This window comes from Silene latifolia, unplaced genomic scaffold (genome assembly GCF_048544455.1).
Source record: "Silene latifolia isolate original U9 population unplaced genomic scaffold, ASM4854445v1 scaffold_208, whole genome shotgun sequence".
Lineage (NCBI taxonomy): Eukaryota > Viridiplantae > Streptophyta > Magnoliopsida > Caryophyllales > Caryophyllaceae > Silene > Silene latifolia.
In genome coordinates this window covers 43,378-115,466 of record NW_027413167.1, presented here as the reverse complement: position 1 = coordinate 115,466, position 72,089 = coordinate 43,378, and the positions used below count along the sequence as shown (strand labels likewise).

At 38.0% G+C, this 72,089-nt stretch overlaps 1 protein-coding gene and 1 non-coding gene across 3 annotated transcripts; both read right to left on the bottom strand.

Annotated features, from left to right (window-relative positions):
* Positions 1-41,903: 41,903 nt before the first annotated feature.
* LOC141638655 (uncharacterized) lies at positions 41,904-46,944 on the bottom strand. 2 transcript variants are annotated; one of them, XM_074448000.1, is made up of 5 exons: positions 46,669-46,944; positions 43,631-43,890; positions 43,258-43,348; positions 42,317-42,384; positions 41,904-42,235 (listed from the first exon to the last, which is right to left on the bottom strand). In XM_074448000.1, exons 1-5 carry the CDS (start codon positions 46,722-46,724, stop codon positions 42,213-42,215), a joined length of 498 nt encoding a protein of 165 aa, XP_074304101.1. In that variant the 5' UTR covers positions 46,725-46,944; the 3' UTR covers positions 41,904-42,212. The 2 variants fall into 2 exon arrangements, with proteins under 2 accessions (XP_074304101.1, XP_074304102.1); XM_074448001.1 differs by having other exon boundaries at positions 42,317-42,363; positions 46,669-46,912.
* Positions 46,945-64,760: 17,816 nt separating this feature from the next.
* LOC141638658 (small nucleolar RNA R71) lies at positions 64,761-64,867 on the bottom strand. Its single transcript, XR_012542174.1, has one exon. It is a non-coding gene; the product is annotated as a small nucleolar RNA R71 (small nucleolar RNA).
* Between the last annotated feature and the right edge of the window lie 7,222 nt (positions 64,868-72,089).

Sequence of the window (72,089 nt, the reverse complement as noted above, 5' to 3'; positions counted from 1 at the left end):
GCCCTCGTGAGAGGATTTAGATTAAATTGATTGATGTGTAGTGGTCAAATTGGTCGGTCATGCAATGTGACTGGTACTCGGAATGATCTGAGCTTACGTGGTCGATTGATCAAGCACATAGACGTCAAAAGCTTAGAGCACGGTCTTAGAATGCAAAGGGAGATGAGAAGGGCGGACACTCGCGTGAAAAATATGTGGGACGGAGGTCCCTATTTATACTAGAAAATACGAAGAGTTATGGAATGACTCAAAATTTGGAAACAAATCACGAAAAAATTTAAAATACGCAGAAAAGGGCTGGGGAAGAGGCGCAGCAGCTGCTACGATCCTTCGAAGAGGCGCAGCAGGTGCTGCATCCTTTACCCAGAGGTTTCCCCCTGCGGAAGAAAGATTTCCGCGTTTCATTTATGGAATTGCGGTAGATCTCAACTTCCTTATAAGATTTTCGAGATATATTTTGCCAAAAGATGTAAAATTAAATTATGGAATAAATATATTCGGAATATTCTAGGACATTCCGACTCGACATTTTAAACGGTTTATTAGAAAATGAAGCGGTTTTTGACCCGGACTCCAAATGAACTCTAATTACTGTCCAAACGACCGTATCGGTGCGTAGATGATGACTAAGGGGTATACAAAAGTATTTGAGCTATAACTTGACGATAAACTTATGAACTATCATAAATCGTTCCGCGTACCAAACATGCGGCCCAATCATCATCGGGTGGCTTGCGGGAGGTGTAGAAATGAGGCATCTACAACTATCCAGGAATACTCGGCCGAGTATGGGAATACTCGACCGAGTAGAGGATACTCGGCCGAGTATACTCTATACTCTACCAAGTATCTGTTCTGACGATGTTTATTTCCGCGGTTTGATTTAGAGAGGATTAGAGTTATATAAACGAGGATTTCAGTTTCTTAATCATTTTTAACAAAACTTAAACTTACAACGTAACTCTAATCATCTCCAAATCTATCTCTCAAGTTCGTGGAACTTTTGTGAGTCTTGTTCTTCCTTCCTTGCGTCGATTATGTCGGTAAGCCTCTAATTCTATGGGTTTCGAAAATTTATCTTTTAGGGTTTTGCCCTAGTTTATGATTGGGGAAAAGGGGATTTTGGCATGTTGAATTGGAAATTTTATGATTATTGTTAGGTGGAGATTTCGTAGAGGAGGCATTTTAGCCTGCTTGATTGTCTCATTTCAGTTTGTGCTAAGGTAGGGTTTCCTTATCGGTTTACTGTTTAATGGATTTAAGATTATGTGGTAATTGTTTGTATGATTGATATTGTGATTATCTGCTGTTGTTGGATTGGAGTTTGGTGTTGGTGATGTTTGCGAGGCGCGTCCTCGGTTGAGTGGAGTCACTTGCGGGAGTGGCTTCACACCCTTAATTCGCCCTATGTGGAACCCGCCACAGGAGGGGATGTGCACATTATTGAACAGGGTTATCGCTCGTTGATGAGCGGGGATTTGGTGGGCAAGGCTGCGGTCCCCCAATGGCAGGGCTACACACTTTAGTGTGTAGTCAGTTACGAGATGTGATTGGGAGTTGGAGGTGGTTGTGGCACAGTTGTTTATCTTTTTCGTACTCGTCTTATTTCGATTATGTAGTGAACTGACCCCGTTGTTATTTTGTAAAATCTGTGGTGATCCATTTAGGGATGGTGAGCAGATTGTGACAGGTGATAATGGTCTTTAGCTTTAGGGACGAGATGGGAGTCATCACTTCAAGTCTAGCTTCCGCTGTCATGAGATTTACTACTTTAGTTTCAGTTGTTGAGTACTAGTGGACATTGTTTTGGATTTGGTTTTAGAACATGTAATCGTTTCGGAATGGTAACTTTGATATACTAACCTCGGAAAACCGAGATGGTAGCAGTGTCCCATGCTAGGGTGGTCTTGGTAAGGCACCTTGGTATGTGAGGGTGTTACAATTGTTGTCAGTCCTCCACCTATATTTACTCCTGAAGTTTTCCCTACTTTGGCTGTAGCAGTCAAATCAACTCCAGCAAGACAGATAATGAGATTAAATAGACAAGGGAGTATGATTGGGGGACAGAAAGTTAGGGAATGGTCAGGAGCTCCTACATTCCTTTATGCTCTAAATGGAATGACTACTCCTAGGGGGTGTAGTTCAGAGTGGTTGTAGATACTCAGTATCTGCACCTTCCAAAAACCACCCGATGATTATCGGACTATAACGTGTTTTTGATATGCGTGCGTGGATAGGCTATACATGAGCCGGTTTAATGCATTACTTGGATATGAAAAATGATTTCAAAAGTTTTCTAACTTCATTTGCATTAAAATAACATTATTTAGAGTTAAAACCGTCTTCGGACCCAAAACCGACTAGGAAACCCGCAACTCGCGTCAACCCGAGTCAACCCAAATCTCGAATGTCAAAAATAATACAATTAATGTCATTATCATGTCATTTACATTAAAATGACCCTATTCAGAGTCTAAACCGACACCAAGCCAAAAACCGACTCGAAATTCAAATCCCGACTCACAAGGGTCAACCCCGAGTCAAGAACACAAAACAACTACCTCAAGTAACACCCAAAATCATCTTATTAGGAGCCCATATTGTTACACGACATCCTATTTGATTACCACAAATCAAACCAACCAAATAATAGATAGATCAAAGGCCACGTCCAAATTGAAAGGGACAGTACACCCTTTTCAATCACTAGGTGGCTCGCGCCTCTTTGGGCTGTCTGCTTAGCCTCTAAGCAAACTCAACCGGCCTAACATCCTACATTTCTGTACAAATACCCACCATCACACACCACAATCTTAAGGCGAGCGTCCGCCCCCTCACCTCTCTCTTAAACTTCTAGACTCGACTTCCTAAGTCACAAAATCGACACGTGTTTACGACCTACCGATTGTAAACACATGCCTTACACATTTTGTTTGCTACCGTCGCCGTGCATTCGACCGACCCATTTGCCAACTCAATTCATCAATCAAAATGTTTTTCAACAACATATCTTCAACTCATTTTCAAAACAAAATCCTTTTTTAAGGCACTCTTTTAAACTTCTTTGATTGTGAGTAGTCGCTACGAGAAAACCGTCTCTAAAGTCGTCTACGTCGCAAACATCATAACATGTAAGTTTGAGGGTGTAAATTTCTCATTTATTTCATGTATTTACTGTTTTTATGAGTTTATATGCATGAACAATGCATAACACGATTCAAATATAGGTTAGACGAGCCAAAACCGAGTTTTGGCCCGAGACAGAAGCCCTTTGCTATGCAAAAAGGCTCGCGCCTCTTGTGGGTTCTCGGTTAGACTCAAACGTGTTTGTTCTCGTCTTTCCTCTTTATTTCATTTCTTATTTGTAAGCGGTTTTTACCATTTCAAATGTTTCAAATCATTTTTATGACAAACGTTTTAACCATAAATTATAATCACCCTTGGTTTCATATACCATGATGGTTTAATCCATGACTCGGTGATATTAATTGATTAATTATATTTTAAAGGAAATTCTTTTCTATTTTTTACCATTTTAATTCATTTTTATGATAAACATATTTTGACCATTACCAAAATAATCCTCGGTCTTTATACCATGACGGTTTATTCCGTGACTCGATGATATTATTGGTTAATTACAAATTAAAGGGTATTTTAACCCCCTTTATTTTACTTAGCATCTTTCTCATTTATTTACATTTGCAAACATATTAGTCATAATTCATAATCATCCTTGATTCTTTATACCATGTCGGTTTAATCCGAGTACGATGACAAACTTGACTAATTACAAATAATTGAACTTAACATAATTAGTTCAAATGAAACATTTTCCGTTTACACATTTTACTATGCCTTTCAAACTAGCAAATATGACAACGACTATTACTAACATAATAGTAATTATTCGGAGTCATGCAAATCATACTTGCAAATCATTAATCACAAATACGGGTTTAAACAACCTTTTTAACAACCAGGGAGATGCCCCTTGGGTCGTCGTCTGACTCGCGCCCCAAAAGGTCGGCTGCTTTCTTATTTAAAAACCTGGTCACAGCCCTTTCCCTCGCCAATAGGCTCGCGCCCCTATGGGGTGCCTGGCACTGTTCTGTCTCGTTTTAGCACTTGTCTAGGACGATCCCGATTACGGTTAATCCGAATACATGACGGATCAGATTGACAAGCTTACGTTTTTATAATTTGTCATTTGACATCCTTTTTCCAATAATGGATCGTGTTAAGCATCATAACCCGAATTTGGTAAATGGATGTTTAATTTCCGTTTTCACATGCAAATCAATCTAAATACAACTCGACATCAATTACTTGATATTTGTATTAACAAACCGACTTAGGAAATATTCACATGTTAGGTTACGACTTTTGGATGCGCATTCATGCATTTAAACCGTTTTATCAACTTTTGCACTTAAACAACCACGATCGATCGGAGAGGCCTGGTAACACGGGCGGGATTTGTGTCCGATTAAAGGGCTTTCAAATACGTACCCCCACCCCTTACTCGAACCTTTGGATAGTGGACGGCCTTATCCAGTATGCGTCACGAGAGTCATTTTAGGCATAGAATGCTAAAAGGGGGGTGAGTCCTTATCTTTAGTACCTATGTCAAACACTGCTTTTGCCTTGATTGACCTAGGTACAAAGTGGATTCGAACGGGTTCCAAGCATCCCATAATTGCTTGGTGGCGACTCCGAACATCTCTTGCATCATTTCGAGACCTTTGCCGAGACGAAATCGACCGGTCTAAAATGATTCGGTCGAAAACATTTTCCACCGCCGAGCGTGGCTTTCAAAAGACCGCTGCATGTCCACAGATTGGCTTGGTGTGCAGGTGGCCCATGACTACGGACCGGTAGGCGGCTCACGCCCGCAGACCGACTTGTGGCCCATGTCCACAGATTGACGACTCCGCTGGGGAAAACTACGACACTTGTGTCTTTGTGATCCTTAGAGGTGAAACTCGAACGAGGTTGTAGTTAAAGTGCATTAATTGATATTACGGTCATAAGTCAGGTTCCTTGTTCGGGCCCACAACCTAACCTTTATCGACCAATTGACTCGTCTCTTCGGCGTGGGTTTTCTCATCCCTGCGTTTCGAATTCCGAGTGAGTCAAGCATGCCATTGACGTTACACATTTGTTTTTCGTCAAAGAGCTTTCATCACCTTCGAGCACGAGGCTAGGGCACCCTCCTTACACATTTTGTTTGGATTGGTATCCCTCTCGAAAATCAGGGTTTGATTGCTTGGTGTGTAACCCACCCTCTTAAGCCAAAACCCGTGTCAGCATTATGCATAATAAAATGAAACTGCGAGTGCTTATGTGTTATGTGATCATAAGTCCTTCCGTGTCATTTTCAAACTTTCAAAAACAACTTTTTGCGCCGTTATAATGGTCGTTTCAAACCTCGGTCTTTCGCCGACCGTTGCACGCCTTTTTAGGCCGTCGTAATGACGATTTTCATTCCCGGATTTTTTACAACCATTTCAAAAAACATTTCGCGCCGTTATAATGCCCATTTCAAACCTCGGTCTTTCGCCGACCGTTGCACGCCTTTTTTAGGCCGTCGTAATGACGATTTTCAATCCCGGTTTTTTACAACCATTTCAAAAACACATTTCGCGCCGTTATAATGGCCATTTCAAACCTCGGTCTTTCGCCGACCGTTGCACGCCTTTTTAAGGCCGTCGTAATGACAATTTTCAATCCCGATTTTTACAACCGTTTCAAAAACACATTTCGCGCCGTAATAATGGTCGTTCAAATCTCGGTCTTTCGAGACCGCAGTTGCGCCGCTTTAGGCCGTCTTAATGACGATTTTCAAACCCGATTGTCTACAACCATTTCAAAATAGCACGCCTTTTTAGGCCATCGTAATGACGATTTTCAAACCCGGTTTTTCACAACTGTTTCAAAAGCACCTTTTTATGCCATCGTAATGAAGATTTCCAATCCCGGTTTTTATAACCATTTCACATACATTTTTTTTATGCCGTTATAATGGCCATTTCAAAACCTGGTTTTTATAACCATTTCAATCACCTTCTTATGTCGTTGTAATGACGATTTCAAACCTTGGCTTTCACAAACCATTTTAAAGTCCCCTTTTACATCGTCGTAATGGTCGTTTCAAACCTCGGTCCCTCGCCGACCGTTGCATTCTTAAAGCCTCCTTTTACGCCGTCGTAATGACGAATTCCACCCTCGAATTTCAAAATTCAAAATCAATTTTCGAACAAAAACGTTCTTCAAACCATCGTAATGACAATTCAACCCGTGCAACTTTTTAAATTTCGAATCTCGTTTTCGAAATCAAATTTGGCTTTTCTAAGCCGTCGTAATGACAATTTCAATTCTCACAATTTTCGATTTGCATACCTTCTTTCAAAGGTTAAAACGGTTTGCTAACCCGTCATAATGACGAACTCAATCCTCGTAATTTCCATATTCAAATCATTGAAAACAATTTAACCGTTCTCAAATTTCAAATTCAAAAGCAAATCATTTGAAAACAAATTTAACCATTTTCAAATTTCAATTCAAAATCAAATCTTCTAAAATAAATTTAACCGTTTTCAGATTTCAAATCAAATTACGAATCATTTGGAAACAAATTATACCGTTTTCAAATTTCAATTCAAAATCAAATCTTTGAAAACAGATTTAACCGTTTTTAGATTTCAAATCCAATATCAAATCATTTGAAAACAAATTTAACCGTTTTCATGGTCATTGTGATGACGATTCCAAATTCTTCGATTCTCGATTTTCAAACCCGTGATTCGGAATTTCAAAAAACGGCCGGAACAACACATTGTTTTCGAGCGCCGCAATCTCAACTTAAACCTTCTTTTGAAAACAAACCTAAGACAACCCTTTCAACTGCCCGACCTTCTAAAGATCCCTACTCTTCTAAGTCCCATATAACGAAAAATGAATCTTTATGAAAACTTCTATTTTCGAAAACTTCAGTCCACCTTTCTGATTCAGCCTCGAGTCAATTAGAGTCCAGTCAATTTCAAGTCAAGTCGTCTAGATAACGTCGAGTCTCTGCTGAAGTTAGTACCTATCTTCCGGTCTAGGTCGTGTCGCCTAATTGTCGAGACATCTTCAATGACGTTAGCGAGTCAAAACCTCTCGGGTATTAAACCCGCTCTTCCCCTACCTTACGGGTCAAAGGTTAAGTTTGTGTACATGTCTTGTCCAATGCGTCATGCCAATAAAAACATCCAAACTAAGTCGGAAGTCGTCTGTCAAGGCATCACTATGCCAAAGTTGACACTCGAGTCTAAGTTCAAAGTCATGCACCAAGAGTTCAAACACAAGAGGTCATTCACGATCTTTAATGAACTCATAATCTAGTCACACCGTCGCTTCTTCACGACAAAACTGCCTTTTATACATATGTGTCGCACTTGCCTTTGTTTGCGCAATCCCTTCCCAAGACAAGTTATAACGCTCATCGTTATATCAAATAGGAATACCTTGGGTGCCGTCGATCATCAAGAAGAAACTCAAGAAGCTGATCAACCTTCATCCGCCATGACTTCTGCTGAAATCAACCACATGGTCCTTCGACTCCTAGCTACCGTGGAAAACTTAAGCACTCGTCTCTGTTAGGTTTATTTACCTATTATTAGACTCCTCTAATAGTGAACTAATTAACTTCTTAATTATTTGTTCTTTAGATCTAGTGCATGCATAACAAAATAAGAGATTTATAAGAAAAACAATGTCCTTACATTGTAATTTTCGGATTTATGGGCACAAGTAAAGTCTCCTACCTTCACTTGTTCTTGAGCTATAATGAGTATTAGGATGATCCTCCAAAACTCTAAATTAAGAGCTCTCCTCTTGATTGCACCCAAGATTTAACCCTTATCATTACTAAATAATATTTTCTAGATATTTATTTAGTAGTCTACCTTAAAATTGATTACTAATACTCATATATTACATTAATAATATTAGTAATGTTCTTGAACAAATTGGATCATCATTTCTCAAGTTTTAGAGAAAAATGAATTATGGAAGAGAAGAAGTATTTGCATGTGAATAGAATGAATGATTAAAGAGTAAAGAAGAGAACAAATTCTCTTCAAATAAGAGCAAGGCAACCGGTGGGGGTCAAGGGCATAATGCCAAAATTTGGCATCTTCTTTTTCTTTTACTCTTCTCCATAATGTAGGTGTGTAAGGCTACTAATTATAGGCATGATTATATTAATCTTATCACATAAAATAATATCATCCACACTCCACTACAAATTCCATTTCGGTCCACTTACATAAAATAGACTACCATTTTATTTTGTCAATTTGTCATTTGTCACACAATATGTCACATGTACTATGTTACATGTTATTAATTAATTTAATGCATATTTATCACATAAATATCATTTTATAAATTAATTAAATTACATACAACAAATTGACTAGTGATACTTGATCACATAAATAAAATGGGTCATTTAATTATAATTCACAACATTTTGTAATTATAATCTACCATTCATTCTTATCTCAATTGTTTCTCAAACAATAAACAATTTTAGTAATAAAGTATTTTTATTACTAAAATAAATCTTATTTAATCCCATTACAATAAGATATGAATATTCTCTCCCACAAATGAATTGTTCAATTTTAAGGAATTGATTAACTTGTATCGTCATACAATTAATCAACTTTACTGATAAAGGCATCATCCTTTAGGTGTGACCTTAAGGAATCAACTGACCACCACCGTCCCACGACAAATGAACGTCAAACTCTAGCAAGCCAATCGTTACCGATTAATGTTGATCGGTTGACTATATAATGAATCATCCCTTACGTATTCTTAATATGAGATTTAATTATGATATTAAATCATGTGATCGCACTATTGTTAAGGACACATATTCCAACAATCTCCCACTTGTCCGAGGCAAGTGTGCGTCACCAATTCTCTTGTCCTATTACAATCTCCCACTCAATGAAAGGTGTCTCGTAGGTCGTACTTGCATTTGATCATATCTTGAGCGATTTCCTCGATCTGGAGTGTAAATCACGACCGGAATTATCTACCATAGATACCTTCCGAGCATAGCCACGCATTTCTAGTTCACTACTCCTCGAGTGGCCTTGAGATTTCAAACAACCCTGACAAGGGGTAGACAGTTCCTATCGCACTATTCCCTTTGTTTAGCCACATTTCATTATAACCCAAAATATAACCACTTGACCTCATTTACGACAGTCGTAGAGCATAAATCAAAGCCAATCAGAAATTTTTGCCAACTTGGGTGAATAGTCTCTAGTCAAAAGAATTGAATCATAAGAATACTATAGTAGCTCTTGCCACGACCAGGCTTTATGAATTACCAGAACTCTATAAGCGGTCACTGCCCGACAGAGTGTCCCATACAGTCTGCCTATGTGATCGACTAGTCATCCCGTATGACTCATGGCACTTGAACTTGCCATCAATAGCATCAAACTCTAGTCACTTTGAGACGTCACCTCATATAAGCAACTAGGGGCGAATACCATGTCAATCCAATTCACTTTAATGGGGTTCAATTTATCTCTACAACCCATTTGGATTTATCAAAGTAATGGGTGAGTTTAATAAAACTCAAACGATAAATGCGATTATCATATATGAATAGTCAATACACTATTACTACTTCATATCTCATAATCTATAGTGTACCATTAACACTAGTTAAAATGTAATAAAAGTTTGGCAAGTGGATGTACCCTATATCCATTTATTCCAACTTTGTCAATTGCTATTTCCTTCTATTTAATGTTATCTCTAATAACTTGAATTTATCTCCAAGTATTTGTCTCGTCTTCTTACCAGACTTGGGCTCTTTAACTTGAAAGATGCCCCCACTGGTATCGCATAACTTGTGATAAAGTTATTTGTAGATGGATTCACCCTTAATCCCTACGTTGACCATTTTATCACAATTTACTTAGATTCCTTTTGTAGAATTTGCAATGGGCGAAACTAAAACACTTTTCTAGTCTCTTACTCCTAAGTCAAAAAGACATCCTAGGATTTCAACAAATCCTTTTCGGTTTGAAAACTAAAGTTTGTGCAACCCTTCAACACGTAACTTAGTTTATCATTCAATCATATGAACGTATCCTTAATTCTTCTCAAGAATCTCAAGGATGTTCTTTAAGGCTTTCACAAGCCATATCATGGGAATTATCTTGTTTTTAACTTATCATGCTCTAGGCATATATCACATCATGGCATGTGCGTCTGTTGGCATACATGATCATTCTAATAGCGGAAACATTAGCAGACGATTTCATGTAATCAACAACTTAATAGGTTTAGTGAATGACTATGACTCCATCATAGTAATTCCACTTCCATCAACATGAATAACCTATTCAACCTTGTTGATGTTTAACAGATACGAAAGATCTTATCCTCATAAGACTCTCAACTCTATGCCAATATTCTCTCTCATAGATTCAAAAATCGAGAATACTTTGCATCCCTTTCCAAGTCTCCCAATCAATCTTTCACAGAAGAAAGCATTAGTCCATTATTCTTAATAAGTAATATGTTATCAACATATAAGACATGGAGAAACAATTCTAGCTTCCACTTAACTTCATGTATAATCATGATTCTTCAATCATGTGAATGAAACTATTCTCAATTATCACATGAACGAAAAGTATAATCCTTTGATGCTTGCTTAAGACCATTCTAGGATCACTTAAGAAAGCTTTGCATAATATGTTAGGATTCTTATATCTTTATCTAAGGTTTTGTGTTCCAAGCACATCCTTCTCTAAATTCCCACTTTAGAAAAGCGAATTTTTAATATCATTTGCCATTCATCATTTTAATGAAATGCGGCAATTCCTAACATAATTTATCTTGATTAACATCTTCATGTCAATCTATACGTTTAAGTACTCTAAAGCTCTATTTAATTTTGAGGAGACCCTCGCCTTAAAGTAAATCTACTCTTGAGTAACAATTTTTGGATTGTAATGGTATGGCTCGTATGTAACAAGGTCGATTTAGGACAAGGTCATAATACCAGTACTTTCACAAAGTAACATTTTAACAACAAGACATGTGTGCTAAACTCCCACTGAGCTATACTCCCATTCTATCTTTATAGATTATAGATCAATTACTTTCACAAAGTAACACAATAACTATAAGACATGTTTGTTAGTTACAATATACTCCCACTCTATCTCTTAGAAATACACCTATCTTCTTAAGAGATAGTTTTATGAGTAACAAACATATATAGTGAAGTAATTGGAAGTTCGTCTAGATTGACGTGTTAGCACATTAAAAGACCATCTCTATCATGGCATCTTGATTCATGTCATATGCCAGTCTAATCCATGTAATTTGTTAAATAGACTCTCTATTTACGGTATTTCCTGGTTGACCATCCGTTTAGAATTACTTGTCCATTTTGGATTGCAAATTCTCAAAATTGAATTCAATAACTCAAACCGACTCATATTAGTTTGATCTTATGGGTAGTGACACTAGGTCATAATCCATATTTTTATAAATCAAATTCATTACTTAGATCTTTCCCACTACGATCGGATCGTAATGCTTTAGTACTTTGTTCAATTGGTTCTCTACATCATTTAGAAATTTCTCAAATTTCTCAAATGCTTCACTTTATATTTGATTAAGTAAATATACCCATATCTACTTAAATCATCGGTAAAAGTGACGAGTAGTCATAAATTCCCTTGCGGTGATGCTCATTACAACACATACATCGGCATGTATTAGTCCCAACAAATCACTTGCTTGTGTCCCTTTACCACTAAAGGAAATACAAATCATTTTGCGAAGGAGACAAGATTCGCATATTCCATATGATTGAAAATCAAGTGGTCCAATAAATCTAGTCGACACTAGCTTTTTAATGCGTTTCTCATTTATGTGACCTAATCGAAAAAGCCAAATGAACAAATCATTTGGATTACTAGTTATGAGTCTTTTGGATTTGTACGTTATAGATATCTTTAGTTGAGTTGTAAGTGTCTAAAACATGAATACCATTGATAAAAGTGGCTTGGCTCACAGCCAAGTCATATTTCAACAAAGTACAACAATCCTTCTATGTCTAACATATAAATGGTAACAATGTATTTAGACAAAATGGGTACATAATCACCATTATGTAGATTACAACTCAAAGCTATTAGGAAAACCAAGTACATAAGTCCCTCTTGAAGTGGTGGCTACCCTAGCTCCACATCCTTGTCGGAGATTTATATCACTCTTGTTTAGCTTTTCCACATTTCCATGTCCCACTTGGAGTAATAAGTCCAACTTTGATATCTCCCAAATACTTGGGGCAATTTCGCTTCCAATGGCCCATGACATTACAATAATGACATTCCTAAAAGGATTGGACACCCTTCTTTGTCTTGGTTGTGGTAGTCTCACTATCCATTTCCAATTCATTATCAGGTTTGGGTTTCTCACCCATCTTTGCCTTCCCTTTAATAATACCAATACTCCTTTCAGTTGCAAGGACACTCCCGCAAGAACTCCCACTGAATTTAATATTTCTCCTTGTTTCTTCAAACAAAGATGCCTTTGGTTTAGTGAGATTTTCTTCACAAGATTTTCCTACCAAAGTGATGGGCATTAATATTGGAGTGGGTGGTGTGGAGGTGGTAAAGAAGCAAAAATTTCCATCCTGACCAATGCCAATGCGTAATTCTCTAATCGTATCATTGTCATACTCGGAGCACTTTTCATCGAATGATTGGAGCCATGAATCAATGGTGATTGGTGTAGGAGTATTCGATAAATCCATTGCGTATAATTAACTACAAAAACAATTAACATCTATTGTTTTAATAAAGGAAATAATTAACATCTATCGTTTTAATCAAACTTGTAAACACTTTAAACAAGTTTTAGCATTTATATAGTGACCTCTACCCAACTATTATAAATGATCCTGAGATCCAAATTCATATTAACTCGGGCACGGTGAGCTGATTCATCCCTTTTCAATATAACTCGGTGGATTAACCTCTTAATCGATTCTACTTCTAGAACTCTCGGTCGATAAAATTACATTAATATTTATCTTTAGCCCGGAACACATGCGACTACGGTCACGAATACTTCCGTTGAGCTGAATCCAAATTTCGATGTAATAACATTTTATTACCCAACGTAACAAGTTTAGTACCCGGTGAGCCGAGCCTACTTCCTTATGAAATTGGGACTCATGGTTTCTACTATTTGGTAAGGCTAATTCTCAATTATTAATTTATGAGAGGTCGTATCAATTTATTATCTATCACGTTTTAAGTGAACTAAAGCGGTGAACTACGATAATTATAATTGACACGATCGATGACTCGATATGATATGCATGTGTTGTTATGACGATTTGGCAATGCATGCAACATATTAAAAATAAATGCAAAGCAATAATAGTAAATTCTAGTATGGCCTTCCTAAAAACTAGAAAATCAAATAATCTATTACATATTCAGAAACCAACTCCTTTGATCCCTTGAATCTTCAAGTGGCACGCCTCCCAAGAACACCGTCTTCGTCGGATCACCTTTCCGAATGGCACCGTCTTTGAAGATACTCCATAATTACAAATAATAATAAAAATACAAAGCTATTCCTATTATACATTTGTAAAATGGAAAAACTAGTAAAAATAAAAGTGATACGAGATCACATTAAATTACAACCGAATTAATATTCCCTTTCATTACGGGTAATATCGATTAAAACTATGGTCATACTAAGATAAAATTACATAATTCAAAATTATATAAATAAAAGACATTTAACAATTGAAATATGCAGCATTATAATATGTATCTATCATGCCAAATTATGTGTCAAATCGCCCTATTTAACTTATATCGATTATATAACCCGGTTTTATGGAAATGCGTGATAATAACTTTTTAAAATCACAAATTAACACCTAAATCACATTTAAGCTCAAGTTAATTATCCTAACACTCTTAGGGCTCAAAAATTAGTCATCACTCAATTTTTGACAATAATTCAACTTGATTTAATTTTTATGCTTATTTTTTACCTTAAAATCGTACTCCCTCCTATTCATTTTAACTCTCCCCTTTCAAAAGGACACGCAAATTAAGGGGAGGATTATTTTATTGTAAAGTATTGTGGTGGTGTAAGGTAATTGGAGAGAGGGAAGGTATTGTTGTAGGGTAAGATGATTAAAATAAGTATTTTTGTGGGGTAAGGTGATTAAAATAAGATAAAGTATGAGTATTGTGGGGTATTGTTGTGGGGTAAGGTGATTAAAACAAGTATAAAACTTTACTAAATAAGGAAAGGGGAGAGTTATATGAATAGATAAAAAAGGAAAGGGGGAGAATTAAAATGAATAAGAGGGAGTAACATTTTTGAAATAAATCCAAATTAAATTACAATAATTTCAAATTTTGAATTTTAAATTTTTGAACATTCTGGAATATTTCCATGACACTCATAATGTCAAAAATCATGGTTAAAGTTGACACTCGAGTCTAAGTGTACATGTCTTGTCCAACTGCGTCATGCCAGTAACAAATATCCAAACTAAGTAAGAAGTCGTCTGTGTACGCATCGCTATCCCAAAGTTGACACTCGAGTCTAAGTTCAAAGTCATGCACCAAGAGTTCAAACACAAGAGGTCATTCACGATCTTTAATGAACTCATAACCTAGTCACACCGTCGCGTCTTCACGACAAAAAACGCCTTTTATACATATGTGTCGCACTTGCCTTTGTTTGTGCAATCCCTTCCCAAGACAAGTTATAACGCTCATCGTTCTGTCAAATAGGAATCCTTTGGGTACCGTCGATCATCAAGAAGAAACTCAAGAAGCTGATCAACCTTCATCCGCCATGACTTCTGCTGAAACCAACAACATGATCCTTCGACTCCTAGCTACCGTGGAAAACTTAAGCACTCGTCTCTGTTAGGTTTATTTGCCTATTATTAGACTCCTCTAATAGTGAACTAATTAACTTCTTAATTATTTGTTCTTTAGATCTAGTGCATGCATAACAAAATAAGAGATTTATAAGAAAAACAATGTCCCTTACATTGTAAGTTTCGGATTTATGGGCACAAGTAAGGTCTCCTACCTTCACTTGTTCTTGAGCTATAATGAGTATTAGGATGATCCTCCAAAACTCTAAATTAAGAGCTCTCATCTTGATTGCACCCAAGATTTAACCCTTATCACTACTAAATAATATTTGCTAGATATTTATTTAGTAGTCTACCTTAAAATTGATTACTAATACTCATATATTACATTAATAATATTAGTAATGTTCTTGAACAAATTGGATCATCATTTCTCAAGTTTTAGAGAAAAATGAATTATGGAAGAGAAGAAGTATTTGCATGTGAATAGAATGAATGATTAAAGAGTAAAGAAGAGAACAAATTCTCTTCAAATAAGAGCAAGGCAACCGGTGGAGGTCAAGGGCATAATGCCAAAATTTGGCATCTTCTTTTTCTTTTACTCTTCTCCATAATGTAGGTGTGTAAGGCTACTAATTATAGGCATGATTATATTAATCTTATCACATAAAATAATATCATCCACACTCAACTACAACTTCCATTTCGGTCCACTTACAGAAAATGGACTACCATTTTATTTTGTCAATTTGTCATTTGTCACACAATATGTCACATGTAGTATGTTACATGTTATTAATTAATTTAATGCATATTTATCACATAAATATCATTTTATAAATTAATTAAATTACATACAACAAATTGACTAGTGATACTTGATCACATAAATAAAATGGGTCATTTAATTATAATTCACAACATCTTGTAATTATAATCTACCATTCATTCTTATCTCAATTGTTTCTCAAACAATAAACAATTTTAGTAATAAAGTATTTTTATTACTAAAATAAATCTTATTTAATCCCATTACAATAAGATATGAATATTCTCTCTCACAAATGAATTGTTCAATTTTAAGGAATTGATTAACTTGTATCGTCATACAATTAATCAACTTTACTGATAAGGGCATCATCCTTTAGGTGTGACCTTAAGGGATCAACTGACCACCACCGTCCCTCTTTACGAACGTCAAACTCTAGCAAGCCAATCGTTACCGATTAATGTTGATCGGTTGACTATATAATGAATCATCCCTTACGTATTCTTAATATGAGATTTAATTATGATATTAAATCATGTGATCGCACTATTGTTGAGGACACATATTCCAATAGTCTCTCCCAGGTTAAGGACAAACTGGTAACCGAATTTTTCCTCTTCGATTTTTTGAAAGGGTTAAGCTCCTTGAAAGCCGTCTACTTGCCAACGACAAAACCAACCCTAGTTGGAAGGCTACCAAAACCAGAGGACCTCAAAGGTCCTTCTCTGATCTGGGTATGCCTTATGCCACAGCCTTGGAAAGGCTAATCTCCAAACGAAAGCTCAAACCCATTGGTCCAATTCCGGACCCTCCACCAAACAAGGGAGGACGTAGATGGGACGGAAAACTGTTTTGTCAATATCACCAAGGTCGCGGACATGACACTGAAATGTGTCTCCCCCTAAAAGGCGCCATCCTTGATATGATCGAAAAGGGTGAATTACCACAACCTCCCTCAACAAACAACAAAAACATTCCTCCAGAAAACCCTATTGGACACAGTGAGGAATCTTCCCAGGATTGCTCTCACCTCATCTCTCCTGACGATGAGAAAATTTATGCAATTTATGAGGATGGCATACAGAGCACTATAATGATGCTCTCCGTCTTCATCAACAACATATTCTCAAAGCTGCAAGTTGCTATTGACGACTTGAACACCCGGGTAGCTAATTTGGAGAAAAGGTTGGGTAGTAGCAAAAATGAACCTGGCCACCAAGGAGAAAACCAACCCTTCGTTCACCAACCAACAAATCGAAAATGAGGAGTCATCCGATGGTTCTGACATCCACGAACCTACCAACAAAGAAATCACCTCACCAAAACCCCTTTCAAAATACAAAGCAGTTTCCCCGAAACTGTCCATTGACAATGACCAAATCCTGTTTCCGCCCAAGATTGACAAAAACAAAAACAAAAACAAAACTCACGAAAACATCCCAAAAAACACAAATGTTGGAATCATGGGAAAACATCAAAGGGTATTCACAGATCTGGGAATAACATATGGCACCGCTCTGGGGATACTTGCTTTAGAAGGAATGTTGCAACCCATTGGTCCGACTTCGGACAAACCTGAACACAAAAGAACCCGTTTCTGGAACAAAAACGTCTATTTCCAATACCATCAAGGCAATGGCCATGACACCGAAGCCTGCTTCAAACTTGAGAATTCCATTCAAGAAATGATTGAAGCTGGCAAAATCATAATTGCACCTCTCAGTCAAGACAATCCTCCTGAATGTCTCAGGTCAAATAGTAAGGTTGAACGTTCTCAAAGGACATTCACTAGACTCAACACCACCTATGCCGCAACTCTTCAAAAGCTCATGACTGAAGGTAAGCTACAACCAATCGGGCCCACTCCAGACCCGTCTGAAAGCAGGACAGCCCATTTCTGGGACGGCAATGCCTATTGCCAATATCATCAAGGAAAAGGTCATGACACTGAAACATGCTTCAAACTGAAACATGTTATTCAAAATATGATCGACAACCATGAACTAATAGCTTCATCCCTAGGCCAACCAAGCGATGAAAACAACCCTAATGGATATCTCTTTCTGCAAAGAGATGAAAGCCTCATGGACTATTGTCCTCCTATCATTCCCAACAATGAGAGTGAAGTGCTCAAGTGGGTCAATGCTCAAGACCAGGCATTCAAGCCGCTGGATGCTGCGAAGGAGACCTTCGAGGAGGAAAGTGATGACTAGGAGTCCGTATCTATGATTGAGTCTGAGTACGAGTCCGAGTCTTAGGCTCTCTCATATCTGTCCTAGTGTCTGTCTTTTTGTTTCCTAAGTGACAAACTGGGGGTTGTCCCCATGAGTCACATGTATTCATCGAGTTTGTGCTAATCTCTTATTTATCTAAATAAAAGCATGATTTTCAACTATCATATGTTCTCACCTTTACCATTTTTCGTTGACAACGAGAATTTATTTGAGAATTGATTTAAAACAAACAACATGATCCAATTCAACGTGAGTACGCTCAAGTGACGTTCCGTACCGAGTAAGCAAAGGACCCTAAACTCCGTGTCCATTTTCTTTACCTATTCCATGTCTGGCAATAGAAACCTTTCATTAGCACCCAATTTAGAACGAGCTTTTATCAAAGGAATTCTACGACGAATCCAGATAACAAACCAGAACATCTCCTTATTCATGCTCAATGACGGAAGGCAAGCCCATTCCTCACAAAAACATCCCATCACCATGTATCAACCTCTCACCAACGGGTACATCCCCGTTTACACCTTCACTATCCTCGAACGAAGGACGGCAAAGAACCAATAAATCAAAAACCAAAACCAAAGGCCCAAGCTAGAAGCCATTTCACCCAAGGTTAAAGCCAAAACAAAAACAAGATAGTGAAATTCAAATTCGCTATTTTCATGAATTTCAACCACGGAATCAAAAACCGTCATTTTCAAATCACAAATACAAAATAGTGAAATTCAAATTCGCTATTTTCACAGATTCCAAACGACGGATTTAAAAACCATCCTTTTCAAACAAAAATGAAATAGCGAAATTCAAATTCGTTATTTTCCCACAATTCCAAACGACGGATTTAAAAACCATCCTTTTCAAACAAAAAACGAAATAGTGAAATTCAAATTCGTTATTTTCTCTCAATTCCAAATGACGGAATTAAAAATCGTCCTTTTCAAACAAAAACGAAATAGCGAAATTCAAATTCGTTATCTTCACAAAGACTCAAACGACGAAATTAAAAAACGTCACTTTTCAAACCCAGGACCCATGAGTCTAACACACAAAATCCCGGACCAATGAGTCCAAAACACCAAGTCTAGGACCAACAAGTCCAAAGCCCAGGACCCATGTATCCAAAACACCAAGTCCAGGACCAACAAGTCCAAAGCCAAGGACCCATGAGTCCAAAACACCAAGTCCAGGACCAGCAAGTCCAAAGCCCAGGACCAATAAGTCCAAAACACCAAGTCCAAGACCAAAAAGTCCAAAATCCCGGACCAACAAGTCCAAAACACCAAGTCCAGGACCAACAAGTCCAAAGCCCAGAACCATCAAGTCCAACACACCAAATCCCGGACCGACAAGTCCAAAACACCAAAACACAAAACACCAAAACCTCAACCAACACTGCTTCACCCCTAAGTCCTTCTAGAGACTGTTATAGGGAGAACTATCTAGGCTTATGAGGATTCCCCCCAAGCTCGTAATATCACACCTTAATCTTTAAGGTCCAGACATGGCATTCTGATCCCACATTTGTTTAACAACCATTTCGTGCTCGGGCCACATCAAGCTTGAGACCCCATTCCGCACCACATTACAAGTCGTAACCCATCGGCTAAAACACCACAAACACAAACTCCAGATTTTTATCTGTCAAACAAACCTATTATTACCAAGCTCCACATTCCATAATGTGGAAGCCATTTTCACCCTGGCTCAGATACGGAGTCTTCAAAAAACATTGCTCCCCGTAACGGGACATGCACATTTCATTCTTATAGTCCACTTTTTAGTGTACTCACGTAACAAGAAACATTTTCACAAACTACGCCTCTTTGATTCATGATCAAGAGGGATTTCTCTCCAATCAACCTTTGAGTCACCAAACGGAATTTACCGTCATGACCCTCCGCTCCAGATTTTTATCTGTCAAACAAACCTTGCATTACCAAGCTCCACATTCCATAATGTCAAAGCTGTTTTCACCCTGACCCAGATACGGAGTCCTCGAATGCTTTGCTACCGAGAACGGGACATACCTAGTCTACTCTTAGGGTCCACTTTTTAGTGTGCTCACATGATAAGGAACATTTTCACAAATTACACCTCTTCGATTCATGATCAAGGAGGGATTCTCTCAAATCAATTTTTCGAGTCACCAAACGGAATTTACCGTCGTGACCCTCACAATTAAAGGTCCTAACAACTCGCTTAGGCACACACAACCAGAACTACGATCTGGTTTGATTTCACACCACGTGAATACGTAGGCAGCCCTTCAAGGACACAACTATACACCTCAAAATCAATCATCAAAACACACCCTGAACTACGATCTGGTTTGATTTCACTTCACATGAATACGTAGGCAGTCCTTCAAGGACACAACCATATACCTCAAAATCAATTATCAACACACACCCTGAACTACGATCTGGTTTGATTTTCCAAACACGCGAATACGTAGGCAATCCTATTGCAAGGACACAACCACACCCCCCACACACATTCAATTTTCAAACCTTCAATTTGCAACCCATTGCACACACACGCAGAACTACAATCTGGTTTGATTTCGCAAACACGTGAATACGTAGGCAGTCCTATTACAAGGGCACAACCGCATACTACTTTTACAACATTTCCGAATTTCAATCCTCAATAACCAGCTCAGAACTACGTTCTAGTTTGATTTCGCAAACACGCTAATTCGTAGGCAGTCCCCCAACAAGGACACAATCGCATACCCCTTTCAATCTCAACCATTAACATCGATCCTCAAAAGCAGCCCACCAATCAGCAAAGATTAATCTTATACCTCTTTAATGTGAGCTTCTTCCTTAAGACGCCGTTCATTCCTTGTTTTGTCAAATTCCCACCTTCTCACTCTGGAGGCTTCTCTTTCAAGACGCCACCCGTCCTTTATCCTCAAACATCTCTTGAGTCTCAACCATAGTCCAAAATAAAACCGCCCATAGTCTAGTGCTCGGTTCGGACGATGACAAGGTCTTGGTTCCGCTCTTCGAATCATTAAAACCCGAGAAGGGATCTCAAACGAGCAAATGGTAACAAGGAAGTTTGGAGAAGATAATCAATTCGTGTTCCCCAGCTGAGCAGACCTTCTACTTTAGGTATTTAATACGCGTTGTCACCCTTTTCTTGGCTAAGGAGTTGCACTTACATGCGCAAAGTCTGTCAGTGTCACCTCCGTGTCATGTCAACACTAAGTCTACATCACGTTCACAACCGCTGTTTATCCCACACACGGTATGCGTCTCTGTCACAATGATCACGTGTCTCCAATCTATCAAATTACGGATCTCCGAGCAGCAAGACTCAATATTAAGCTTCACAACTTTCGAAACTTATATCTCCCCTCGCGTGAGATATTACATGCTAGTTGCTTTTATGCTAATTGCTTACATTCTTACGTGCTTATATGCTTGCATGTTACGTGCTTATCTATGCGACTGCGGATTTGTTTGGTCACTAACCATGCAGACAATCCTGAGAAGACAAACGCACTCCAGCTAAGTATTGGGTTCTTCCCAACAAGCGCCGACCCATCAAGTCCAAGGGCTTTAACCCCGTCGATTATATGGCAAACGCTACCTCATAACGAGCAACAACTAATATCCCCGACGAGTCCTGAGAAGTTTGTAACTCCCCAGCGAGTGCCGATTTTAAAATGGAAGTCACACAGGTCTTTCAAAGATACCCGCAACATCATTCATCACCCCGACGCAGAGCTCTCCTTAAATGGTTTCCCAAAGAGCCTTGCTTAGATGATTTATCCCCGCGGAGTTCATTTAAGACCCCAGCAAGTTGGAGTTCTTTGCTCCCTAGCCAACCTATCAACGTCAACCTGGTTGGAAGTCATTACCAGACAATATCTTGAAGTAAGCCCGATGTTTCAGGCTATTTCCCAAGGTCTATCATTCGACCATCCATGGCTGGAGAGCCTCAAAACGAACCACCTTCAATTTGGCTGGCGAGCCTCAAAACGCACTATCAACATAGCTGGCGAGCCTTTGCACGCACACAAGAAGTAATTTAAGGACATATCCCGAAGATGTCTCGGGTATGACTCCTTCTTATAGCTGGCGAGCCTTTATACGTAGTCTAATGGACTTTAAACGACCCGAATCGAAAGTCGACAGACTCTAAAATGTTCCCGACGGCAGGTCCTTGACTCGCATCTCTGAGTCGCCTCGACGTCGCCCTTCCCGATGGCAGGTCCTTGGCTTAAACCCTTTTGAGTCACCTCGACGTCGCAATGGTTTTCAGGTTGTAATATTCGATTGACCTGGAGGCTATATTTTAACTTTCGCCCCATCCAAGCCTCAGTCAAACTGGGGGCTCTATAGATACCCAGTATTTGCACCTTCCAAAAACCAGCCGCTGATGATCGGACTATAACGTGTTTTTTATATGCGTGCGTGGATTGGTTGTACATGAGATGGTTTAATACATTAATCGGACATGAAAAATGATTTCAAAAGTTTTCTAACTTCATTTGCATTAAAATAACACTATTTAGAGTTAAAACCATCTTCGGACCCAAAACCGACTCAGAAACCCGCAACTCGAGTCAACCCAAATCTCGAATGTCAAAAATAATGCCATGAATGTCTTTATCATGTCATTTTCATTAAAATGACCCTATTTAGAGTCTAAATCGACATCGGGCCAAAAATCGACTCGAAATTCAAATCCCGACTCACACGGGTCAAACCCAAGTCAAGAACACAAAATACCTACCTCAAGTAACACCCAAAATCATCTTATTAGGTGCCCATATTGTTACACGACATCCTATTTGATTACCACAAATCAAACCAACCAAATAATAGATAGAGCAAAGGCCACGTCCAAATTGAAAGGGACAGTACACCCCTTTCAATCACTAGGTGGTCCGCGCCTCTTTGGGCTGTCTGCTTAGCCTCTAAATAAAATCAACCGACCTACCATCCCGCATTACTCTACAAATACCCACCATCACACACCACAATCTTCACGCGAGCGTCCGCCCCCTCACCTCTCTCATAAACTTCTAGACTCGACTTCCTAAGTCACAAAATCGACACGTGTTTACGACCTACCGATCGTAAACACAAGCCTTACACATTTTTTTTGGTACCATCGCCGTGCATTTGACCGACCCATTTGACCAACTTAATTCATCAATCAACATGTTTTTAAACAACATATCTTCAACTCATTTTCAAAACAAAATCCTTTTTTAAGGCACTCTTTTAAACTTCTTTGATCGTGAGTATTCGCTACGAGAAAACCGTCTCTAAAGTCGTCTATGTCGCAAACATCATAATATCTAAGTTTGAGGGTGTAAATATCTCATTTATTTCATGTCTTTACTGTTTTTATGAGTTTATATGCATGAACAATGCATAACACGATTCAAGTATAGGTTAGTTGAGCCAAAACCGAGTTTTGGCCCGAGACAGAAGCCCTTTGCTATGCAAAGAAGCTCGCGTCTCTTGTGGGTTCTCAGGTCAGACTCAAACGTGTTTGTTCTCGTCTTTCCTCTTTATTTAATTTCTTATTTGTAATCGGTTTTTACCATTTCAAATGTTTCAAATCATTTTTATGACAAACGTTTTAGCCATAAATTATAATCACCCTTAGTTCCATATACCATGATGGTTTAATCCATGACTCGGTGATATTAATTGGTTAATTACATTTTAAAGAAAATTATTTTCTTTTATTTACCATTTTAATTCATTTTTATGATAAACATATTTTGACCATTACAAAAATAATCCTTGGTTCTTTATACCATGATGGTTTATTCCGTGACTCGATGATATTATTGGTTAATTACAAATTAAAGGGTATTTTAACCCCCTTTTATTTTACATAGCATCTTTCTCATTTATTTACATTTTTAAACATATTAGTCATAATTCATAATCATCCTTGGTTCTTTATACCATGTCGGTTTAATCCGAGTATGATGATGATAAACTTGACTAATTACAAATAATTGAACTTAACATAATTAGTTCAAATGAAACATTTTCCTTTTACACATTTTACTATGCCTTTCAAACTTGCAAATATGACAACGACTATTACTAACATAATAGTAATTATTCCGAGTCATTCAAATCATACTTGCAAATCATTAATCACAAATACGGTTTTAAACAACCTTTTTAACAACCAGGAGACGCCCCTTGGGTTGTCGTCTGACTCGCGCCCCAAGAGGCCGTCTGCTTTCTTATTTAAAAACCTGGGCAGAGCCCTTTCCCTCGCTAATAGGCTCGCGCCCCTATGGGGCTGCCTGGCACTGTTCTGTCTCGTTTTAGCACTTGTCTAGGACGATCCCAATTACGGTTGATCCGAATACATGACGGATCAGATTGACAAGCTTACGTTTTTATACTTTGTCATTTGACATCCTTTTTCCAATAATGGATCGTGTTAAGCATCATAACCCGAATTTGGTAAATGGATGTTTAATTTCCGTTTTCACATGCAAATCAATCTAAATCTACCTCGATATTAATTACTTGATATTTGGATTAAAAAACCGTCTTAGGAAATATTCACATGTTAGGTTAAGACTTTTGGATGCGCATTCATGCATTTAAACCGTTTTATCAACTTTTGCACTTAAACAACAACGATCGATCAGTAGAGGCCGCTAACGCGGGCGGGATTGGGTGTCCGATTAAAGGGCTTCCCAATACGTACCCTCACCCCTTACTCGAACCTTTGGATAGTGGACGGCCTTATCCGGGCGTTTACGAGTCATTTTAGGCATAGAATGCTAAAAGGGGGACGAGTCCTTATCTTTAGTATCTATGTCAAACACCGCTTTTGCCTTGATTGACCTAGGTATAAAGTGGATTCGAACGGGTTCCAAGCATCCCATAATTGCTTGGTGGCGACTCCGAACATCTCTTGCATCATTTCGAGACCTTTGCCGAGACGAAACCGGCCGATCTAAAACGATCCGGTCGAAAACATTTTACGCCGCCGAGCGTGGCTTTCAAAAGACCGCTGCATGTCCACAGATTGGCTTGGCATGCAGGTGGCCCGTGACTACGGACCGGTAGGCGGCTCATGCCCGCAGACCGGCTTGTGGCCCATGTCCATAGTGGTAAGGACCCTCCTCCTCCTTATTCCAATGCATAGTGATGCGGGAGCATTGGAGTTGACAGAAAATGAAGTCTTAATTTCTCGAAATGTAACTCACCTTTCCAAAGGTTTCAAAATGGGCTCGAGTTTAGTAAATATGATAACATGGAGGAACGAGGATGGCGTGATGATGGACACGGTTAAGTGAGCTACTGGGCATCCATCTCAAGGTGGCTATGACGGTTCTATAGCTGATATTTTATTATATGTCCTTATTTTATTTTAGTTAATAAATTTAAGGTAGTTGTTGTTTATTTCCTAATCCTAGAAAAGCTGTATTAAGTAAATTTGCCAATTCTCTTAAGATCGAGTTTAGGAAAGTTCTTTGAGTCAGTTTAAGAAAAGGCTTACATGCCTGAATTAGGAAGTCCTTAGAGGTCTCTATGTCATCTATTTCACTATAAATAATGGTCATTGTATTCATTCAAGTAGAGAGATTAATACAAGAGTTTCTTGTAGTTCTAATTGCTTGCGAGTTATTAGATTTATTATTTCGTTCTTGCGAGGGTGATATAATACACATTCAGTCTTGCGAGGTTGAGTGCTAGTTGTGAGTTGTCCCGAATTTTTTGCGAGGAAGGAGAGCAATTCGCTTCATATCTCTTTATTTTCGTTCCAATTTAAACATAAAAACACATAAAAATTTATTCCGCTGCAAATTTACTCAAACACGTTAAAACTTGTGATAGTTTTACATCACATAGTATAGGTTTTTGGAATATTAGGGGTCTAAATGACCTGAATAAACAGAAGTTGGTGAAGTGGTTCATACATAATAATGGTGTTGGGCTATTTAGGCTGCTTGAGACCAAAATAAAACCTAGTAAATTGTTGAATAAGAATACTACTATATGTGATTCGTGGAGTATTTCAACAAATTGTAGTTGGCATAAAAGAGGAAGGATTTGGGTGTTTTTGAAGCCTTCTTGTTTTGATGTCAACTTTATTGATTATGGAGAACAATTTATTCATATGATGGTTCAATCAAATGTTGATAATAAGAAATTCTTACTCACTATGATCTATGCTCATAATGGTCTGAGTGAGAGGCAGGCTTTGTGGCAATTTTTGAAGAGAACTGAAGTGGACTGTAAGTTGCCCTGGCTATGGGCAGGTGATTTCAATACTGTTCTTTCTGCATTAGAACGATTAGGAGGTCATACAACTGAATTAGAGGTGCATAGTTTATGGATTGTGTCTCTATTTGTAGTATGGAGGATGTGCAAGCAACTGGTGCCTTGTTCACTTGGTCTAATAAGCAGGAACCAAGTGACAGGGTATATAGTAGATTGGACAGAATGATGGGTAATCAGGAGTGGATGGATACTTTTACTGACTATGTGGCTCATTTCCATCCTGAGGTACTATTTGATCACTACCCATGTACTTTGATGGATAGGAATGCTAATTTTGGAGGGAGGAAAAGTTTTAAATACTTTAATATGTTGGGGCAAAGCAGAACATTTTAAAGAGATAGTGGATAAGAGTTGGAAACATAGTTATGTGGGAACTAAAATCTTTCAGGTTGTGAAGAAATTGAAGGCATTGAAGCCCGTTCTTAAGAAAATTAATAAGGACTGCTTCTCTGATATAGAGAATAGTACTAGCATAGCTAGTGCTTTATTGGAAAAAGTTCAGAAGAGTTTAATAGATAGTCCTGGTAATATTGATCTCATTCATCAAGAATATGATGTGTCTCATGAATTGAAAGATCTTATTGAAGCTAGGGACAGTTTCCTAATGCAAAAGGCAAAGATACAATGGTCGTTAGAAGGGGATCTGAACACCTCTTATTTTCATCATATTAATAAGAAGAGGGTGATGATGAATAAGATCCAACAGATTAAGGATAAAGAGGGGACTATATGCAGTGAAGGGGATAAAATTCAGAATGTCTTCCTGAATTATTACCAAGAGCTCTTAGGAGAACAACATGATACTGATGTTGTGAATGTGATTGTTGTGAGGAGGGGCAGCTGCTGTACTGATGCCCATGGTCTAATTCTCGGTAAGCCTGTGACTATGGAAGAAATTAAGACCTGTCTCTTTAGTATCCCAAAAGATAAGTCTCTGGGACCGGATGGCTATACAAGCCATTTTTTTAGGGATGCGTGGGAGATAGTAGGGGAGGAGATTGGTGGAGTAATTATGAATTTCTTTGATACTGGAAAAATTTTTGCTCAGATCAATTCCACTGTAATTACTCTTATCCCGAAGTTGGAAAGGCCTACTAATGTTAAACATTTTCGACCAATAGCCTATTACAATGTGATCTACAAGACTATTTCTAAGATCATTTATAATAGGTTAGCTCTGGTTCTACCTGACATAGTGAGTAGGAATCAAGGTGCATTTGTAAAGGGGAGGAGTATATTGGAGAATATACTAATTTGTCAGGATCTTGTAAGGCTTTACCATCGAGGGAATGACTCTCCTAGATATATGTTTAAACTGGACCTACAAAAAGCCTATGATACAATTGGATGGCAATTTTTGGAACAAATGTTGCTTGCTCTAAAGTTTCCTGGAAAATTTATACAGTTGGTGATGTGATGTGTGTCTTCTACAACTTTTACTCTGAATTTGAATGGGGTTCAGTTTAGGTATTTCTCTGGCAAAAGGGGATTGAGACAAGGGGATCCTATGTCCCCTCTACTATGTACAGTCTGTATAGAGTACTTGACTAGAATCCTGGATTATGCAACTCAACAAAGGCATTTTAGATATCATCCTTTGTGTGCGGCCTAAAACCGAATCATTTGCTATTTGCAGATGATCTTTTAATGTTTTTTAAAGGGGATGTTAGGTCTATTATGCTGATGCTAAGAGCTATGTCAACCTTTTCAAATTGCATCAGTGTCTCTAAATGAATGCCATGAAATCGAGGTGGTGGTTAATGGGGTTGCAGATAGACTGAAAGCTGATATAATTCAAATCTCTGGCTTTAAAGAAGGTGGGCTGCCTTTTACTTATCTAGGGATTCCTATACAACCTACCAGATTAACTAGAATGGATTATAGTATTCTTGTAGACAAAATAATACAAAGGTAGGGAGTATAGGTGCTAGGAACTTGAGTTATGTGGAGATTGACTCTTATAAATATTGTCTTCAATACTTTACATAACTATTGGGCATCAATATTCATAATTCCAAAATGTGTGATTAAAAGAATAGAGGCAATGTGTAGGACCTATCTTTGGGATGGAGGTGTTGATTATCAGAGGGCTCCATTGGTGGCTTGGCATAATGTATGATGTAGTAAGAAGGAAGGTGGCTTAGGTATAAAGCAAGCAGGGGTGTGGAGTGTAGCAAAAGTGGGGAAGTTGGTGAACTGGATTTACACAATGGCAGACAGATTATGGGTTTTGTGGATTGATCACGTTTATTTGAAAGGTAAGGATTGGAATTCTTATCAACCTCCCTCTGATTCTAATTGGAATTGGAGGAATATATGCAAGGTGAGAGATTGCATGACCACTGGTTACATCAATAATGAATGGATGCAGGATCCTAAGTGCTACTCAGTAGCTTTTGGCTACCACGGGTTACAAGGCATACACCCCAGGCCACATGTTCATGTGGTATGCGATATCCGGGATAATTGGGATGTTCCTAAACATGTTATGATTGGTTGGTTGATTAAGCATGAGGCTTTAAACACAAAGATGAAGCTAAAGCAATTTGGAATATGTAATACTGATCTGTGCTTATTGTGTGAGAATGGGCAGGAGACACATGCTCATTTGTTTGATCAATGTGAGTATAGCAAGAGAGTGTTGCGGATGTTGATATGTGGTTGAAGGGTGCACTGGGAATCGGGGTAGCGATGCAAAGATGGACCCGAGTTAGACGTGTGGCTACTCTATCTTACCGTATATCTGTTATGGCTGGAACGTAATAGGTGTAGACATGAACAGGTGTTATCTCGTCCGGAGAAGCTAGGAAAGGAGGTCCGGATGCTAGTACGAAGCGTAATCAAGCGGTGTATTCGAGGCCAACTCGGGTGCGGAGGAGGATTGGCTATATCGTTGGCATTCTTGTAATCTAGTGTAGCTTTTGGGTGATTAAAAAGTGTAAGGAGAACTAACTTTGTAATGATTTATCATTTATGGAATGGAAAAGCTCACATTTTACCAAAAAAAAAAAAATCGCTTATCTTGATATGACGAACACAATGAGAAGTGACCCTGCCTATTCGTGTATTCCACAAGAATGGGTTAAGCCTCGAAAAAAAAATTCATTGTGTTCGTCTCGTCGAGATAAGCAATTTGGAAAAATTCATCAAAATCGGACACTTGAGCAGAAAGTTATGGCCGCTGAAAGTTTTTCTATTTTAAATCGTCACCTTTTTTTGTCTTGATTTAAATCATTTTTTCGCTAAAAATAATCTTTTTTTAAAACATTATTATTAATTGTGGTTTAAAAACATATAAAAAAATTAAATAAATTAATTTTTTTTTTTTTTCAATTCTTTGTCAATTAAAGTTATTTTTTTAATCGGTCGTTGATAATTAAGGGAACATGGTATTATATAAAATTAAAAAACAAAGACAAAAAATTAAATTTTGAAAGCGTACCAAGTAAAATAGAGACGTGATTTAACAATTTTGACGTATACTAGACTACTAGTAGGAAATGGTCAACCAAGATTTGGATAGACTGAACCAAAAAGGCTTTTTTATTGACTCAAATCGACATGATACTTATCAGTCTTTACTTCTGAATCTTTGTGAGCTTTTTGTTATGGATGATACTGTTGGTATGGATGCTGATGTTCTTATTAAATGGATTATGAACATGGGGGAGCCATCATTTTACAACCTTCATTTGATGAAAGATCGGGGTAACTCACTTTTCAAAGAGGGGAATTTTTCCTTAGCTGTTAACCTTTATAAACAAGCTCTCCAGTTCTTCTGTTTCCTCGGCATTCCTTCAACACATGACCAATAGGCTGCCACTTCCCTTGCCCTTTTCCCTTGTTCTCAATTTAGCGGCATGTGAGTTGAAACTCTCTCATTACAATCAGGCGTGGTGTTATTGTTCTTTTGTCTTGAACTTTGATCACTGCAATGTGAAAGCCTTCTTTCGTAGAGGTTTAGCCTTTCAGAAATTGAATTTCCTTGCGGAGGCCCTTAATGATTTTGAGCATGCCTTGAGACTAGACCCGAATAATAAGGATGTGAGCCGTGAGCTTCATTATGTTGCTGATTATCTTGCTTTGAAACCCAACAGAAAGCGAGCCGCTTTTCATTTTGACCCGTTGGGCAAAGACAAAAAAGGTAAGAAACCTCTTCTTGAGGTTGTTGCGGATACTAAGTTTCAGCCCCCTGAAGAAGTGTGTGAAGCTTCCTGTAGTAGGGGGTCGTTGATCAATGAGATGGATTGTGATATTAATAAAACTAGTCGGAGCTCAGATGTGGTTATGGAGTCCGCCTCCAATGCTAAGACTTGCCCTCTCTTGTCTGGGCATTGTGATGGTCAACCTTCCGCTGCCAAACTTACCAAATATAGTTTCTTCAACAAAACACAAACCCACAAAAATTTGTCTCTCTCTTCCAAAGACTATGAAAAATTGATGTTAGGGCGGAATCTGCAATTTTATCATCCAAAGTCGGGGGCTTATATGAAAGTTCGCCCTATCTCTACTAAACCTTCTATCTTGATGGGAACTCCCCATGAATCTTTTTCTTGGGACGCAGCAGTTCCCTCCTCTTCTCCATTGACCGTGAATCTTTCTCCGGCTATGGATTTTAGGCCGACTGACAATTTGGAAATTTCTGATGACGAGGCAGTTACTCATCTGGATGTTAAGAGACCACGTTTGTCCCAAAAGGAGAGTCCAAGTATTAACAACACTTGTTGTGAAGTGGCTTTGCTTGATAGTACTCTTACGGAGGATTCTGTGATAGCCGTATCTTCTCCTTTGCCGAGTCCTACTCATTTTATTTTCTCAGCATTGGAAATTGCAGGTCGTCGACGTAGCAAATCTAGACAATCTGGGAATCATCCTAGTGCCAGCCACCGTATGGATCGAGCTCAGTTAAAGAAGAAGTCTAATGTGTTGGTTACAGGTTTTGTTTTTTGCAGGTTTACCAAGACGCTGGAAAAGGCTGTGAGCTATAAACGGAAACAGGAATGATCAATTCACTTCGATACACTTTACCATTCTCCGCTCAAGAAGCGTCGTCTGTGTGCGACTGGATCTTTTTGTACTTCTACTTATACTAGTTGCTTGTCTACTTTAGGGGTCTCTCTTACCCCCCCGGTTTGTTTTATAATATGTTTGTATGTACTCGTATATTTTGAAGTTTATAAAAAATAGTACACTTTTGTCTAAAAAAAATCGACATGATACTTTGATTCTTTGAATGAAGATTGAAGTGGGATGAAAAAAAAACTCATAAAAATGGTTGAGTTGCAGTTGCGTGGATGGTTAGTTGCACCACCAGTTGCATGGAATGCTTTTCAAATGGAAAAATTAATGGGAATAATCCAACCTATGGACCGTATTCCACTATTAATCCCAATTTTAATTAATCCCATAATAAACCACCCTATCAAGCTCATTTTCTCACATTGCACTTAGGTAACCCGGTACCTGCTTATAAGGTCACACATTTCCAAAAATTAAAATTCTAAAATTAACAAAACAATATGAACATTAACTTCATCCTCTTCATCCTTAATACAAGTTTACCACCCCTTAATCCACCAGTAGTCCATTATTACTAAATGGTAAACACCATGGACCAAGGAACTTATAGTTCATAACCCCACCCCTTGCCTCCACCACACCCTGTACTGAGCTCGACACGCCACCACGATTTCCTCGGCGACCACTGACCTCCACTGCGTTTCCCTTCTTGACGGTGACACCTCTAATCATTACACTGCCATGTAATATTGAATACATAAGAGTTTCGGCAAACCTGAAAAATTCCCAACAAAAGACATTAAAGCCCCAACCCAGTTATACCATCACCAAATCACCAAATCACCAATAAATACATAGGGTTTTAATCTTTTTGTGTTTGGTTGGTTTAGTTGTGGGTTCAGTTCAACATTTTGATGATTTATTCGCCCTATCATCTTCGTCGACCTTTTTCTTACCCAAAAGCAAACCATTTTCTTTGATCTAAAAACCCAGATCTACTAGAAGAGACATGTAATTATTTAAAATTGGCTCGACCATCGAGTTCTCCGGCATCATGCGCCTCAAATGCTAGTCATCGTTGCTTTCGAAGTGGTGGATGAAGCGGTAATAATGGCGGTGACGGGTTCGGTTGTGGAGTTGTGGGTGGTTGGACTGTAGTGGGTTGCGATGGTGGTGTGGTTCAGCAAGTATTTTGGGTGGTTAGGCGATGTGGTGGTGTGATGTCGACATGAGTGCTCGGGAGGTTTTTATGGTGAATAATGAAAATGATTAAGCAAGAAGAACAATATGGAAAATTGGAAACAAGAACAAGAGAGAAAAAGATGAACAGGGGAGAGAAAAAGAAGACTAAAAGAGATAAACTAATAGAAAAAGAAAAAAATTGGGCCCCGCGATGAACTAAACCGGACAAAACAGGTAAAAAAGTGGGCAAGTTTAGGCTTTAATAAGTGGAGAAAGAGTTGGGTTTATTGTGGGATTAATTAAAATTGGGATTAATAGTGGAATATGACCCATAGGTTGGATTATTCACGTTAATTTTTCCTTTTCAAATTGGAGAAGTTATTCTGCATTGAAAAAAACAATGAAAAGGAAGATTATGAATGCATTGAATTATGTGGGTATTATGAGAATCGTATACAATGGGTAAGTCCAATGTACGGCCAGCAGTAAAACCATGACTTCATTGAAACGACAACGATTTAGAATCAATGCAGTGACATTTGTACTTCTATTTGTGTTGGGAAAATGCCATTTTTTGGAGAATCATCCTCCTTATTTTTATTTTATGGTCCTCCTCTTATGAGTGTAAGGAGTACATCTTCTCAAAAGACACAAGTATTTTTCTTTGTGTTCTTTTAGGGTATTGCTCTTTCATGTACTTGATTTACTCAATTATGTACATGATTTCCCATTTTACCCTTCCCATTTTCACCCCTCACCTCTTGATTTTCTCCCTTTCAACATTCTCTCTACTTCATCTCTTAACCACCGCCAATGCCACCACTCACTACCGCCGCCGCCGCCGCCGCCGCCAATCATCTCCTTCGGTCCTCATCCACATTTGGGATTTTGAAAACAGATGGATACTCTTACGTAAAAATTAGCAAGCCGAATTAAATGTCCGAGACAAAGGAGCGATGAAACAATTCGCTCTTGTAACAAATCAAAAATATTGGCCAGATGCCCAGATGAATCACAGTGCTTCAAACTCTTACCAATTCCAATCTTAGAAATCCAATTTATAGCTTCACACTAACTCAACAAAAGCAACAAATCAATCACTTTTGTACTCGTTTAAACACTTATGGTACAGATTTTCGATCAGACACATAACCTTGATTGTCGTAAACCCTAATTGCATTGATCCTAATTTAATTTGCATCTACTTAATTTTATATAGGACATTGATATAAAATTAATAAATTTAAAATTATTACTTGATCAATTTGAAAATTAAGATTTATAATTGAGTGATTTCTTGAAAAATTGCTTAATTATTAAGAGGAAGAGAAAGAGAGATTTTTTTTGTTTTTTAGAAGAAGGGCATGACAAGGAAAAATTATGAAAAATAGTACATGAAAGAGTAAAACGTGTCCATAAAAGAGCAATGACGTTCTTTTATTATTAATCGCTAATTTTCATGCACAAAAGTATTTATTCTATAAATTATGGACCATCTTATGAAATTAAAACCGATAAAATATGGTCATTTTACGATTAAATGTAACCCTTTATTGATAAAATGTTACCATCAGTTTTTTTTTGTTAAAAAGTGACAATTTTCATTATACTAGTATTTTAGCATTTAATGGCACATTTTATTATAAGATGTTTGACATTTCTCGTCTAAGTTAAGACCGTCTTAAGGGAGACTTATTGTTTCTTTAATGAGTTACATATCTTTTAAAACCAATATATTCATATCTCATTCTTATTCATCGTCGACAAATTACTAATTATCGTCGATTGTTTTAATGAAATAGCCAAAATAGCCCTCCCACCCCAACACTTCAATTAAACTAATTGGCAAACGATTTAATAGATAAATTAATCTACACACAAACCCATTAAAAATGTAAGGGACATTTACACTTGGATCCCTCTGCTATGGTCTAATCTCACTTGTACCCCTACTTTTGGGAAAAACCCACTTGTACCCTTCAACTTCCTAGTTATTCTCACTTATACCTTTAAGTATAGTAAATGATGAATGTTAAGGATGAAGTGAGGAAGAAAGGTAAAAAGATGAATGTTGAAGATGAAGTGGAGTCATATAAAATGAATTTGGAGGGGAAAACAATGTTTGTTGGAGAGAAAAAAAATATTTCAATTAGGGTACTTTTTCTTAATATTGTTTACATAGCCCTTAACATCTTACTTGACGGTACTTAATACTTCTTACCCACTTTATAACGGACGAGCGAAAATTCAGTTAATGTCTTAATTGTTAGTGCTTAGTATTATGGTCACGATTTCTATGTAACTAGGAATCTAGGATGTTGGAGTGTGAATTTTCCTTAAAAGTAATGGTACAAGTGAAATTAGCCTATACTTAAAGGGTATAATTTATAAGTGATAATAAGTAGTAAATTGGATAGTACAATGAACTTTCCTTAAAAATAAGGGTACAAGTAAGATTAGGCCATACCAAAAACAAGTACAAGTGAAAATTAAGCAGGAGCTCAAGGAGTTTCATTCTCACCATTTTTCTAGCATTAGTTCTAGGATTGTTCAGAAAAAGGAGGAATTGCTTCATTAATCTAAAGGCTGTCCCCTTCCCCTTCTCTCGTACAAAAAGAAAAATCAGTTTCCCAAGATTCAGTAAAGTTGATGATGTAGATCTTACTCAAGTTTTATTCTTAACAGAGTAACTTTTGCGGCGGAATAAGTATTGTAATTTTTTTTGATGTTTTTGTATGTAAATTAGAACAGATATAAAGGATAATTATGTGAAAAACTATCACGCTCGCAAGGACTTAAGCAAGACACACAAAATTCAACCTCGCAAGGAAGAATCGACTCAATAAACTCGCAAGTTTAATGAAAGGTTACTCGCAAAAAATTAAGCATAAACTTAACTCAATTCAATATAAGATGTGAATAATAAGGACTATAAAACCCTGTTTATAGTTGTGTGGAACGTCCTAACAAGCCTAGGCCGGTTCCTTATCTCCTTATCATTCAATATAATTAAGGGTGTTTTTCCTTTGTTGTTTGTTTTCACTACCTGGGGTGATCCATTTGATATTTCCGGCAAATGGTGAGCAGTGAGTTCTGACGAGTGCTTAGCTTGGATGACTGTTGGCCGGGATGGAGGATGCCTCGATCACCCTTAGAGTCCATCACTTAATTCATTGCATTACTGGTAGGCGATTTGATATCAGCGACTCTTCTATAAGAGCGTTTTATACCATAAGACAGGCCCATTAGGAGAAGTTAGCCCACTAAAACAACTAAAAGTAAAACAACGGGCAAAACTGAAAACCCCTCTCTCAAATATCAATCCCAAAAACGTCAGTGAATCCTTGCCACCGCTTCCACCACCTCCTACTTCACCGCCGCCACCACTATCTCCTCCTTTGCCACGATATCCCACCATCGACACAACATTTGCGATCCCTGACCCAACATCCTCTTCGATCGGCCAATGTCTTCACCTTTAGGCAGTCCGATGAACACCAATAACCAACTAACAGGTTTGGATTTTGAGCTTCAAAATGCTAAAATTAAAATGGATTTTTTTTTTAAGTTCATCTAATTGTTCTAGCTTTGAATATACATGTTTTTATATTGATAACTTGGTGCTTTTAAGTTAAAAATTGGGGTTTTACTTAAGTGACACATAAAATTAGGGTAACATCAAAATGTTTTTTTACTATGAAAACTCAAACTCAAAATTTAAAGTTTTTTTTTTGTTTGTAATTTTATTTCTATTGTAAAATAAGGATTTTTCGTTTATTAACTATCAATTTTAGTTTGAAATTTGATATTTTAAATTAACAGTGTGTCTTGCTTCAGACGAACCTTTTTGGTTTGAAATAATAAGACGGGATTTTGTAACCATTTTACAGTTAAATGTGACCAATAATGAAAAACCGATTACCATAAGCTTTAACACTGCTTATACCATTATGGTTACATCTATAAATATTATTAAAAGTCTCCCCTAAAATGGCTAATAAACGCCACGTGGACAAATCCACGTAGGACTGGAAAAGCCAGCTGGACTATGAAGACCCCACCTCTTGTACGCGTCATCCACCATTCAATGTTTCCTACCTGTTAAGAAAGATAGGAAAACAAAAAAAAAATATGCGTTAAGAAAGATAGGAAAACAAAACACCTATGCGTTCCTTCATCTCCCTCCTCACTTAACTTCAGTACAATCCGAAAAACAAATTGAAAGCTCATATTTACTGCGTACTAATTCTAATTGCTCGGCTTCCAAATTTTTCACAAACATAGTATCTAAATTAATGAAAGAAGATAAAAAACGGCCCTTAATCTTCACTCTCTTCGTATACCTCTGTCCGAAACCGAAATCACCATTACTCACCATCAAAATACAACGTTATTAGCCAATATTTCATCTCTATTATATTCAAATTGATTGATATTCATCTCGGTATTGAACTCACAATCAATAACCATCTCTATTATATTCAAATTGTTTTATATTCATCTCGGTATTGAAATCAAAATAAATAACCATTCGTTGTTGAATTTGTTAGTGTGAATGTGAATAATTGTGAATAAACGTCTGTTGTTATTGGTTTTATTTTCAGGGAAACGGGTTTTTATTATTAATGGAGAAATAGTGAGATTGCTCATATAATATGCCACAGGTATGTCTTTTCACCTTTTGCAATAATTGACTTGTAGTGTGTTTGAGCTTCGGATACAATTAGACGATTTCATTATGTTTTGCCTATTGTTTATTTTCATTGCTCTATTGTAATTGGTTCTTATTTGTTGTCGTGCCATGAAGTCCAAACAGAATCAGTCCGAGAATAATTGACTCCTCACATATCATGTTGTCTCTCCTATTGCTAATAAAATCTTGGTCACTATAAGCTTACTAGTCATTGTGTATATGGTCAAAGGGAAATTAAATAGGAAAAACCAGGATTATGGAGGCAGAACTAGGAAAACGACTAAGGTACTGCTAATTTGATGTGAATGCTAGGTAATGAACTTCATTCGAATTTCATTCCAGCTTCGTCAATGGGCTCTATGTTACTGTCACATATGGGGAGATGATCTTCGGTGAATCTGCTGGGTAAATGTTGTATGACAGGAAATCAATAAGCATCAAGCATGTATCATAGAGGTATCAGTTGGTATAGAAAGACAAAAAAAATGCGTCGTTAGACTCCTTACCAGCCAAAACACCCTAGACACGTGTGATGGCAGCATCATTTTGACAAAGGTAGGATATTCTATAGGAAATTTTTTTCGAACCTCTTCAGCTCGCTTCATGGCAGATGATGGTGAATCATAAATTGGCTCTGCAATTTTGCTATCCATGCACAGATACATTACGATATTTCATAAATTGGCTCTCTAATTTCGCTACATCACACTGAAATACGGAGCAACAAACTTACATTCTCTTCTTTCTTGAATTGTAAACACCATTATGAATCTCATTGCTCAAATAATTAATGCTGGTTTTCTTCCGCTTAGTTCTTCAAGGATTGCGGTATTTCATTAAAATGTTTCAGATCAAGTGTCTACAAATTTTCAGCAAAAAAAACACACCCAAAGTTATCTATGACAAGAGGGAAGGTTTTACCTTTCTTTCTTTGAATGTTGAACAACCAATGCCAACTGTCCAACTTCGTCGGGCTCTTCATCCCTTACAAAGAATCGGTCGCTGCGGCTTAAAAATACCGAACATCATTAGAGCACACATCATTTAGCATAACTGTAATAAAAACTTAGCAAGACCTTATACATTTCAATGACATGCTAATCATTAATCCTATAACCAGAGGCTCGACTCCCATAAAAGTGTTTGCGTTCAACTCGTCTAAAAATGTTCAGCAAAAAAGAACGCGGCCCCAAGTTGGATACAACAAGTGGAATGCTTTACCTTTCTTTCTTTGAAGGTTGAACCATCAATGCCAACTTTCCAACTTCGCCGGGCTCATCATTACTTACGACAATTGGTCGCTTGCTTCTTAAAAAATACCGAACGTCACAAGAGCACACATCATTTAGTACAATTGTATTAAAAACTTAGCAAGACCTTATATATTTCAATGACACGCTAATCATTAATCGTGTAATCAGTAGCTCGACTCTCATAAAAGTGTTTCAGTTCAACTCTGTCTAAAAACTTTCAGCAAAAAAGAAATACAATTTCAAAAAAAAAAAAAATGGAGGAATCGGGGACCTAAAATGTTATGTGGTTGTGTGTCTCTGTGGTCTACCGTGGACCAAATAATTTTATTAGTTTAAAATTTTTTTCTTTTTCTTCCATTTTATCAAAATTAATAAATTAAAACCGACATAAAACCGTATACACCGTACCAGTATTACCCCACCAAGATCTAAAAAACCATATCGTATACCATTTCGAATGGACGGAATACAATAGACTAAAAACCGTGTCTCCTATCATACCCATATAAAAACACAGTATGAAAGATTTTGGCTCAACCATAGCAAAATCAAACTAAAATTTGCCGTCAAAAATAGCCCAACGCCATTACGGTTATAAACATACAAAAAAACTAAAAGTAAATAAACAAACAACGAAGACTACAAAAAAATAACCCGTGATTCCCACGGGCCCCAAAACTAGTTTAACTATAAAATGGTCACATATGGCGTCGAAAAATAAGACGAAAAGTGTCGTGCAAAACAAGAATTTGTGTTAAATTAAAAGGTTCTAGCATTGGATGATCCTTCATAAAGAATCTGGAGAAGGGTGGTGGAAGTATGTCGTTGTTTGGTGTCGGGGTGGAGTCACCATTCATAGGCGAGGTGGGGTGGCAGATGTCGCAGACTCGCAGGTGGCTGGAATCAATATTGGAGGTGAATATTCTATGCACTGGTTTACGAAGGGGAAAATGAGATGGCGACACCGGGTGTTACTCAAATTAAGCGACACCCGGGGTATTATTGTAATTTCCTTATGTATTTTGTTTTCCCTCCATCGAAATTCAAATTTCAAACTAATTAGTGTTAAAAGGCAATTTAGTAAGTTAACATTAATTAATTAATTTAACAACAACAATAATAATAAATTTTAAAAAAAAAACAAATTGAAAGATTTTTAGCAATTTATGGTGTGCGATATTAAGTGGAACACAGGAACAATTCATGTTCACGGTGAAATTAAATCATCGATGATCTTTCACGAATTCATGGCCTTTGACCATGATTCATACAAATTGATAATTAATGATTAAAAGAGTGGCATATAAATTAGTAAATCACCATACTATTGTGGTATTGTTCTACGTGAGGTAGTGAGCAGTCGGAGGTTCGATGATGATTGATGAAGATAAAGGATGTGCACGAAATTTCATCTTTCGTTTGTGCAATTGAACTAATAAATTTCATCTTAACAATTATAAATCCAGTGGAGGAAATTTCGGTATAATACTTGTCGTTTCATGGTCCAACAATAGAATTTATTTTTTTTATTTTTTTAGTGATAAAGATGAAGGATGTTTGTTATGATATGTATTGATGATACTCTATTAAATATGTATCTTTTATATTTTATTTTATTAATATAATATATTGTGAATTACGGTTTTATCCCTACGGTTTTGGCGCAAAATTGAAAAAAAAATATTTATTATTTATTTTTTAATTAGGGTGTTACCGAAACTCGGTAACACCCGGTGTCACTCTATCACTTCCATGAGTACATGACAGTGGATAGATGATAAACTAGAGTAACGAATGTAATTGGGCTTATTTCAACACAAATGGGCAGGTCTTATCATAAGATTAGTCTTATAGAATCATTAGTGTTCGACGTTGAAACTATTATTTCGCTATTTATTTTTGGATTTGGTGTTGTGCATGGGCCGGGATAATAAAAATGGCCCGAGCTGGGATAATAAAAATGGCCCACGTATGCGAGCTGGGCCAAATGTGTGGGCCTATTTAGCGAGCACAAATCCCTTATGGGCTAACTTAGGCTTTCGGGCCCAAATGAGCTTTTTGGTCCTTAAAATTTACTACTTACCGAACGCGAAAAGTAGGATAACGCTTTCAACTAGTACTTTAATAACATTCGTAGTTTATAAAATCATACAAAATATGATGAAGCGCATATAAATTATTCTCTAAAAATAAAATAAAATAAAAATAACTATCGGCACATTATAATGATTAGTCATGTCTAGTAGATATGATATACGGAAGTATATGTTATGTAAACAATACTTTTAAATCTCAATAAATATATACACGAGTTTCTAAAAGTTATTTATAATTTCAACCCTACTTAAACAAACTTTATAAGAAAAATATTCTTTTATTAATTAATTAATATGGGCGGACCAAGCTAAAATTTGGGCCAAACGCTTATTAAAATATAAGGCAAGCCCTCCAAAAAAGCAAAGCTACGCAAGGGCCAATGGCCTAAGCCATTTTATTACCTCTATATCTTTTGATGTAATTGGTACTTTTTTCGAAGTTTAATAAAGTTATGTACTTGTCAAAAAAAAAAAAGTTATCTAAATTGTCCTTTATTGTTCATTTAATATGTACTATCTCAGGCAACCGAGATGGTAACATCCTTATTTATTTGGGAAGCATCTGCATAAATGGGGTGTTAAAGTTATGTCTTCTAACCACAATAATTAATGAACAATCATGAGACTGAAAAGGTAAGCCGAAGGTAATTCAGTAATTCAGGGTTACAACATAGAGTTGGCAAAGGGCATGCGGGTGGTGGGCGGCACGACCGGCCCTACCGTGAGAAAATCGATGAAGCACGGCACAACACGACCGGGCTTGGAGGGCAGACTCGGCGCGATTTTCTTCAGAAATCCGTGCCTAGGCACGACACGGCCCAAGCACGAAGGAGCCCGGCACGCATCAGGCCCAGCCCGAAGAATAACCCGTTGATCATCATTTATTAAACAAAAAGTACACTAATATTTAATAAAATATATATTTAAACCATTAATCATCATTTATTAAACAAAAAGTACACTAATATTTAATAAAATATATATTTACACCATTAATCATCATTTATTAAACAGAAAGTACATTAATATTTAATAAAATATATATTTAAACCGTTAATCATCATTTATTAAACAAAAAGTACTAAAAATATATCAATTATATAACATTTTCTTTTAAATAAAAAAATATTAAAGCACATGGGCCGGCCCACGGACAAGGCACAAAAAACCCATGGGCCAAACACGGCCCGAGCGCGAAAATGATCGTTCCTTGAGCGGGCGCGGCGTAGGTTTGGATCAGTGGGCCTAGCACGGCACAGCACGGCCCGAGGAGCCCAATATCCGTGCCTAGGCCGGCCAATTTTGGAGGAAGGTACGACGGGCCGGCCCAACACGACCCATTGCCTACTCTGTTACAACACAGTAACATACAACGAACAAAATAATGAAGTTTGGAGCATGGAGTTTAATTTGGTCAACTTTAGATGGAAAAATGTGAAATTCAAAGATGATCAAAACAGTACACACATTCTGTTAGGGAGGTGGGAGTACAATGGTAGAGAAAAATAATGCAGCCACACACAAATTACATTAGTGTTAATCAGTAATAATGTGCTTGATCTATTATCTATACATGGGTTACACGGCTCAGTGTTCATATTTACTGCTGCCAGTAGATGAAGCAAGCGCATTTGACGTATTAAGAGACAAACTATCGAGTACTATCTATATCGTTATCGTCTTCAGTCATATAACCCTTCTTGCTCCCACACTTCAACTAAAAATTCCACCATTTCCTGCCATTAATAATGCTAGAGTAAATATCCACTGGCAGCCATAGGGAAATGACTTGACTCGTTGGGCTGGAAACAACTTACCGACAATGGGATGGGATTTACGGAAACGCTCCTTGGAGCTAAGCATGCTGTCATAAGTAGCATTTAGACTACATAACACATCAAAAATCATAATGAGAAGATATTAGGAATATATCTATTCATATCCAGAAATAGGCTGTCGTAGCTACAATGATCATCACTAGTTTTTGATGGACCGGCTCTTTTTCACTTTGAGCCAAGGTGGCCTAGTGATAATCTATGAACTTAAATATATATACTTCTAAAAAGCCAAAAGCTGTACATGGCAATATTAAATATCAGCCCATAAAAAACTCGTAAGTGCGGATACGTGAAGGCTCTTAACCTACCTAAAACGTAGGTACTTTACAGCACGTAAACCGTTGAAAACTAAACATTTGACCAATACAATCAATACTGATACAAACCATCCTAGGCCGACATAACTAATGTGATCAGTAGTAAACTTATAAGGTTGTATGCTTTGCATAATAAGTAGAGATAAAATCGCACCATAGTACCTAGACCTATGTTACTCCGACTCGGCTTGAAGGGTCGGACACGGGTGCGTATCCAAGTGTCGGACACGGCTATTTTATGAAAAATTGTCAAGTTTTTGGTCCAAAATGAAGTGTCCGAGTGTCATACCAATGTCCAAGGATCGAGTATCGGACACGGGTACGTGAGCTCATATGAAGTGTCGAAGTAACATAGACCTAGACTACCTACCATGATTCACAACCATTACCACGATCGTGGCCCATGCACCAATTAAGAAACTATAGTTCTATATACAACCTTTGCTCCAAAACTTTCTGCTTTTAAGCAAATATTTAAGAAGATTACTCTTGGGAACAAAAACAAGGGAAGGATGAGGCCACTCTAAGTTTGGGAGGGTTAACCACAATAGCCACCATATAACACAAGTATTTGATATCATATGTTTTTAAGAGATAGGGCACCTGATAGTGTGTCCTTGAGCTTGGTGAGCTTCATTCGATGTCTTTGTACCTCCAATCCACTGTAGACGGTTTTGATTCCATAGGCGAAGACCTACCAATAAAAAAAGAAAATCAACTATTACTTCCTATAATGGAGTGAAAATGTGCTACCTGAGGGAGATGTAAGTGAATCAGTCGACATGTTAGATAACCCTACAATTGTCCAAGAGGTCTTATTGTACTGCCCTTATGAGTTATGAATTCTTTGACAAAAAAATGAGGAAATAAGGATCTGGTCTCACATGTGAGATGAGACTATCTCAAACAAAACTCAAAAATCTGTGGAAGTACTCGAGGGAATCAAAAGATTTCGTAAGGAGTAAAATTGACTTGCCGTGATTTACAAATTCATTGTTTGAGTTTGTGCTTGCAGCAATGAGATCAGAGTGGAAACTCAGATTAGATGTACTGAGTGAAGAAATGCTTCTCTGTGACACTCCAAATACATAATCTAAATCACCAGCGCTGGTACCCCAAAAATCTTCTGAGAAACTGTGCTTCTCCACAACCTGTCCCTGGGAATACAGTTCCTTTGATCGATCGTCGTTATTAGGAGGCGCACCTGCAGGTTTTGCACCACGGCCCAGACAGCTACTGCTCTGCCCCATAATAGATCAATGAATAAGTACAAATGCATACCATCAATGAAATAAAATAGGTGTGTGCACATCGATGCTTAATTTTCCTTATAGATATCTAATTAAAATGAATTGAACAATAACACACTGAAATTTTCTGATCACAGTTCCAAAAAGTCAGTACGACAATACAGTAGGACAAGAATAAGATACTTGAAAGGGTATTAGGCGGCCTCGCTCAACTCAATTTAATGATGCTATAAATTTTTACGTATATCTTATTAGGGGCTACATTTTCATTTCCAAACAAGCCAAAGACTCACAAGCCACATTTCATTGGTTTTAGTCCTTTTAGATTACGATGGAATAAGCAAAATGACGCACTGAACTAGTTGAGTTTGTTTTTTATTGTGAAGTAATCATCCAATGCAATCCATAACACAATGTTCATAAAGGATTATACAGAGAGAACCTCTAATTGTTATTAACACAAGGCTGCATGCATCCCCTCTTATCCTACTATTTAGGGAGCCCGGAGCAGTGGTGTAATGTTGTTGTATCATTGAGTGGCCACTTGAAAATAAGCCACATGTATGCAACAGAATAATATCATCACAATACTAAAGCAACAACATAAAAATTACTACCAATAATATTTAGCTATAAACTCAGTGTTAGAACATCAAATATACTCCGAGGAGAGAATCGGAATGTCTAAACTCATCAGGTAACAAATTTGACTAGTCTGATGAGTTAGTTGCTGTAGAAGTCGGACAGGACAAAAAATATCAGATCGGTGAACCCAGGTGTATACTGACTTAGTCAATTTAGTGACCTATATGAAAGCAGGTGAACACATCTGATGTATAACACCTCCTACCAAACCAATGCCAATTAGAAAGAATACTATAGTAACCCCTTGTTTAAAATGAGTGATTTGGAGGGAAAATGAGGAGGGAATGTTCATTGTTTAGGTAGGAAATTGGGTTGGAGGTAACTGGAGGAGTGGAATGAGGGGATTGATTTTCCGCCTTTGTAACCCAATGAAATTTATAGTAACATAACTCAGTTGGGTTTTCTAACCAAGTCAAATTTACACCCCCCCCCCCCCCCCCCCCACCCCCACACACACACACACACGCAAAATCAAAATCGTACCAACATAAGACATATTTGAAAGGAAAACATCATTGCCACATTCAACCTGCCCCCTTCTCACCCTCTTCTCTGCTTTGCTACAATTTTTGTAGGAGAGAAAATGGAATTTTCAATTTTCCCTTTCTTCCATTTTTCACCAATGTAACTTGCAATGCAAACCAAGTAAACATTCCCCCTCCCCAGCCTTTCCAACCAAACAAGGTTAAGAGCGTGTTTGGATACAGAATCAAGGGGGAAGGGAGGTCCAGTCTTTGCCTTCCTATCCTTTCATATATTGTTAGGATATGAATTTAGCTTGGAGGCGAAAAATTAGTCTCGCCTTTTCCCCTACCAAACGTATAATCCAAGAACGGATATTTGTCCATCACCAGTCTTCGCCTCACCTCATATAATGCAATGATCACCATCAGCATCCTAATCTCCGATACTCCCTCATGTTGCATTCACAACTATGGGTTTCCGCTTCTTTACAAGTCATCTACTCTAAGGGTGTGTTTGGATATCAAAAGTAGAGGGAAAGGAAGGGGAGGGAGAAGGAGGGAAGAGAAAGGGATGGAAGGGAAGGGGAGGGAGAATAGAGGAGATCATTTTCCCTCCAAATCTTGCCTTTGTTGGAGAGGAAATAATTTGGCTTAGAGGAGGGAAATGGAGGGATCCATTTTCCCTCCCCTCAAAATCCCTTCACCTCCATTTTGCTAACCAAACAAAGGATGTATCATCCCTCCCTTTTCCTCCCCTTCCTTTCCCTCCAAATCCTCCTATCCAAACACACCCTAAGGGTCCGTTTGGATACAATTTTAGGAGGGAAGGGGAGGGGAGGGGGAGTGAGGGGAGGTGAAGGGAGGGGAGAGAAGGGGAGGGCAAATGGGATGTGGGTGTTTGGATAACAAAAATTATAAAGGGAAATGGAAGGGGAGGAAGGAGGGAGATGAAGAATGGATGGAAGATTGAAGGATGTTGGTGGTATAATTAGAGTCCAAATAATGTTTTCTTTCCAAATCTTGCCACCCTTGGAAAGATTATAGTTTGTTTTATAGGAGAGAAAATAAGTCATCTCATTTCTCTCCCCCTCCATTTCCTTTCTCCCATATTTTTTATCCAAACAAAGAAAATTAAATCCCTCCCTTTCCCTCCCCTCCCCTTCTCTCCAATTCCTTCAATCCAAACGGACCCTAAAGGAAACACATTTAAGTGATGGAGGATTTTTTTCAAGTTTACATAATATTTCTCAATAAGATATCCCAATTTAGTATGCAGATTTGTAATAAATCCCGGCCAGATATGTTAAATTCCATGGACATCTACTTCTTCGTCAATACTATAATTCTATTCAAGTGGCTAAAAAAAAAGGAAAACGTTGAAAAGAAAAATACCTAATTCAAAAAGAAAAGCGATGAATAATTGAGAAACAAAACTAAATAAGCAAGAAATAACAAGGAATATTTATGGGCATAATCCAACAGGCTAATAACAAGAAGATTAGAGCCATAGTCCCAAAATGATACAAGGGTCGGCCGACATGAATCATCATTTGAAACCGTCCACGGCTTCCAAATAATAAGTAATATTATTAGTAATGGAAATGATAGAAACTAGAAAGGAGGTGAAAGCAGTAAGGTAATAAGCAGAAGATTACCCAATGCAAGCAAGGAAGCTGTTGATCCAAGCAGTGAAAGAATCATAGACAGTCATTGACTCCAAAAACCCAGAAAGCAGCTCACTACAATAAAATAGAATGTTTGGTGTGGGATTTACACTAATCTAATTCTAGGGTTTCAAAATATATTATTGAGTGAAAAATGGAAAAATAATGCAATTATAAAAGTGTAGTTTTATGATTGGTGAGTTTGGCTTTTGGATTAGTGAGTAGGCCAATTGGGGGTGATTAGTTAAGGCTAAACAGAATAATGGTAACTAGTTTAGCTCCTATACAATGTATGCACGGTATATATAAAGTTTTACTCTTTTTTAGTATATTATACTTTGAAAAAATAAATTAGCTAATTTTTTTTTTTTTTTTTTTTTACTTTCTTATCATTATATTTTGATTTGAAAAATCAAAGTCTAAATCGTATTAATCATGAAATGAGTATATCAATAAAAGTTTTTTCTATTACCGAGAGATTAATGATGTTATTTTATAAAATTCTACAGATAATATATTTTTAGCCGCAACTTTTTATTATTGAAAATCAATGAATTTTTTCGTATGATTCTTTAAACAAAAAAAAAAATTGGAGATAATTTTGTATAGAATGTAAAATACTATATGACATAAATATGTAAGTCTGAAAGATTATGTGTATTATAGTTAAAAAAAAAAAAAAAAAAAAAAAAAAAAAAAAAAATAGTACACCATACTTAGAATATGCTAAAAATAACTAAATTTTATTTTAGGAAACATGTTTAGGCGGGAAAATTTGGAGTTTCGCCTATCTATCTATATATAAGTATAATAGAAGAACCACTAGACATCCTTCTGTCCACGTGTCAGCACCACAGCGAAAATTTTCCCGCTCAACATTTTGCCTAATACCGAGCTATCTTCTCTCTCACACACATTGTATTAACCCTAATTGTTCCTTCTATTGTCGCTGCTCTCTTCTCTCTCACACATGGTTCCTTCTCCTTCCCTTCATATTCTGGAATCCTCCCCTACAAAATGAAAAACTCTCCATATCCGGATCTATTATACTCCGTATTGATTAAATGAGGTAATCATCAACTGATGTACAACGGTGCTATTGATTACAAAAACAGAATCAAAGAGGTGCGTAGTCTGTAAATTTCAGTTTAATAATTTTTGTTAATTACTAATTATCAATTTGTTTATACGTTTGTTTATGGTCATATAAGTTGGTATGTAGTTTTATGTTTTGTTCTTCCATATATGATACACCCCACCACGGCATGTTTCATACAGTTGAATAAAAGATGCATATAGACAAACAATTGGATACTACTCTGTATTATTTCCATTTCCCACTTCCGTTAGAAGGTATCGTATTCTTTATGATTTTTTTCTGGAATTCATTGTTGTCTCCCACCCAACCTTTTCCTAATTTTTTTGGTTCTATCCCCTTGAGTAATGCCTCTTTGAATAAAGGTTACCGGTTTCGCTTAATTACCTTACGAATCGTGAATTGATTCGCACAAATTACAGATTCGAATATCGAATTATGCTGTTTGGTTATAGTTTTATCAAAAATATGAATCGCTTATTTGTATTACGAATTAGTGTCGTCGTATTATGAATCTGGTAGCCGTGTTGGTAACTACCACTGAATGACATTTGAGATAGTTATTACACATTTTGTTTTAATCAATTATGTGTTGAATAGTCATATGATACTAATTGAGTTAAACACAGGGAGTGTATTGTTGGTGTGTTCTTATTTTCTGTTTTACACATCTTTGGACACCAATTTACAAATGATTTATCGGTTAATTCAGAAAAATAAAAAATAGTCCTCTTTTTAAATTACATTTTGGCCTATCTTTCAATGGTTTTAAAATCGGTATATAGTATCTTTTACATCCTATTCATTTGTTTATCTATTTTATTCCTTGATAAACAAATGATTGGTACGTAGGGAGTATTTCTTTACATGGTTTGTTATACGCGAATAAGAAAATTGTGTATATTGCTGATGATAAACTGGAGTTAGAAAGATGAAAAGCTTCATTATAGTTATCACGGGCTTCAGAAAATTTAGCTGCATGAACTTAGAATAGTTTGAAAACAGGTTAATTGTTAATTAGGTGGGGACACAATGGGAATAAGCTTCTATAGATTATGTTGATGAAAACCCACAGAGCCATAACTCTAGAAGTGATAAGCAGTAGATTAGTTAATTTGCATCATTTTGAAAAAATATGTTTCATGATTTTGAATCCTAATTTTCAAGTATCTATCTATACAACAACAACATTACCCTGCAAATAATAATTTCCGCAAATGCGGGGTAAGAAGTGGTCGGATGTCTGTGGCCTTACCCTTTGTGTTAGCAACACAAAGAAGTACATTTGAGAATAATGACCCAAGATGAAAATTATTTGTTTTTCATAAAATAAGTGAATTTGACACTTGGACACGCACCCGTGTCAGTTAATCGAGTCCGAGCAAGGTAGCTTAATATACACTAACATTCATTTGTCTATACTCTATATCTCTTTGTAATAGTGTTTAATCATTCTCAGAGGAGGGCTCTGCAATGCAATCGAACACCCTGTAAGTATAGTTTTCATAGTAACTTGAGGATTGAGGAATTTTGATCGGATTAGCAATATGCTGTTGTCAAAATAAAAATAAAATAAAATATGCAATTCAAATACTGTTTGATTAAATCTCTATGAGCTTTTGCTAAAAGTTTTAGCTTCTTAGTAATTTATAAATTACAAATATCATTATTCATGGTCTGATCTACATAAGAGAGCATAGGCCATTGACTCGAAATGCCGTAGGTTTCATATAGAGATGTAAACCAATCCCATATTCTTACTTTATGTACGTCCTTGTGTGCATTATAATTATGAGTGTGATGTTATTTATGTAGAGGAATTTTGGGTTAGAATCTCCTCGGTGATGAACATATATTTTTTTTTTTTTTGGTCTAAACCATCCGGTAATCCGAACCACACGTTAGTTAATCCGGATTCCGGATTCAGGGCGTGTCAAAGATTACGATATTTAAACCCCCTCACAATCGCAGATTGTGATCGATCCATGAGACTCTCCCTACCAAAACCTTGTTTTAAATTACTTTCGCTACCATGCGCGCCAACCAACAATTGGTAACATATTTTTTTTTTTACAATGCCTATATATATCCCCGTGCAACTTTGCACGGGTTTTAACCTAGTTCATTTAGTAAATAGGGAATTAGTTAAAAGAGGGTTATCTCACCTCTGACTTTCTAAGATTATCAGATTATTCCTTTTTGGAATTAGGATAACTAGATAAGATGAGATGAGATAAGATAAGTCCTTTGTTGTCTTCAATGTCTACAACAATACATAGCATTCTACGATGGTCCAACCTCTCTTCTCGAGCTGCTCAAATGCTTGCTCAACTTTGTGTTGCTACTTTCGTTAATATAAACAACTTAATGTTACAAGCACTGACTGACTATTCAATTAATCAGTAAGTCTCCCTTGTGACGGGTATATCCGTCACGAGCTTGGGACGGGTCAAGTAATACCATGTGAGGTAGATAAGACAAAACAGAATGCTACTCCTTAGTACTTTGCTTTTGTCTTATCTATCCCAAATGGGTTATATTTGACCCGTCGCAAGCTTGCGACGGATTTGTCCGTCACAAATGGGAATTTGTGTCAATTAACAATAGGTCTCCCTTGTGACGGGTTACCATTTGTGGCGGATATTTTGTGAGTTAAATGATAACAAAATGGGTTAGTGGAGAAAGGGGACCACATGAATAGTATTGCAGAGAGAGAAAAAAAAGTGGATTTCTTTTTGAGGTAAAATGGTATCCAAATAAAGAGCCGACGGATATGTCTTAATCACAAACAAGAATTTGTGGTCAATTAATAGGTTACTATTTGTATTGAGTAGTCTTTTTTACATTATTATTATGTAAGACCGCCTTACACGAGAATTACTAATACCATGAATGCATATGCATCAAATATCAATAGTTAAAAACAATTTTGAGTTTATCTTAAATTTTTTCGTAAGTTATTGGTTGACTCTATTAAATGTTTCTAAAGTTAAATCACAACAAACTCCCTTTTTATTTTTCTTGACTAGGAACATACTTCACCAGTTTTCAAGTTGATTCGAACACCCATTTACCTCTTATGACGATTATAACTATAAAGGTGTATGAATTATAGTTTCATAACGGGTTTGTTCTGAGACCAACACGGGTTTCAAATATGGAGTATGTTATAAATAAAACCTGCTCAATAGCTTTATCAATTAAACTTGCCCCCAATGTCATTGAGGAGTTAATGTATACTTCTTCCTTACCATTGTTGTCAGAATCCCGATTCAGATCCTACGATTCTATCATGGTTGTAAAATCTTACGATCCTATTCATTTGAAACTTTCTATAGATAGGATCATTATAAAACCCAACGATGACCTTACGATCTGATTCCATGGTAAAAATATTAATATATAATAATTTTATATAATGACATCGTAAAACCCAAATTTCAGGTAAGTTGTAGAAACATGGTCATACAATGATACTAAAATTATTAATTATCAATATTTTATAGATATATTAATAAATATGTGTTTTGATCTTCGATTCGATCCTACTCTCCCGATTCTAATAACATTACTCTCTACCTTGTATATGCTGACCTCGTCGGCTTATATTCAATACAACTGGGTGACTGTAAAAGGATAAAAATTACACCGTACAATTTGGCAGCAGCTCCAAATCTAATTAAATGAGGCGAAACTTTAATTATACATCAAAATATAATGAGAAGAAATCAATTATTACACAATGACATCATCAGGCATTGACTGGCTTCAACCTGTATTCAAAAGGTATAACCAGAAGAGTAAAGGGGAGGCTACATAAGATTACAAAACGTAGAGAAAGTGACAAATGAGAAAATGTCGTTCTTAGAAGTCTCTTCAGGTTGCTCTGAAATAGTCTTTACCATAATGTTAGTTACCCTTCTTGAACAAAATGTCGAAAATAGAGTTCTTCCGCAAACTGAATATTGCAGGAGACTGTTGTCTTTTGGGCACAAGAGATAAACCCACTGAGCGCAGTTGAGTTGCTTGGCCTCTCTAGATGTGATATTGTATCCATAGACCTGAAATGCCAACAAACATGACAATCTCTTAAAATATAACCTTATTAAACTCACCTAGACCTGTCAAACGGGTCGGGCGGGTCGGGTCCCGGGTCGGGTCATACGGGTTGGGTCAGAATACGGGTCGGGTCGGGTCAGAAACGAGTCGGGTTATACGGGTCACGGGTCGGGTTAGGGTCAGAATACGGGTCAAGAAATAATTTCTAACGTCTTTTTTAAATGATTTTTTTAATTTAAAAAATATTTTTTTAAAATGTAAATCAAATTTAAAATTAATATTTTAATCATATTCAACGTTTACATTAATTATATTGACATAATTATTAAAATAAAGTTTTTTTAATAATTATTTTATTATTAAATATTATAAAAGTTATATAAAATTAACTTTTTAGTTTTTTTTGTAATTTTCAATAATTAAAAAAATACTTTTTTAACTATTTTTTTCAAATATAATATATAAATATTAATATTTTCATAAAATTCTTGATTTACCTTTGACTAATCTGGTCGACCCCGTTCAGTCGGGTCTTGACCCTAAAATAACGGGTCATTTCGGGTTCGGGTCAAACGGGTCGCGGGTCGAAAAAACCGGGTTTGTAACCCTAAGAAAACGGGTCGGGTCGGGTCGGGTCGGGTTTTCAGGTCGGGTCGAATTTTGACAGGTCTAAACTCACCCCATGAAACCAAAGTTCAATCTAACACGCCAGGTAGGTTCTAATAAGTCGATTTAAATTTCAAGACATCCTTAAATCATTAATATTTTCCGAACATGGGTAAGAATGATAAAATTTATACACTACAAAAACATTTTATCCATATAAATATTAATGTAAACTTCATAATATTCTCAAATTTCAATTTTTATTTTAAAATTAAAGTCAAACCACCTTGATAAACAAAAATATGCAAAGACAAGGTAGTAGTGTAGTATGTTACTGTAACACACTAACACCCCATTTATTTAAGAGCCTGTACTAGGCAGTTTTAGATAAATGTAAGTGTTATCATCTCAGTTGCCTGAGGTAGTGATTACAAAGATAAACGAAACCACAGTACTTTAAATAAGTTTAGCAATTAAAGGCCTTTATTACATTGTTCCAAACTTAATAACTGTAAAGTAAATTAAATACATCTGCAGCGGAAACTAAATTAAACGAAATAACAAAAGTAGTTATCCAAGCTAAGTGATCTAGACGTCTACGTATCCATCCAAGCCTCACACCATCCCGTGCTCACATCTAAGCGAACTCAAGTACATGTCAATCAATCTGCTCCCCAATAATTGGTTCATCACAGGTGTTTAACAAATACACTGTCAACCAAACGATTGAGTAGGAATAACAATCTAAAGACAATAAATAAGGGTAACACGACGATGTAATTTATGCAATGCAACACAAATAAAACCGAGCTCATAACCCTCAACCTCAAGTTGATTAGACACACCAGAGACAGGCCTGCATCGCCCGCCTGGGGCCTTACACCACCACAAAGGTATATAAACGGTGTCTGCCAGAATAAATCTGAATAAGTCACCCGAGGGCTCTTACCATCACGTATGCCAGTAAGTTTAAAATACGTCGCCCGAAGGCTCTTTACCATGACGTCTGCCAAATAACTCAAATGACCAATGCATATATCATGTTAATGAATTCAACCAATATTATAACAACCATTAACCAATCATAGAAATAATATTCCAACCCAATCAATTGACCAAATACGTATAAACCTCATATAGTCGAAGTAGAACAAGACAGTCAAGTAGAATTGTTATCCTACCGTTTCAGCAATACTCCAAATTACGCAATCAACTAAAAATATTTTTCAGTAAATCCGTCACCTGGCAATTACGATAAACATAATTACTAACTTAATCAATTCATTTAATTAATTAAACTAATTATAATTCAATCACCTTAATTATATCTTACCGTATTAATAATACAAAACCCGTTTTAAACAAATCCAAATCAATCAACTAATCCCGTTTAAATCTCGTGTTCAAAACCCGCACATTCCCCCCAAACATACATGGTTTCAACCGTGTTTATACCCTTGCACACCCCACAACCTGTGTCACAACACCACCCCAAAACAAACCTGTCTAACCAACGGCCACAACCCCGACAACGACCACCCTTACACCTCTTAAACCCCCATACTCCAAGTGCCTTACCAGGACCACTCGGGTATAAAGATGCTACCATCTCGGTTGCCGAAGCGAAATGATAATCATAAGACAATAACGAAAACAAAGATTTAATTAGTATAAAGTTAAGTGAAAGGTTACAATCCAAAACCAAATACCAAAATACGGTTACATGTTCTCAAAATCAACTGTCTACTCTACTAAATGAAATATTTAATAAACTACTCAGGCTACAGCGGAAGACTCTATCATCTGAAGATGGTTGAGCAGATTAAGATGATCAGGGAAAGGATGAGAGCGGCTCAGGATAGGCAAAAGAGTTATGCAGATCTACATCACTGGGATATAGAGTTTCAGGTTGGGGATAAGGTTCTTCTGAAAGTGTCTCCTATGCGTGGGGTTATGAGATTTGGGAAGAAAGGCAAGGCAGTCGAAGTTCATAGGGCCTTATGAGATCTTAGAGCGGGTTGGAGAGGTTGCATATCGTGCAACTTTACCACTACATTAGAGAGAGTGCATAATGTGTTTCATGTATCTCAGCTGCGGAAGTATGTGAGTGATCCGTCACATGTGTTAGAGGCAGAGAGCTTAGAGCTAGATGAGTCCTTGTCATATCTTGAGGTGCCTAAGCAGATTCTTGACCGGAAGGTTAGGAAGTCTAGGAGTGGTGAGACAGTTTTGCTTACGATCCTTTGGTCTAACCACGAGTCTGAGGAAGCTACATGGGAGGCAAAGGAGTCCACGAGAGAGCGTTACCCTTTCCTTTTTGATCAGGTATGTATGGTTACGGGGACGTAACCTTGTTTCTTTTAGGGGGGTAGGAGATGATCGCGAAGAGTTTTTAAGATCTTTTATACCTTTTTCATCTTGTGTCGGTATGTTTGTTCTGGTCGAGTCGGGTTGAGTTTGGGTTAGTAACATGTTTTATGTTGAGTTTTGTTTTGGTTGTTGAGTCGGGAGTGTTGTAGTGTGTGTCTTTGTTTTGTTGTGGCTTGAACTTCGGGGACGAAGTTCTTTTTAAGGAGGGAAGACTGTAATACTACGGTTTTATGAGTCTCTGGGTACTCTATCGAGTGGACCTTACTCTGTCGAGTAAGGGTGTGTTGCGTTTTAAAACAGTTTCTGACCTGTTGGGTACTCGATCGAGTAACCTTGATACTCGATCGAGTAGGAGGCCCTCGATCGAGTATGTCAGCTACTCGATCGAGTAGTCGGTTTATGGGGGGATGATTTGTCGGGTTTTGTTAATAATGCGATTTAATATATAATCACTTCCGTCACTTTCTTAAGACACTTTTACAAACCTAATTACTTTCAAAAGAGAAACAATCTACGTTCTTCGCATCAATCGCATTGTTGGCAAATCCCAGAGCTTGGAAGGTCGAAATTCGTCTTTCTTTATACCTTTGTAATCCTTGCGTCGAGGGTAAGATCTACGTACTGTTTTTATGGTATTTCGTTAAAGTTAGTTAAACCCTAATTTGGGGATTTGGGGGTTTTGTTGTGTTTCTTGATTGGTAGTAATTGTATGATTGTATGTTAGGAGGAGGATTCGTAGAAGATGCCTTTTGATAACAGCTGTTGAGATCGTCTGATTGTGTTGCTTTCCAGGTAGGGTTTCCCTACTCAGTATTAGTCCCATAATGCGTTGTTGGTGTTTTGTGATTGTTGAATATTATCATAATCGTATTGTGACGTTTGTTGGATTTGGTTGTTGATAGTAGTTGTGATTGATTGTATCTGTCTGTGTTCTTCGGGGCGCGTCCCTGGCTGAGTGGAGTCACTTGCGGGAGTGGATTCACGCCCATTATTCGCCTTCTGTGGAACCCGCCACAGAAGGGATGTGCACATTAAGGAATTTGGGTTTATCGCTCAATGGAGATGAGCGGGGATTAGGTGGGAACGCAGTGCGGTCCCCAGCGACGGCGTGGAGTGACCTGTTGCGATGGGCACTCTGGCAGGGCTACACACTTTAGTGTGTAGTCAGTATTGTGGAGTTGGGAACGGAGTTTGGAGTATATCTGTGATGATTGAGCTGTGTTGTTTGTTGTATTGTTGGATTATATAAATTGTGTGATTAGTACTGACCCCGTTTATTGTTTTAAAAAGCGTGGTGATCCATTCGGGGATGGTGAGCGATTGTTGAGCGCGGTATGAGTCGAGTTACATGGGATAGGCCGGATGTGCCACTTTCGGATGATAGAGTCTTCATTTGTGCTTTGAGTAGTTTATTAAACATTTCATTTAGTAGAGTAGTGATACTGTCGTTTCGTACCAAAAATAAAATACCTAAGTACTACTAACAGAAGTCAGCGGTAAGTAGGGTCGATCTCCACAGGGAGGCTAAATTGCTATCTATCATTAAACTCGATGCAATCGGGGTGTCACGAAAAGGGGTTTTGAATTGATTGTAAACTAACTAAACTACTAAAACTAAAGGCAAGAGAAGGGAATAAAGGAAATTAAAAATAAGAGAAAGGAAGTATGCTAGAGTCGGTCTCTGGTGGCGGCTATCGAGATCTTATACTATCGGGAATACTAAGGCGATTAGACTATTGATAAGAAGAGCTATGGTCGTCACCTTTCGGTCCTTAAACCGCCCTAGGCGTAAAACGACTTAACTTTCGCCCTCACTACAATACCCTATTGTAATTAAGCAAGCCTTCCCTTCCAATCTTTCGATCTAGGTCGGGGTTAACTAAATTTATGGTCTCCTGCATGCATTCATTCGACCGGATAACAATTAAATTGCCTAATACAATTCCTATCGCAAGACTAATCTATAAAAAACAATTAAAACATTGCTACCACGGCTTCCCTAATCCTAACATACTACGGGGAATTAGCTACGCATAATTAAAGGGGAAGCAAGAAATAAAATAAGAACAATAATAAACATTAAGTAATTAAAGAGAAAAAGGGAGAGAAATTACTGTAAATAAATGAGCCGGAAATAAGCAAGAACAGAAGTAACAGTGTATATGAAAATAAGAGAGGAGAGGAGAGAAGTAAAGTGTGTGTGAGAGAGTCTTTATAATAACATACTGACTCCCTATTTATAAGAAAATAGGATTAGCTAAACCTAATGACGGAATTAAACCTAAAAAGCCCAGCCCGTCAGCAAAATCCAGTCGATCGACTAACTAAAGGCTCTCGATCGAGTGATATTCCTTAGCATTCCTCTCGATCGAGAACAATACCTCTCGATCGAGGACTTCTTTCCCTTTAATCACTCGATCAAGAATAGGTAGCTCTCGATCGAGCAAATGGGCTCTCGATCGAATAGAAATAGTTCTCGATCGAGCACTTCTCAAATACGTAATTCACCTTCACATGACCGAACTTCAAACGGCTGCCATTTCTTCGTTACTTGGTCAAACAAGGTGATTCCGGTGGCATTGGAAAGCTAAAAGGACAAACTTTCATATCCAATTAGAATCACCTGAATATCTGTTGTAGAACCCGAGATATGGCTCTCCAAAGTAGGCATTAGCAATTTGAAGTTCTTCCTTTGCTCGCCTAGCTATCTTTCTTCTTTGCGCATCTCAAGATAGCTACATTCCCGCTCCAAATTCACTCTTCCTCCAAATGCATGCTAAAAGGATGGTAAAAGGCTTGATTTCACTACTTTTGGGTTCATTCCTGCAAATAAGACAAAACAAACCAAAGTAGCATATTCGGGGCATTTCGTAGCATAAAACCACGATAAAAGCATAAAGATACGCGCATAAATTAGGCTAAAAAGACTATATAAAATGCACGTATCAAGTAGACAGTTGGTTTTGAGAACATGTAACCGTATTTTGGTATTTGGTTTTGGATTGTAACCTTTCACTTAACTTTATACTATTTAAATACTGTTTCGTTATTGTCTTATGATTATCATTGCCTCGGGAAACCGAGATGGTAGCATCTTTATACCTGAGTGGTCCTGGTAAGGCACTTGGAGTATGGGGGTGTTACAAAATGGTATCAGAGCGACGATCCTGAAACCTGTAACCAATGAATCTAATGAATATAGGGAGTCAATTAAAATGAACCCGGGGTAAAGGTTGTAGGAGCTAATGCAAAGACTTAGGAGATGTCTTAAAGTCGCGAACTTGCCCTACAATTTTGAACCGGTCACCTGGGGGGGTATATGTCAAGGTCATATGTGGTGTTTGTTAGCTTGTATGTGAATGTGACGATATATGTTGTGAATTGATGGATGTTGGGAGTAGAAGATTGATATGGTGATTGAAAAGTTAGTGAAGTATATATATATATATATATATATATATATATATATATATATATATATATGTTAGTTGTATAAGAAGCATGATGGTTGTTTATTACGTGGCATTTGATAACATGAAATAGTTGTTTTGATGATTGAATGAGGAGTTTTGTAGAATCGCATGCGTAGCTAGATTATAATGTTGAGTTTATAAAGTTGTACAGTATGATGGGATATGAGAGATAACATGCGGGTAGTATATACGAGTCAGCATGACTCGATCGAGTAGGGGGTACTCGATCGAGTAGGTGAGGTACTCGGTCGAGTGGGTCTGACTCGATCGAGTGGGTATTTGACGTTTTTATAACCAGAATCGTGTTTTTGGGTACTCGATCGAGTACATAGGGCACTCGATCGAGTAGGGGTCACTCGATCGAGTGGTCATGCTACTCGGTCGAGTATGTTAGAGATCGAAAGGTCCGTTTTGGGTCGATGTCGAGGCACTCGATCGAGTATGGTGGGCACTCGATCGAGTAGCCTCTACTCGATCGAGTAGGTTTAGGCACTCGATCGAGTGTGTTCTGGGCAGTCTGTTTTCGTGTTTTGGGGTTATAGTGCGTATGTTTATATCTACCCTTTCTTATATAGTTTCAAGATGCCGCCCAAAAGAAACACTTTGTATGCGAGAGCTGAGAGCATGAACATCGATGATGTCGTTAAGATGTTGGAGCATCAGGATGCTCTTACGGAGGCCCTAAAGAGAGTGGGAAAGGATAAGGAGGTTGATCACTCCAAGATCAACCTTTATATAGCTAGGTTTAACCCAAAAGAGTAAAAGGGGACCTGGGGAACCAAACTTTCTTGACAAGCGGCATCGTGATATGGAGAACATACTAGACACTGGTACACTTGTCCCGATGAGATGAGAGTGGAACAAGTGCATTCTACTTGGGAAGCAAACAAGTGGTGGGACAAGGTGAAAGTTAGTCTTGGGAGATGTATACGAAGCTTGGGCTTACTGCTATACCTTGGGAAGAGTTTCGGAGGGCTATGAGGAAAGAGTTTTTACCCCGAGCATGTGAGGAGTAAGTCGAGAGAGGAGTTTGACGGGTTTAGGATGACATCGATATGTCGATTCTTTGAGTACTACAAGCGATTTAATGAGAAGTCTAGGTATCTTTGATGACATGGGTTTGAGTGAGGAGAACCTAGCGGCGAGATTTGAGAGGGGTTGACCCCAAGATCATGGACAAGTTACCCGTGGGAGTCCTTGCGATGTTAAGGAAGCATATGAGAGGGCTGGGAGAGCTGAGAGGTTGGTGGAGATGGCTCGGGAGAGAGTAGTTGAGAAAGAAAGGTCGAGAGTGAAGGTGGTGGCCAATCTAGCCACAAGAAAGGCAACCACAATCGAGCTAGAGCGTTTTCTTAAAGTCGGGATACGATCTTGGGGCTTCCTTTGGGCGTGGCCGTATGAGTGGTGGTGGTAGTTGGGGGATGACCTGCTATGGTTGTGGCGGTATAGGCCACAAGAGACATGAGTGCACGAGTGTACCTGGAGCTTTTCAGAGATCAGCTCAAGGGAGCTATTCTCAGGGGCCGACACAGAGTTATGCGAGCAATAGATCGACAGGGTCATGGTCTAACCGGGGAGGTCAGAGCTACCAGGGTGGAGGTAACCGCAATGGCGGTAATTCCTATCAGAAACTAGCTACAAATAACAACAACAATCAGGGGTCGGGTGCTAAGCCGACCAAATCAGCCAGTACTGTCCAGGGAGGTGGACAGAAGACCAGTGGAAAGTTGTTCATGATGGACAAGAAAACAACTGAGGACGATTCACATGTTATCACTGGTACTTTTCTTGTTAATGGTGTTCATACTTTTGTTTTGTTGGATTCGAGGGCATCTCAGTCGTTTGTATCTTCGAGTCATGTTAAACGGTTGGGTTTGAGGGTATATAAGTCTGTAAGTGAGAAAGTTTTTATACCTTCGGGTGAGTCTGTATCATGTGGGAGGTTGTATAGGGATGTATCTATGATAGTTGGGCAAGTTGATCTACCTGTAGACTTGTTAGAGTTTCCTTTTGATGGCTTTGAGATGATAGTCGGGATGGATTGGTTGGGAAAGTATAAAGCTAAGATAGACTGTCATCACAAGAAAGTGTCTTTGAGAGGTCCTAAGGGTGTTAGTGTGTCTTATCATGGGTTTGTGGTCAACCCCAGAGTTAAGTTGATTGCAGCTGTGACCTTGAAGTCTTATTTGAGGAAGGGATGCCCTTTAATCTTGTGCCATGTGAGAGATGACCGGATAGAGAGTCCGACGGTTGATCAGATACCAGTGGTGGGTGAGTTTGCGATGTTTTTCCGAGGATATTAAAGGTTGCCACCGAAGAGGGAGATAGATTTCACAGTTGAGTTGAAACCGGGGACGGGGCCTATCTCTAAGGCACCGTACCGGATGGGTCCTAAGGAGATGAAAGGAGCCCAGGAAACAGTTAAATGATCTGATAGAGAAGGGATATATTAGACCTCGTGTATCACCGTAGGGAGCACCAGTTCTTTTTGTGAAGAAGAAAGATGGGAGCTTGAGATTGTGTATAGACTACAGGGAGCCGAACCGAGTGACGGTGAAGAACAAGTATCCTTTGCCAAGGATAGATGACCTGTTTGATCAGTTAAGTGGTGCATCAGTCTTTTCCAAGATTGATTTGAGGTCGGGGTACCATCAGGTGAAGATTAGAGAGTTGGACATACCGAAGACAACTTTCACGTCGAGGTATGGCCATTATGAGTATGTGGTGATGCCGTTTGGGTTATCTAATGCACCAGTTGTGTTTATGGATTTGATGAACAGAATCTTCATAGAGTTTTTGGACAAGTTTGTGGTGGTGTTTATCGATGACATCTTAGTCTACTCCAAGACTAAGGAGGAGCATGAGGAGCATCTAAGGATTGTGTTGCAGACCTTGAGGGAGCATGAGTTATATGCTAAGTTTGTCTAAGTGTGAGTTCAGTTAGAGAAAGTTGATTTTCCGGGGCATGTGATCTCTAAGGATGGGGTAGTGGATCCTAAGCAAAGATTGAGGCGGTGACAAAGTGGGAAGCACCAAAGAATGTTCTTGAGATCGGGAGTTTCTTGGTTTAGCCGAATCTGCAGACGGTTCGTGAAAGATTTCTCCAAGATTGCTAGACCTATGACAGCTTTGATGAGGAAAGAGAACAGGTTTCGTTGGGATGAGAGTTTTGAGACGGCGTTCCAAACATTAAAGGAGCGTTTCACTACAGCTCCTATCTTAGCATTTCCTGAAGGGATCGAGAACTTTGAGGTTTATACATATGCCTCAAAGAATGGGTTGGGATGTGTGTTGATGCAGAACGGGATGGTGATTGCCTATGCTTCTAGGCAATTGAAGCCTTATGAGGAGAACTACCCTACACATGATCTAGAGTTGGGTGCTGTGGTGTTTGCTCTCAAGATATGGAGACATTACCTTTATGGGGCGACATTTAAGGTATTTTCGGATCACAAGAGTCTCAAGTACATCTTCACTCAAAAGGAGTTGAACATGAGACAGAGGAGGTGGATGGAGCTGATTGGCGATTATGACATGGATATTATCTACCATGAAGGGAAAGCCAAAGTTGTTGCAGATGCTTTGAGTAGGAAGAGTGTACATTCTTTGTGTACATCTCTATCTTTGATGAGGTTGAGAGATGAGGTGGGGAGGTTTGGGATACATATGATGTAGAGAGGGGATGCCATGGGAGATTTGACAGTGCATCCTGATCTTTATGACGATATTCGAGGTAAACAGGCGTTGGATCCCAAGATAGTTTAGTGGAGAGCTAGAGTAGAGAAAGGGACAGTGTCTCAATTCTCTATTCATACAGATGGTAGTTTGAGGTTTGATGGTAGGTGGTGTGTCCCTAATGATGAGGAGCTGAAAAAGACAATCATGACAGAGGCACATTGTACACCGTATTCAGTACATCCAGATGGTGACAAGCTGTACAAGAATTTAAAGAACACGTTCTGGTGGCCTGGGATGAAAAAAGAAACAGCTGAGTTTGTGGCCCATTGTTTGACATGCCAGAGAGTTAAACGGGAACAGCGACGACTGATGTGACCATAATTAGCGCATATTTAGCCCTCAAATTAGCCTTGTTCCCATGCTTTTTAGTGCATATTTGGGTCATTTATTGTCTTTAGTTCTTTGTTTTGCATATTCTTTGAGATTTTGATCCCTTGGTAGGAAAGGAGTGCAAATCTTGCATTTTCATGGCAAAACGAGACTAAATTGATTGAATTCAATGACCAAGCATCAAGGAGAGACAAGATTAGAAGGCCTTTGTACATATTATAGTAGATGAGCAATGTTGAGGATGGATCCTTGCATCCCCAAGGAAATCCCCAAGGATTTTATGAAGGAAAGGAAGAAAAGAAGAAAGAAATGAAGGCATCCGGAACCCGTGCGGATTGACTGGAAGACGCCCATCCTCCACAACACAATCCGTGCGTCTTCCTTCAAAGACGCCCGGGTAGCAAGCCCAGAAGACGCCCGGATTCCCTTGAAGACGCCCGGGCAGAGGCTCCTGAATCCGCCCGTCTCGTGCCTAAGACGCACGGATTCCAGCCCAGCACGAATCCGTTTCTTCAAGCTTCAAAGAAAGAAGCCCTTCCTTCGAAAAATACCGGCGTCTCCCTGCTCAATCTAAAAAGTGTAATTACTAGTTTAGCCCTTAGTTAACCCTAATGCATCCACCTAATTTCCACTATAAATACCCCATTAGTCTAATTAGAAGAGCATGTTCTTCTTATCAATTATTAGAGTAGTTAATATCAATCAAATCTCTCTTTAGTATTGTAATCAACAATTAATCAAGTTTTAATACAAGTTTTATTTCCTTAATCTCTCTTTTGTTCATCCTTTATTTTGGATAATTGAAGATTATTTGGGTTATTATTGGGAGATTGACAACCTCTCAATCAAGCATCAAGTACTTCTTTTATTCTTTGCTTTATTATTGGAATCATTAGTAGGTATAATTCTCTTAATCCCTTTTTAATTATTGTTAATTACTTTCATTTATTCAACATGTTTCCTTTTGTTGGTATGATTGACAACCTTGCTAGCATGATCAACATGATAATGAGTGAGTAGTGACCTAGCTAGGGTTAATGGGTAATTAGGGAAAACCAACATGGGGAATGATTCATGCTTAAATTAATATGCTTTCATGTTTTATTTGCTTGCTTGTTTTGATCTCAACTCATGCACATGTTATGTTTGATGAAATGTGAGCCTATGAATCCTTGCATTTTTTACCCATCACCTATCTTTTCAATGAGACTTGTAAAACATAAACCAACTCGAGTCTCATTAGACCATGCATGTTGTTGAGTAGGAAAGACTAAGTCGACTTATAGGTGTTGTACAATCTAATCGATTCGGCTCCGGGACCCAAACTTTCCTAGGATTGTAAGATATAACCCAACTCAATCCATCACAACAATAATTGCTTGCTTATAATTTGAGAACATGTTTGTATGATCAATTCCCATGATTCCCCTATGACCCCATGATACCCTAGTGCTTTTTATCAATTGTTTACAACCCTTTTAATTCATCTTGCTTATTTACTTTTATTGCTATCTAGTTAGTGACCTTCTACATCAACCCAAATTGTGACACCCCTAAGACACCACTAGTTTCAATAGAAATCTCATCTTAATTCCCGTCCCTTGGGATCCGACCTTTACTTGCCTCTTTACTAATTGTAGAGTTGTTTGTGAAGTTATAAACTGTGTTTGATTGGATGTGTGACGACCAACTCTTTGTCCATATCAAAATGGCGCCGTTGCCGGGGACGGTGTTACCTTGATTTAGATTTTCTTATATTGTTATTAGTTGTGTCTTTCTTTGCCTTGGGTAAGTAAAACTCCTCAAGGTTTGTTCTAATTGCTTTCAAGTTGTTTGATATTTTGCATGTCTAGAAGGTCACAAGGTGATTTGTTACCTTTTGATCGTGAAATTGAAAGAACTTTGACAAACAATAGAAGATTTGCTAGGAGGAATTTGAGAGGTATTAGTGAGGTTGTTCAACCAACTAGTGAGTTTGTCAACCCTTTTTGCAATAGAAGGAGAAGAAAACCCAACACAAAATACCACAAAATCAACCCACAATGCCTAAATTTTCATCACACTCCGTACCAACCGAGGAGAACCTACCAAATGGTACTCCCACACCAAAACATTTGACCGGAAATTTTATTGCCAAGTCCGCCTTTATCTAACTAGTTGAAAGGAGCCAATTTGGGGGATGCCTAGTGAAGACCCTCATTCTCATATGGAAACCTTTTGTGACTATTGTGATGCTATTTCTCAAACCGGCGTAACTCAAGACCAAATTAGATGGGTCTTATTTCCTTTTTCTTAATTGGCACCGCAAACAATGGTTGAAGGGACTTGATAAGGCCACCCTTGGAATAGATTCTTGGAAGAAGTTGGCTCTAGCTTTCTACAAAAAATTCTACCCACCGGAAAAGACTAACATGCTAAGAGCTCAAATTACGGGTTTTAAGCAAAGGGATGAAGAATCTTTGTATGAAGCTTAGGAGCGGTTCAAAGGAATTTGTCGCTCATGTCCTCATCATGGACTTAGCGAATGGTTCTTGGTACAACAATTTTGGAACGGTTTATATGAAGATTCAATGAACATTCTCAACATGGGATCAAATGGAATGTTCACCGAGTTGATGACAATCAAACATGGAACAAAATTGAAGAAATGGCAATCCACAATTCACAATATAGTAGGCCTCGCAAGGCTACTAGAGGAGGAAAGCATGAAGTGGACTCCGTTACTCAATTAGGTGCTCAACTAAGCTCCCATTGACACAATCAATTTGAAGTTTGAAAAAGCTATGGCTAGACTTGAAGAAAACTCAAAATCATCCAAAGCATCATGTTAATGCCATGACGGCATCCTCATCAATCCCAAGTGGGATATGTGAGAATTGTGGAACTTTGGGACATGACCAAAGTGAATGTAGGGGAACAAATGAACAAGTTAATGCTTTCCAAGCATATAAAGTGGTACCCCTTATTCAAATTTTTACAATGAAAACACCAAGTTCCATCCAAATCTCTCATACAAAAGCCAAAATGTTCAAAACCCTCAAACAACATACACTCCACCATCCATGAGAAACCAAAATCAAAGACCCTTTTACAATCAAAACCAAGGTTACCAAAATCAAAATCCATACAATCACCAAAATGACCAAGGTTTTGATGTTCAAAAAGCGGTCCTCCAAATGCAAAAAATCAACAAGAGTTTTTCACCAAATGCAAAAAGATAGCCAAGCAAAAGAAACCACCATCAACAACATTCTAGCTCACACCAAAATGTTGGAAACACAATTGACTCAACTAGCATCTTCAAGCTCACAAAGACAAAAGGGGCAATTACCACCTCAAAGTAATCCCTCAAGACATGAAACGGTTAGTGCCATTCACTTGAGAAGTGGTACAAGGTATGAAGCACCCAAGAAGCAAGTTGAGGATGAAGTTGTGGAAGCTAGTGAAAAGGAAGAAATTGTGCAAAACTCCAAAGATGGAGAATCATCAAAAGAAGAAGTTTCAAAGAAAAATGAAGACAAGGCCAAAGAGAAGGAGCCCATTGTGATTAGACTTCCTTTTCCAAGTCGTCAAGCCAAGCCCAAATTTGATGATCAACTTGGAAAGTTCATGGAAATTGTGAAGAATTTAGAAGTCTCAATTCCTTTCACGGAATTAATCAATCACGTTCCGGCCTATGCAAAATACATGAAAGACATCCTCACAAAGAAGAAGTCGATCCGGAAACTTGAGACTATCGCCTTCACTAAGGTGAGTAGTGCAATCCTTCAAGGGAGTTCACCTCCAAAACTTAAGGATCCGGAAAGCTTTCAATACCGTGTACCATTGGCGACACCACGATCAACAAAGCCTTATGTGATCTAGGGGCTAGTGTGAGTGTTATGCCATACTCGGTGAGTAAAAGGTTGGGGATGGGAGAGCTTAAATGCACCAACATCACACTTCAAATGGCCGATAGATCGACGAAGACACCATTAGGGATATGGGAAGATGTCCCCGTGCGAATTGGGAAGTTTTTCATCCCTGTGGACTTTGTCATTGTTGATATGGAAGAAGATTCCAACATTCCAATCATCCTAGGAAGACCTTTCCTTCTTACACACCGCAGTGCGGTGATTGATGTGAAACATGGAGAGCTCACTCTAGAGGTGGGAGATGAAAGCATAACTTTTAATCTTGACAAGACCATGAGAGCTCCTCGTTTGCATGAGCCATGTTTCATGATTGATCATTATAGCCGGAAAGATGAAAGGAAGAAATCGGAACTCCAATGGAAGAAGAAAATTGAAGATGCTCCATTCAAAGAGCAAGTGAATTGTGACAAGGAGAGCTTGCAAAGCTCATCAAAATCAAGCAAAGAAGAAGAGGATGGCCTCATTGGCCAAGAAAAGGAAATGGGAAAGTTGTCTCCATCAAATCAAGAGATTTTCAATGATCAACTCAATGAAGTTTGTGGTCTTTGGGACGACGAATTTGAAGGGATTTTTAATCCCTACATTGGGCATGCCATCGATCATAATCAACAACAAGGGCCACGGTCTATTGAGGACCTCTACCATAATAATGAACAAGCCTTTGATTACTTTTTCAAGGTGTTGAGCAACATCAACAACACCTTGAACATGCCCCCTTGACATCTCATCAAGAATAAGAGTTTGGTGGAGTCCTCCCTAAACCACCATTTGTAAATATTTCTAACTCCCTAACTTACATTTCAATTCTTATATTGCATTTTTGTCATTTTTGGATTTTTATTTACTTTGATCAAAATAATTGTCATGTTTGAGAGAAGTGAGGAAGGGACTAATAATTTCAATTAATGTGTAGTGCTTTACCTTAGTGTGGGGATGGCAATTGCCTAGGCTATCCATGCCTTAGTAGTGCCCCACAATGAAGAACACAAGCCTTGAAAGAAAGAATGGAAGAATGATAAAGGGATATGCAAAGTACACGGATGGAACCAATCCGTACAAAGGGAAGAATCCGAGCGGATTCCAGAGAATCCGCCCGTCTTATGCAATCCGAGCATATTGGGTAAAAGACGCCCGTCTTGAACATGAGCTGAATTTTTGAATTTTCTTGATCTGTTAAAGAATCCGAGCGGATTCCCGCATTCAAATCCGCCCGTCTTGAAAAATCCGTCCGTCTTGTAAAAAGACGCCCGTCTTTTGGGCCTGAAGAAAACAAGCAAAAATCTCTGGACTAAAATCCGTCCGTCTTTGAAAAAATCCGCCCGTCCCGTGTTTGCAAAAATCCGAGCGGATTGTTCCAAAGACGCCCGTCTTTAGGCGAGCTTTTGCAAAGATTGAAGAAGCGAAATCCGCACGTTGAGCCTAATCCGCCCGGATTGCCCTTGCATTTCGAAATTTTTCGGCCTCTTTAAAACCCCTCCCACCTTCATTCATTCATTCATTCATTCATAAACACTACCCACAACATCAAAACCCTCATCCTCTCCATCATAAAAATAAAAACCCTCAACAACATTCACCAAAATCAAATTAAACCATCCTTCCCACAACAATTTAATCACTCCATCTTCAACAAAAACCAAAACCAAGAACAAAATCTTCAACCTTTGAGTCGATTTTTGTTTTCATAAAGGCAAAGCCTTTCACCTTAAAAATCGATTTGGGCATCCTACATATTGAAGATTGTTCACTCTTTTCTTGGTTAAGCTCATCAATGGCAAGGACTAAGGGTGCAACAAAGGCAACAAAGGCACCAAAGGCTAAGGCACTCTCACAAAGGCAAAAGGTTCTTCAAACAAAGAAAGCTTTGGCTATGGTGGTGGCAACACCAAACTTGGAAGTGCAACAACAACAACAACCTTCTATGGGACCATCAACATCCTCTACTCCGGTAATTAATCAACTTTTGCATTATCCGGAGGTAACTTTTATTTCCGATACCCATAGAAATACCTTTGTCAAGTTTGCTATGAAATCTATTCAATCCACCAAATTCATATGTAAAGATGCCTTGGAAAAATTGGGTGTTCTTGAACAAACAAAAGCCTTTTTCAATGCCATGGGGTTAAAGAAATTGTTTGAAACAAAGGAATTGACATACCCCTCCCTTGTCTTGGAATTCCTAAGTTCTTTGAAAGTCACCAAAGTTGAGAATAGGGAAAATATCGAGTTTCGTCTAGCTAATGTTAGTAGACGCATTACCTTTAAGGAATTGGGTGAAATTTTGGGTCTTAGTGATGAGGAAAGTTATTTCAAGAGTTATGGAAAGTATGACCCCGAACCTCTTTGGGAGGCAATCTCCGGGAAGAAATTTGAGGATTTTCATGCATGTCGTGCTCTTTTGGTCCATCATCCGGGCATAAGAGTATGGCACAAGGTTGTGGGAAATACCATAATTGCTAGGAAAGACACCAATCATTTCACAAGACTCGATTTTATTCTCCTTGAATCGGCTTTGAATATCGGAAGAATTCACACCAAGCCTTACAATTCTTTGAGGCTATTGGTTGATAGATGGCTTAATGTTGATAATGGGAAGAAGGGCACGACCGTTATGGTCAATGGCGGCCTAGTCACGGCCCTAGCTAAGCACTTTGATCCTAATTTCAATAAGGATAAGAAGTACAAAGCAAAGGAAGGTGGCCATCTTATTGATATGCACATTATGATTCACTAGTTCAAGTGGGTTGCCCATAACCCCCTTGACACTAAATATGGATGGCTAACTAGTGAAGCTAGATCGTTCACCTTGCCCTCGAAGATTTATCGCCTAAGCGTCAACCGGACCAATTATCTATTTCCCCTTTCCGAAGAAGCCGAGTATATCATTCAACAACAAAAGGGTGATCTTGAAACCCCCTCCTCTTCCATTGTCATACCACCTTACCCCTTTGAGTATGAAGAGTTCAAGCCGGAAGGAATTAAAATTGGGAAAGACTATGTGACTCTTCTCATGCAAACAATGCACAAGCAAGCCCATGAAGATCGGAAAAATGCGTATTTGGCTCAATATCCACCCCTCCTACATCTAGCTAGGCAAGGACTCCTTGATCCATCTTGTCCTTTGCCTAGTTGGGCGGATAGAGAAGTCTTATTTCCGGGTGCATCTAGGGACGTGGTGGGAGATAATGAGGTTGTTGGAAATGATGAAGAAGTTGATGATAATATTGAGGAAGAAGCAATGGAAGAAGAAAGAAATGGTGAAGATGATGAAGAGGAAGATGAGGAAGAAAGTGAAGAAGCAAATGACAAGGAAAGTGGCAATGTGACCACTTCTCATGAGGGAAGTGGTGATGATGATAGCATGATGGAAGACTAGCAAGCCTTGGAGACTCCTACACTCCCATGGTTTGTCTATATCTCTTTGTATTTTATTTCATTTTGATCATTGTTGGTTTAGTCCTAGCAACATCAAAGGACTCACACCTCGGTACCATTGAGGTGTTCTTATCTTATTGTTCCCATTTGTAAAATCCAAAATGACAAACTAGTTTCATGCATAGCATAGTGTGTGCATGAACTATACCCATCCTTGGACATTATCAATAGTGTCTCACTCGGTTTGGGGAAGTTAATGCATACGCAACGGGAGGTAATCTAAATTATCCTCTCCGTCATAACAAAAACCATGCATCATGTAGTGTAGCTTAGTATAGAATTGCATTTAGTATAGAAATCATGCATCATCTTTGCATAATTTCCATCATTTTGGCCATTGAGGACAATGCCCATATTAGTGTGGGGATGGGAATTCTAACATTTAACTCTTATTCAAAAACCCATAAAAATTGAAAAAATTTCAAAAATCATAAAAATTGAAAAAATTGAAAACCCAAAAACAAGTTCATTTCCTTTGTATATATTGTCTTGTATATATTGTGTTTGTTTTATCCTTGTTCACATTGATTGACTACGCCACATCCGAGACATGAGGTTATTGAAGACCGCATGGTATGATCTTTCCAATCTCCTTTTTCCTCTTTATGTTAATGACTATGTGGCTTTATCTTGATTGATGCGGTATAACAATGTGAATCTAGGACTTGCATTTAGATTATATGTCATATTAGTTGGTAGAATCATATGCATTAGGATGTTTATATGTTAGTTGCATCATGGCATGTAGTTGCATGTTAGAAAAATTTTGCGAAACCGTCTACTTTGGAAGCTTGACAAGTGTATATAGGCCCTAGTAGATGTTTTTTATTCTTAAGACTTTGCTTGTTAGAATACTTGTAAAACACCCTAAGATGTGTCATCCTAGTATCCTTTGACCCATGGATTAAGGCCGAGTCAAGAGTACCTTGTGGTGTGATAACTCCTTGGCTACCGTTTATTCCAAGGTGACCCTTGAAACCATGCATACAACCATCATTCATCCATGTTCTACCATATATTTTTGTCATCAAAGGGAATGGGCACAAAAAGAAATCAATTTGAGTTCAATGAAATGAAAAGTGAAAGAAAGTTTGCAAAAATGCATCAAATGAAAAGAGGAGCAAAAAAATAGAACTCCTAAAGCTTCAAATACAAGCCACCCTCGTTACTAATTGGGGTGACTTTGAAAATGTTCAAAAAGAAATGCAAAAAAATTTGTCAAGTATTGAAATGCCAAAAATCAAAAAAGAAATGGCAAAGAAAGTGTTCTCAAATGTTATATGCCAAAAAAAAAAAAAAAAAAAAAAAAAAACAAAAGCAAACTCCCAAAATGAAACTCAAATTCTATCGATCCCTTTATCCACCGTATCCATTTTTGTGCATGGTAGAGAGGGGACGACCCTTCTTCTTGTCTAGGCAAGAGGGGAAATTCCGCGATCCTCCAGTGTTTCTAACACCATAGGGAGTCTACTCTTGACAAAAGCATTTAACGATTGAGGACAAAGGTACCCTAGCTTGACACAACTTGGAGGTGATTTATTGGTATCCTTCTAGGCCTAGTAGTTTGAACAAATTGCATCTATGAAGGATTGTGTACCCTTGAATTGCTTCCCTTGTAGATAATTTCCGCCACTTGATGAGGGAGTGGCTATTCTTTTTGTAGATGCATCCATTATGTGTTTTTGTGTGCTTAATGTTTGGATGTGTCGCCATTTTGGCAAGACCCACCTTGCCTTGAAAGAAGGCATCCTACCTCATGGTTGTCTTGTTGTGAGTTGAAGGGGCGGAGTGAGACCCGCTAATTGTCTCATATCGGCTATATTTTAGGATAGGTTAGTATTGGTCCTAGTCTTTGTCACCTCTTTACTCGGGACGAGCAAAGGTTCGGTTTGGGGATATTTGATGTGACCATAATTGGCGCATATTTAGCCCCCGAATTACCCTTGTTTCCATGCTTTTTAGTACTTATTTGGGTCATTTCTTATCTTTAGTTCTTTGTTTTGCATATTCTTTGAGATTTTGATCCCTTGGTAGGAAAGGAGTAAGAATCTTGCATTTTCATGGCAAATCGAGACTAAATTGATCAAATTCAATGACCAAGCATCAAGGAGAGACAAGATTAGAAGGCCTTTGTACATATCTTAGTAGAAGAGCAATGTTGAGAAAAGATCCTTGAGTCCCCAAGGAAATCCCCAAGGAATTTATGAAGAAAAGGGAAGAAAAGAAGAAGTTACCACGCGATCGACAATCCGAGCGGATTGTCAACAATCCGCCCGTCCCGCCCTTGTACAATCCGAGCGTCCCAGCTGAATCCGCTCGGATTCCCCCTCAACAATCCGCCCGGATTCCCCGAGATCCGCTCGGATTCCATCGCCCAAATCCGGCCGTCCC

What these genes read in the sequence shown, in the direction of transcription:
- LOC141638655 (XM_074448000.1), bottom strand. Translation starts at nt 46,724, where the DNA reads ATGACTGTCTATGATTCTTTCACTGCTTGGATCAACAGCTTCCTTGCT. An exon ending in CAATGAATTTGTAAATCACG is followed by an intron (nt 43,349 to 43,630) that starts GCAAGTCAATTT and finishes TTTTATTGGTAG; the next exon opens with GTCTTCGCCTATGGAATCAA. An exon ending in TAAATCCCATCCCATTGTCG is followed by an intron (nt 42,236 to 42,316) that starts GTAAGTTGTTTC and finishes TATTAATGGCAG; the next exon opens with GAAATGGTGGAATTTTTAGT.